Source organism: Garra rufa, chromosome 16 (assembly GCF_049309525.1).
Source record: "Garra rufa chromosome 16, GarRuf1.0, whole genome shotgun sequence".
Lineage (NCBI taxonomy): Eukaryota > Metazoa > Chordata > Actinopteri > Cypriniformes > Cyprinidae > Garra > Garra rufa.
Window position 1 is genome coordinate 27,949,820 of NC_133376.1, and position 72,089 is coordinate 28,021,908.

At 37.1% G+C, this 72,089-nt stretch overlaps 2 protein-coding genes across 2 annotated transcripts; both read right to left on the minus strand.

The window, feature by feature from the left end:
- Positions 1-24,737: 24,737 nt before the first annotated feature.
- On the minus strand, positions 24,738-44,788 carry fbxo38 (F-box protein 38). The gene is made up of 21 exons (XM_073820762.1): positions 44,650-44,788; positions 44,013-44,243; positions 43,649-43,782; positions 42,511-42,674; positions 42,249-42,414; positions 41,886-42,161; positions 41,597-41,690; positions 41,380-41,510; positions 38,756-38,926; positions 38,485-38,627; positions 38,093-38,291; positions 36,255-36,392; positions 35,993-36,160; positions 33,407-33,991; positions 31,704-31,804; positions 31,516-31,618; positions 31,272-31,438; positions 30,223-30,368; positions 29,878-29,981; positions 29,482-29,595; positions 24,738-27,762 (listed from the first exon to the last, which is right to left on the minus strand). The coding sequence occupies exons 2-21, from the start codon at positions 44,141-44,143 to the stop codon at positions 27,584-27,586; spliced, it is 3,414 nt and encodes a 1,137-aa protein (XP_073676863.1). The 5' UTR covers positions 44,144-44,243; positions 44,650-44,788; the 3' UTR covers positions 24,738-27,583.
- Positions 44,789-47,037: 2,249 nt separating this feature from the next.
- On the minus strand, positions 47,038-51,763 carry LOC141288622 (uncharacterized). Its single transcript, XM_073820788.1, has 3 exons — positions 47,563-51,763; positions 47,422-47,486; positions 47,038-47,334 (listed from the first exon to the last, which is right to left on the minus strand). Exon 1 carries the CDS (start codon positions 50,653-50,655, stop codon positions 49,648-49,650), a length of 1,008 nt encoding a protein of 335 aa, XP_073676889.1. The 5' UTR covers positions 50,656-51,763; the 3' UTR covers positions 47,038-47,334; positions 47,422-47,486; positions 47,563-49,647.
- Positions 51,764-72,089: the final 20,326 nt, after the last annotated feature.

Here is a 72,089-nt window from a genome sequence, read left to right on the forward strand (position 1 = left end):
GAGCTATAAAGTCAGAATTGTGAGATATAAAGTAACAAAAGATGTCATTTTGAGATAACATTTATGAGATGTAAAAGAAATCAAATCGGAGATATAGTCACAACTGCAAGATGTAAAATCCAAAGTCCAAAAATGTCAGATATTTTCACAATTATGAAATGTAAAATATTGAAATATAAAATTTTACATTCAGAGATTGTAAACTGTAAGATTTAAAGTGAAATTGTGAGATATAGTCGTAATTATGAATTAAAAAATCTCAAATGAGAGATTTAAAGTCAAATATTGAGATATGAAGTCACAAATATGATATATTGTCACAATTCCAAGATATACAATTTACACTTTGACATTTTAAGTCACACTGTCAGTCACAAGTGTAAGATTTAAAGTGAAATTGTGAGACAAAGTCTCAAATGTGAGATATAGTCAATTTATAAGATATAAAATTAACATTATGAGATTCTGAGAGTCACAATTGTGAGATATAGTCATACTTAGGAGACATAAAAGAAATTAAAGTCTGAGATGTAAAGTCACACACTGTCTTATAGTAACAACTGCAACATGTAAATTCAAATTATAAGATATAGTCATAATTATGAGATATAAAAATTACATTCTGCATCACAACTGAGAAATTTAAAGTCAGATGTGAAGTCACAAATATGATATACTGTCACAATTACAAGATATACAATTTACATTTTGGGATTTAAAGTTATGTTGTCAGTCACAATTCAAGAATTAAAGTGAAATTGTGAGACATGTCCCAAATGTGATATATAGTCAATTTATAAGATATAAAATTTACAGTTTGAGAAATTGTCACAATTGTACAATATCATAATTAACATTATAGTTATATTCACAACTGGAATATGTAAAAAAAGGGGAGATATAAGGTCCAAAAATGCCAGATATTGTCACAATTATGAGATTTAAAATACTTAAATATAAAATTTACATTCAGAGATAGTAAACTTTAAGATTCAAAGTCAAATCGTGAGACATAGTTGTAATTATGAGATATAAAATTTACATTCTGAGATATAGTCACAGTTGTGAGATATTGTCAAGTATGAGAGATAAAATGTGCATTCTAAGACATAATTGAGAGATTTAAAGTCAAATATTAAGATATGAAGTCACAAAAATGATATATTTTCACAATTACAAGATATACAATTTACATTTTGGAATATAAAGTCACGCTGTCAGTCACAAGTGTAATATTTAAAGTTAAATTGGACATAAAGTCCCAAATATGAGATATAGTCACAATTATGAGATATAAAATTGACATTCTAAGATATAAAGTCACAATTGCAATATTTAAAGTCAATTTGTGACACATAAAGTCCCAAATGTGAGATAAAGTCACAATTATGAGATATAAAATTGACATTGTGAGATATAAAGTCACAATTGAAATATTTAAAGTCAAATTGTGAGACATAAATTCCTGTATGTGAGATATACTCACAATTATGAGATATAAAATTGTCATTTTGAGATATAAAGTCACAATTGCAAGATTTAAAGTCGAATTGTGAGACATAACGTCCCAAATGTGAGATATAGTCACAATGATGAGATATGAAATTGACATTCTGAGATATTAAGTCACAATTGCAATATTTAAATTCAAATTGTGAGACATGAAGTCCCAAATATGAGATATAGTCCCAATTATGAGAAATAAAATTAACATTCTGAGATATAAAGTCATAATTGCAAGATTTTAAGTCAAATTGTAAGACATAAATCCTAAATGTGAGATATAGTCACAATTATGAGATATAAAATTAACATTCTGATATATAAAGTCACAAGTGCAAGATTTAAAGTCAAATTGTGAGACATAAAGTCCCAAATGTGAGATATAGTCACAATTATGACATATAAAATTAACATTCTGAGATATTAAGTCACAATTGCAATATTTAAAGTCAAATTGTGAGACATGAAGTCTCAAATGTGAGATATAGTCCCAATTATGAGATATAAAATTGACATTCTGAGTTATGAAGTCAAACTGTGAGACAAAAAGTCCAAAATGTAAGATATAGTCACAAATATCAGATATAAAATTGACATTCTGTGATTTAAAGTCACAACTGCAAGATTTAAAGTCAAGTTGTGAGATACTGTCACAATTACAAATAGTAAAATGTGCTTTTTTAGATATAAAGTCAGATTTAAAGTCACGGAGACACTGAGAGACAGAAAGTTGCAATTACCTTTGCTATTAATGTTTTTATACAGAAATGTAAAGTGGAAACAGGCTTCCACAACATTTAAAAAATCTCAAGAATATGTTCTCACCGACAGCATGTTGTGTGTCAACTCTCCATGTTGTATTCCTCTTCAGACTCTGTAATGAGAGATAAAGAAAGGATCTCATAAACAGCAATTCCAGCATAATGTCAGACTGCTAATTCTATCATTCCAGTGTCATGTGCAACAGCGCTATGGAACAACCCATCCAAGAGCTACAAATATCAGTGATTTTCTGCACATTTCTCAGTTGACTTCGTGTGAAAAGACTTTATCAACAATCATCCTCGTAGGGTTTCAGAACGCCTCAGGCGGCTTTGATAAGGAGGCTAAGAATCCCAACAAATCCTGCTTAATTGAATTTGCAAAGTATCAAATTGACTACAAAGCAGAAAGGCTCTTCTAAAAAAAAAAAAAATGGGGGAAAAGAGGAGAAACAACATGAAAATTCCAAAGCCTTTTTGAGTCTTTTCCAACAAGTGAGAGCTTTAGGTTGTCTCGTATCCCCCTTCTGGAATCTCCCTCAGCCCATATAAGGAATTCTGAAGGGATTTTATTTTGGGATAATGGAAAATGGAGCTGCGCTTTCGATAAACATTCACTCTTTCAGCCTCTTACAGCCAGTGATTGTGGAAGCAGATAGTTTGTCACTGCTCCGTGTGCCCTCCCCTCCCCCGTCGCTCTCCGCCGCACTGCCTGCATACATTCCCTTTTCTAGTCACAGTCGGCGGGAGCCTGACGTAAAAGGCAAAAGAGAGCCGAAGGTGCAGAAGAAGCCAGAAAACTTAGTGGCAGCCATGACTTGAGTGTGTGTTGCCGAGGCTTTTGACAGATCTGTGAAATATTATGGAGCGGATGTGTCAGTTATTATTCCATGTGAGGGAAAACTCAACAAACACATCCTGCTCCCAAGCTCAACGCTTGTGGAGAAACTCGTACTGAACTACTGCCTAATAAGCAAGCCCCAATAATAAACATCACATCCTGTTGGTTAAACCTCAGTTCCCAGGCTCTGCTTGCCTCCTGCTTGGAAGGCAAGAGTTAAATTAGTCTCACAATGGAAATAGACTGTATATGTGAATCAATAGTTATCCCATGTCCTCTTTTTTTTGTAAAAATCCCCCAAAGTATGTTAATGGTTATTTCAAGCATGACATGCAAAGAATGTCTCAGATTTCTTGGCATGTTGTGTTGTATGAGGCAGTTCTGGTGGTTTGGCTGTATGCTGAGGTGAACCTCACACACCTCCACTCACACCAGATGGCCTTCAGCTTCTACGAACACTGATACACACACACATAGTCTGGCCATTTAGGAGGAAGTCTACAGTCCTGATCTGAAGATTGTCTAAGTGTTACCAGCTTTACACACTTTCGCAGCACGCCAGCTGTTTTTTTGCAATAGTTCAAAAAACAAACCATTCCAGAGACAATCAAAAACAAACTGAGAATGTGGCAAGACTATGATTTTATGTTAGTTTTAAAGTCACTTAATAGTGTACATGTTTTATATTGTTTTGGTTAGCTAAGTATATTTTTTGTTGACCCTGGTCCACAAAAACAGTCTTAAGTAACACAGGGGATATTTGTCGCAATAGTCAAAAATACATTGAATGTTTCAAGATTATCAAATTTTTCTTTTATGCCAGAAATGTTAAGTAAAGATCATGTTCCATGAAGATATTTAGTAAATTTCCTACTGTAAATATATTAAAACTTAATTTTTGATTAGTAATATTCATTGCTACACTGTACAAAGTTTTCACCAGATTCAACTTAAAAACTTAAGTTTAGCAGCTGCCCTAAAAATTTAAGTTAAATCAGCTTAAAACTACAAGTCATTTTAACTCAAATAAAATAAAATGAGTTGATTTAACTTGTGAGTTGAAATGACTTAAGCTGATTTAACTTAAAATTTTAAGGCAGCTGCTAAACTTAAGTTTTTAAGTTGAAACTGGTAAAAACTTTTTACAGTTTAAGAACTTCATATGCACAACTATAAAGGTGATTTTTCTCAATATTTAGATTTTTTTGCACCTTCAGTTTCCAGATTTTCAAATAGTTGTATCTCGGACAAATATCGTCCTATCAACTCATACATTAATGGAAAGCTTATTTATTCAGCTTTCAGGTTATGTATAAATCTAAATTTCAAAAAAATTGACCCTTTTAACTGGTTTTGTGGTCCAGAGTTACAAATAATTGTAAGAACAAAACACTTTCTGATTTCAGTTTCTAATTCGGTGTATATTATACATTTCTGAACCTTTTAAAACCTGCACGGATTAAACATGAAACTTGAAATGCAGATTTTAAAATGCACTTTTTAATAATCATTTACAGTAAAACTACATTCATAGTCCCTATCTAATCCCCCCCTCTCTCTCTCTCACCACATATGATGGTAATTTACAGTTAACCAAATAACCGAGTTATCTTTTTTTTTTTTGTTAAAATAACAAATAAATCAGGGGCAGATTTCTCAAAACCAGTTCTAAGAAAAGATGTTAGCCATCTGGTGGCATTTAATCTGGCCAAAAGAAGAAAGAGACAAATATCTTGGCGGCTATAGAGGAATTTTTAAATAAATTAATACATAAAAATATTTTCTATAAACATAAGACTTCAAAAAACTGAAGAAATAGCCATAATTAAAAAATAAAACAAAAAATTCATGAAATACTACAATAAAACCATGCAGCAAGAGCAGAGCAAATCATGGTGCTAATGGAAATGGCATGTGATCTGTGTAAATGTGTGTATGCGATCAGGAGAGACCGAGAGAGAGCGAGAGGGATACGGTAAAAGAGCGCAAGAGAGAGTTAGTACAGTGACAGGCCAGACTCGTGCCAAAACGCTCACCTCCACAGATGAGGCAGATGCTGTGTTTACACAGACACAGACTCTGGCTTGATAATGGAGAGCGCGAGCATGCCTAAACATTGCCTTTTAAGGTTCCCTCTCATTTCTCCCCATCTCCTTAAATCATCACGACAGGAAACGTGAAGGAGGGGAGGGAGGGCACCCCGCCTGTTACCTCTCTCCGCTCTGTCTAGCTCTTGAAGCTAATCTCCCTTCTGAAGATCAGGCTTATGCATGAAGTACAAATGCAAACATTCATCCGTTCCAATAGAGTTTCAACTTTTACTACTTTTAGATTCTTTTGGGAAACATATATAATTTGAGAGGGCGCATTGTTAGAATGAGATTTAGTCTAATTCGAACAATGCAGTGGGGTTTGTTTGCTTGTGATCATCTGCTCGACACTTGCACTGTGATTCTGGCCATAAGGTTTTCAGTAAAAGTCCATACAAATCCTGTTTACACCATGACTGCTGTGATCAGAAATGATTTCACGTACACTGTGAAAAAAAAAAGGTAAATATGTGCAGCTGTTCAGAGAAATCTGTAAAAAATATGGAGACAACATAAGCACCATAATTATTAATTAAAAGACTGTTTCACTACTTCAAAGGTAGCTCAACTATTTTAAATAATGCAAAAAATATTCACTAAACAGCATAAAATGAAACAAACAACCTAATATACCTAAGATATGTAGTTTTATTAAAATTACGTGACTACTTAAAAAACATGCATTTTTATATGGATTTCCAATAAAACTACCAATTAAATCTAGGTTTCCCCCCATATTTGCAACCAATTCATCAATATTTATTATCACGGTTTTGCTTTTTTCTGTTAAAATAAATACATGAGAGAATATCAAGGCCAGATTTCACAAACTCGGTTCTAAGAAATGATGTTTGCAATGTATTGGCATTTAGTCTGGCAAAAATACGAAAAGCTAGAAAGGCCGATTTATGCATTGTTTTTTGTTGGCATGTTACTTCTTTGGTCAGTGTTATGCCAGATGCCTTCAAACTTTCTTTGCCATACTCATATGCCACATTTTTCTTCAGCAAATGTGACCCTGGACCACAAAACCAGTCATACGTGTCAACTTTTTTTGGCCAACTGGAATCTGAGGGTGCAAAAAATCAAAATACTAAGAAAATGGCCTTTAAAGTTGTCCAAACTAAGTGCTTAGCAATGCATATTACTAATCAAAAATTAAGTTTTGATATATTTACTGTAGGAAATGTACAAAATATCTTCATGGAACATGATCTTAACTTAATATCCTAAAGAAAAATTGATAATTTTGACCCATACAATGTATTGTTGGGTATTTCTACAAATATAGCTGTTCTACTTAAGGTTTTGTGGTCCAAGGTCACATATGTGAATTGTTCATTCGACAAGATTAAAAGGAAGAAAAACATTTGCATTTACGAAGAGATATGAGATCATTAACATTTCTCAGGTACATCTAAACATCATAAAACCCAACATCCCCTTTTACAAGCCAAAGGCCCAGCAGGAGCGCTTTACAGCCCAAAAAGGAACTGACAAACCTCTAAAGCATTCCTTGTAATTGGAATGTGGAGTGGTGTGTATGTGGAAAAAACACTTCTAGACAGACAGAACAGCGCTCTCTATCAGCACCTCAAAGCTTAACCTAGTACCTAAATGTCCCGTGTGAGTTTTTTAGGGAGCCTGAGGCTGTGTGGACCCTTGGACATGGGCTTTGGGTAGTCCCTGGTGAGCACCTAACCCCCCCTTCTTTCGTTTTTCCCACTGTTCATGTGAAAGTGACCCTGGGAACTGGGGTCCCCAGGGGCTCGGGGAGGGGAGCAAGTGATGCGGGGGACAGGCCAAAGCACCAAGGCCACCACAGGGTCATGTGAAAGCACTCTGCTTTGATGGCTGCCAGACTTTTGACTCCTCAGAAAATAAATAATGCACTTCCTTTCCCTCCCTCACTGTCTCTAGCTCAATAACCCCCTCCATCCCTCTTTCTAATCGGTCCATCTGTCCATCAACACACATTTGTTCATCCATCCAGAATAAGACTTACAGTATAACGATAGATTAGACTATAAGACTTTGAGAGTTAGAGGATTTTGGGTGCACAGGCAACAATAAGGCAAACAAATGTGCATGTGAAGGAAATGTTTCACAGCTAATGGAGGAACTGTTGACGCACATTTGAACTTTTTCCAATTTTGAGCTGGAATAAACATCATGTATATTATGAATTGCAATGTAATAGATGGTTAATAAAATTATTGGTTTGAAATCACACAACAAATCTATGTTATACCAAGATGGGCCATAACTAGTCTTTTTAAGTCATTGATGCAAACTTTCAGTTCTTCTGCAGTGTGTTCAAGTGCTAGATTAACATGTCTTTTACTTTATATGGGCATGCTAAGATTCAGCTCGAATGTGTTGGAATGTGTGTGTGCGTGTGAACGACTCAGAGTGTGTTTCAGTAGGTCACCGGAGTGGCATCCCTGGACTAGGAAAGTTAAATGCTGACCCGAGCCTACCAACAGCTGGCCACATCTGCTGGTTCTCCTCCTTCTCCTCCTCCTCTGCTCCCCCCGCATCTGATATTTGCAACAGGGTCTTTCCAGAAACAAAGGACGGGAGGAACGGAGGAGAGAGTGTGGGGGATGGAGGTTTGTCCCTCATTTCTCTCGCTCAAACAATTTCATTAGACACTGCTGCTGAGATATTTGGTAAACTTTCTAATGTGCTTATTGACAGGCGATACAACACATGGTGGAAAGTTGGTGTAGGCTGAGAACATTGCCTTCAGAATGCGGTAGATTGAAGTAGGTATTCTGAAAATGCAAATAATGGTTGTTCAATAACGCACATGGAATTTAGTTAAGATGCAGTGATAGAACAAACAGGAAAGGTTTTGTATCAATTTATCATCTGATTTCACAGAATTCAAGTTCAAAGTCAAGTTCAAAGGCCAGTTAAACAGCAGCCGGATCACATTCCCCAATGAAGCGTTCGAGGCTGTGCTCTGTGAGGTCATTTCGCATTTCTCCCCACTATCCCCAGGTGAACTCTCCTGTTACACTCCCTAGCACACACTCAACCTGCAGCATGCAAGCACAATGCAAGTCATCTGCGATTCATCAGCACTGTTTTTCATGAGTAATTCCACCCTGTCTTAATCAGAGGATTTTAATTGAGCTTTGATTCATAAATATACTCCTACACAAGCCACATTTGCTGATTGTGTCCTCATTACCTGAAGGGGAATCAGCGCTTACTGTATCAAAGGAGGTTTTTAGCCAGCTAGATCAGCTCAGTGTCACCCTGCTCTCAATGACAGCTTGACATGACTGGTATGTCTCAGTGTCTCATGAGCAACATGAGCGATGACCAACCAACAAATTAATTTGCTGTGCAAGAATAAGTTGAGATGGACTTACCGCAGTCTGCGACTTGAAGACGAAGGATCGTTCATATTGGTAGTTGGGTGGGAGGTTGCTGGGTGTTTGGTGTCAGGATGGGGTAAAGATGCAGAGAGGGGGTCCCCACTCTGTTCCCATGGACGCCGTGCGCTCCACCGTCTGAAGGGGGTTCCCGGCGTGAGGCTGCTTTTTGAAGCGTGGCCGGCTTGGGGAGCAAAGACTTTTCTTTTACCTTATATGAGGCAAGGGGCCGGCTTACTATCAGAGCGGCATGTCAGGGAAAGCCTCCCGAGCCGTCTGATTGGCTGGTGTAAGAGCCCCCGTGACCCCGAGCTGTGACCCACGGTGTGTGAGGATGAGAAGAGACTGGGAGGGAGGGCTTAGGCTAGGGGGCCGGGCCCGCCGTCTCAGCCTAAGGAAGGCACGTTTGACAATTTTCATATTTCTTCTAAATTTGGAGATTTCTGCCCGTGCTGGAGTCTTGGCCGGCCTCTCTGAGAGTCCATGTGGAAACCATTAACAACAGAGGGCTCCTTGCCATTCCTGCCTGGGAACACACGGGCTCTGCGCAGACACAGTTATTTAAAATAATTAACTTCCTCTCAAAAGCATTGCGCTTCCCCATATGGGAAAGCATTTGCTTACAGAATGCTGGGAATTGTATACAAGTCACAGGGAGAAAAGAGTTAGGGAGCGAGTAAGAAAAAAAGAGAGAAAGAGGTTTGTTTATGTTCCTGAAGGAGGCAGAATCGCAGTTGGGCTCAAAAACTGGGTTTCCACACAAAGACGTTCTCTGTTGGTGGCTCTTTTATCTGTAACCAGATAAACGTCACAATTAATTTGGATTAATCAGACTATCGAGCCAAAATGTAAGCATTATCTCACAGCGTACAAGAGGCCAGAGCAAGTTGTCACACTTTTTACTCTTGATTGGGACATGTAGCAGACATTGTTTACCAAAGAGACTTTTTATTGGCATCAATGGTTCCATCAAGAACCTTTTAAAATTAATGGAACCTTTCACAAAAGGTTCTTTCACTCTAAAAATACTGGGTTGTTTTGACCCATCAGTTGGGTTAAATTTTTAACCCAACCTTCTGCGTAGTTTTATTTAACTCATCTATTGTTTAAAAATTATTGTAACTCCTAAAAATAAAGGATCTATAAAGAACCTTGAACATCCTTGGAACCTTTCAAACGCAGAAATAGCTTTATAGCGAAAATGTTTATTTCGTTATTATTTTTTCAACTTCTTAATAATGTTCATTTATTGAATTAATTAATAAATGTTCATTTCCAACCTATTTGGGTTTATTTTAAGCAAGGAATATAGTCATTTTTAAGCAACAGTTGAGTTATATAAAACCCAGAAGGTTGGGTTCAACGTGTAACCCAACCGCTGGGTCAAAACAACCCATTTTCTGGGTTTATCCATATTTTACCCAATGCTGGGTTGTTTTTAACCCAGAATTGTTCAGAGTGTTAGTGGAAAAAGGTTCTTTAGATTAATGAAATGGTTATTTTAGGAACTGTTCACTGAAAAGGTTCTTTGGGGAACCCAAAAAATAACTTCTGTGGCGTCACTGCAAGAACCCACCTTTGGAAACATTATCTTGATACTGCAATTTTAATTTGAAGGACATAATTCTTATTTTTTATGTCCTAAATGTGAACCTGGACCACAAAACTAGTCTCAAATTATTGATTTTTTCTTTTATGCCAAACATCATTAGGATATTAGGTAAAGATCATGTTCCATGAAGATATTTTGTAATTTTCCTTCCGTAAATATAGCAAAACTTAATTTTTGATTAGTATTATGCATAACTAAGAACTTCATATGGACAATTTTCTCAATATTAATTTTTTTTTGCACCCTCAGATTCAAGATTTTCAAATAATTGTATCTCAGCCAAATATTGTCCTATCCTAACATACCACACATCAATGGAAAGCTTATTTGTTCAGCTTTTTCAGATGATGTATAAATCTCAATTCAAAAAAATGACCCTTATGACTGGTTTTGTGGCTAAGGGTCACAAATATGCTAGTTGTGAAGTAGAAACCAACATACAGAACCGCTTATAGAGCAACAAATACATAGACGTTTGACTGAAAACCAACTGAGATGCATCCTTTGTAACAACTTTTCCATGTGACATGGTCCCAGGCTCCTTTATATGCTCTCTGTATGTTTTTGCTTTCATGACACAAAGATTAATGGCAGTGAAATGGTGATGTTTAGGCTGATAGACATTGAATGTGTAACAGGCCTAGGCAAAACTGTTATCTAATAATACAATATGGCTCTGGAGATCATCACTACACTGACCACTGGCAACACAAACAGTCCACTAATGAAATCACACACCCATGTGGATAAACTAGAGTTTGTGTGTTAATGATTAATCTATTAGCCAATTAGTGTTGTGTCTTCAGATGGCCAGATTTGATATTCTTTAAATGTATTTAATCGTAATGCAATACTCAGTGTTATCTTACATATGCTGACCTCTTTCAAATTGTTAAAATGTACATATAAGCAACAGACCTTCACAAACCAGACATTCATTCACACCGCGTCTCGGCATCAATGGACCAAGACATCTGCTGAGAGGAGCGATAAGAGCGATTATAAAGGAAAGCAAGACAAAGCCTTGACCTTGGGCCGTGCTCGCCGCCAGATGAATTTTCCTCCTGGACACGGCGAGCCACGGAGGTCAAAGAGGCAGATTGGATATGGCTAAAGAGCGAGCGAGGGGGTGGTGAGGTCTGTCTGTGAAATGTCCATCAGGGTTAGATCCCCTTCTCGCCCTCGTCCATAAAGGAGCCTGCAAAAGACTAATGTTTAGAGGGGCTGTCTCCTCCAGACCCATGCTCTGGAAAGACTAAATTTAGACAGGAGTGAAGTGGAGAAGCGTTGTGTGAGCCATTGTTCGGCGAGGCCTTCATTAGCTGCAACGAGTGGCAGAAGAGGTCGCCCCCTAGCTCTCACCGAGAAGTCTTAAAAAGGCAATGTTTGGGGAAGATTCTCTGTTTACATTTGGAGAAACGGGGGCTTTTAAAAACAGCAGCCAACCCGTGCCTCGTGGCTTGGCAGCCCTGAGCGTTAATGGCCTGGCTGATGAGTTCTTTTCCTCCAAATAGAGAGCGTCATACAAGTGGAGCGTAGCAGTGTCATTTCCCTCTTTGCTAGATTTCTTTATTTTTACAATATTTGAAGAATGGCTCTGGATGCATATATTGGTTTTACACTCTTTATAGAGCCAAAACAATGATGTACACTGCCACTAAAAAGTTTGGGATCAGTAAGATTTTTATGCTTTTCAAAGGAGACATTTATGCTCATCAAGGCTGCTATTTTAATGTACTTTAAAAAAATGTATTCCTGTGATGAAATCACTAATATGCTGATTTATTATCAGTGTTGGTAACAGTTGTGCTGCTTAATTTTATTTGATCTTATTTGTGATACTGTGAAGCTGTGATAAATTTTTCAGGATTATTTGATAAATAAAACATTATAAAGAACAGCATTTATTTAAATAAAATGTTGTAACAATAAACACCTCATTTAAAGTTTGGGGTCAGGATTTTTTCTTTCTCTCTTGAAAGAAATTATTACTTTTATTCAACAAGGCTGTATTAAATGGATAAAAAAAGTGATAGTAAATACTTATATTGGGAGACAAGATTTTTATTTTTATTAAATGCTGTTCTTTTTAACTTTTTATTCATCAAAGAATCCTGAAAAAAGTATCACAGGTTTCAAAAAAGTATATTGGAAAGCAGCACAACTGTTTCCAACATTGATAATAAAAGTAATACGTATATTAGAATGATTTCTGAAGGATCTTGTGACACTGAAGACTGGATTAATGGAATGAAAATTCAGCTTTGCATCACAGAAATAAATTATATTTTAAACTATAAAAAATCCTGTTATTTTGAATTGCAACAATATTACTTTTTTCTGTATTTTTGATCAAATAAAGGGAGCTTTGATAAGCATAAGAGACACACACACACATTAAAAATCTTACTGATCCCAAACTTTTAAGCAGCAGTGTATGAGTAGCTAAATAAAAACAGTATTGCAGAAGCAAAGTCGTTTTTAATTGCAAAAGTAATGCATGTTTGTAAACAATGTGGAAAGAATTTGTAAAACTTTTTCTCGCCAATAGATTTTTGATTGCATTTACTTTGCAATACCTTTTTTATATCAACAAATTCAAAAGTATATTTTAAAATATCAAATCTGGCAACCTGAAAACATTTATAGAAAAGCATAAAACAATGAAAAGTGAAGAAAAACTAAACTAAATGCATAATTTTAACTCCATAACAAATGTTACCTTATGTAGCATGGCTATATTTGTAGCAGAAGCCAAAAATACATTGTATGGGTCAAGATTTTTAATGGTTTTTAATGCCAAAAATCATTAGGTATTAAGTAAACATTATGCTTTAAGAAGATATCTTGTAAATTTACTACTGTAAATGTATTAAAACTTAATTTTTTGGTTAGAAATATGCATAAGAACTTCTTTTGGACAACTTTAAGGGGGATTTTCCCAATATTTAATTTTTATTCTTCAAATAGTTGTATCTTGGCCAAATATTGTCCTAACAAACCATACATCAATGGAAAGCTTATTTATTCAGCTTTCAGATGATCTCATTTCAGATAATTACCATTATGACTGGTTTTGTGGTCCAGGGTCACAACTGTATAATAGACAGTTTGACATGGGTTTCTGTTTTAAAGCTGTTTTCGGCCTCAGACTTTGACCCCAAACAGCGCAGAACAGAATAACGTGTTTAGTTCTAGTGATAGATGACTCGTTGAGACTCGTACACAGCTCAAATATACAAAGATGAATACAATCTGCACGACTGTTTACATTAATGTGTATTTTTGGGGGGGCTTTTGTTTGGGTTAACAAACTGTGACGGACTGATTCTGAACTTTTAAGTTAACAATACAGGTAACATCTTGAAACCATTGCAAAAACTGGAAATTCTGAGACCAATTTTACAGTCCATTTCCATGAAAAATATCATACTGGTGTCTTTAATTAGTGGACCTTACAAGAGGTTTAGCATGTTGATTTATCCCGAAACATTTGTTATATGAAATAATGTTCGGACAAGAATATACACCAACTATACCATTCAGAAGTTTGGGGTCAGTAAGAATTTTTTTTCTTCTTTTTTGGGCAGTATATACCAACATATACACCAAATATACTAATTAGAAGTTTGGGGTCAGTGTGATTTTTAATGTTTTTTTTTAAAGAAATCTTTTTTTGCTCATCAAAGCTGCATTTATTTGATTAAAAATACAGAAAAAGTAGTAATATTGTGAAATATTATTGCAATTTGAAATAGTGGTTTTCTATTTTAATATACATTAAAATAGAATTTATTCCTGTGATCAAAGCTTAATTTTCAACATCATTTCTCCAGTCTTCAGTGTCACATGATCCTTCAAAAAATCATTTTAAAATGCTGATTTATTTTCAGTGTTGGAAACGGTTTCCAATTAATTTTTTATAGTCAGTTGTGTTTGTTTGGAACCTGTGATACATTTTTCGGGATTCTTTGATAAAAAGAACAGCATTTATTTAAAATAGAAATATTTTGTAATAATATACTGTTTTGTTATATATATATATATATATATATATATATATATATATACTGTTCAAAGTTTGGGGTCAGTACATTTTTTCTTTTTTTCTTTGAAAGAATGATAGTAAGGGTTTATATTGTTATAGAAAATATTTCTATTTTGAATAAATGCTGTTCTTTTAAAATTTTTATTAATCAAATCCTGAATAAAGTGTCACAGGTTCCAAAAAAATATTTAGCAGCACAGCTGTTGCCAATATTGATAATAAATCAGCATATTAAAATGATTTCTGAAGGATTGATTGACACTAGCTGCATTTCCAATACAGATTTGCGCAAAACTACAGCGTTTCCATTAACCGATGTTTTGCGAATTAAACCTATTTTTTTCCTCTCACGATAAGTCTTGGCAATGGATGCGTAAAAATGTTTTTGCGATATATGGGAGATTTTGCGCAGATTAGAACATAAAAATTTCAGCTGGGACAGATGAACCACCCTGCAGAGGATACAGCAGGTCATTGACTCAAAATAGATAAAGAGGACAAGTCTTGATATCATAATATGTACGTTTATTTTTGTATCCTCTGATGCTTGCAAGCGATTTATGAAAGCTAGTTCCATTAGCAGTGACCCAGAAATTACAAAAAGGGCATTGAAGCGCATCACAGGAAAATACGATTTCAAATCTACACTTCCATTTGCCAATAATTTACATGAAGTTACTTACTGTTCTGGGTTATGGACATTTCTATCAAGTCCATTAAGCCAAGCTAAATGTTATAAATGCATATTTATCACTTAAGAGTCATATCCCGGTGCTGTCCTCTGAATGACCTCTCTGTACGGCAGGAATACCTTGCAGTAGATCACCGTTCCTTGGCCATACACGTATGACAGACATTGGATTATCTCTGCACACTCGAGATTCATTTGCTTTACCTTCACATGCCCTGAAGGAAGAGAGCCAGCCAAGGTGTCTAATTTAACTGGCCTGTCACATCTGGTTGTACTTAAGTCCACCAGAGCAGGTTCAGCACATCCTTTAGCACGTAGCCAGGGAGGTAAATGACAAAAGCCATGCGCGCACACATGGCAGGATGTATCAGCAAAGAGAGAACAATAGATTCCCAGTGTCTGACAGCTGGAGCTGTGCTCTGTGTTTGATGGAGACCAGTGGGGTGTTCTCATTCTTTACATGTAGTCCCGCAGCACTGTTTACACTACATCTGACACCGCTGGATCTTACGGCTTTCTAAGTACAGTGGATTCAAAAGTCTAAGACCACTTGTGATAATACATTCATTTGCGCTGAAGCAGCATGTTGAGTAATGTGACCTACTGTAAAATGGGTTTACATAGTCCTTCTCTCAGATTAGATTAGAGATCTAAAGATTTCCTTTAACGGTTTAAAAAAATTAAATCCAACTTAATTAATTTTGAGAATATAATATAATAAATAAGAGTTTATAAGTTGCCGTTACATCTTGGGTGTGCATTATTTTTTAATAATTCAGCAGACCGAGGTCAATTATTCCTCTTATACCAATGTTACCACACCTCAAATATTGTTCAAATGTTGTATTTCAGGCTGGTCTAGCCTGTAAAATAAGCTTTTTTAAGACTATTTGAGCAAAAGAAACAACACTTAGGAGACAGCTGTTGTCAGATTTTGTCGGTGATTTCAAATCGGAAATTTAATTGTAAACTTGGTGAACAGTTTTGGAGAATTTGATGTTTGCCCATTTAAAGAGATAATAGTTGCACTTGCATGACCGAGAAGCATTTAAAAGATGACCGCCAAGTGAAATGACTTGCCTTAAAGGGACTTTGGTTATGAGAAAGAGACAGAGAGAGATTAAGCATGTGAACAGTGTTGCCAAGTCCACGGTCCAGGTTGTTTTTCACGTCCGTGGGTTGAAGTAACCCCAATAACTTGATATTTAACCCCTGGAATGTGAATTTTACCAGGGGAACCCCTGCCAAAAAAACTTGTATCTTACCCACCGGAATTCGTAGCAATTGGGTGGGTTTTGTTGTGATAACCTGGCAACCTTCCCTGTGAGTCTGTGTGTCTCTCAACAGTGTTCCGCAGCAGCATCTCTACTAATAGTGAAAATTTAAGGATATGTTCACACTTGTCATGTTTGGTTAATTTAAAACTAACTTTAATGCGATTGCTCTGTTAGTGCGGTTCATTTAAGTAAGTGTGAACGCTGCCATCCGAACCCTGGTGTGCACCAAACAAGCGGACTGAGACCACTAAAAAGATGGGTCTCGGTCTGCTTCCAAACAAACTCTGGTGCAGTACGGTTGAAATATGAATGCAACACGGACCAAATATTTCTAATTGAACCAAAAACAGGACACAGGTTCGTTTTATTTTTCAAAAACCGCGCTGTTGTTACCTCGCTTGTGAGTAATGTCATGTGGTTTTTAAGTTGCTAAACAATTTTATTGATAAAATCAGCAGACGAGTGCTAACTACATTAGCCGTGTGCACAAACTGTATGTGTGTGCATCTGTTGTCAGGGTTGCCAGGTTGTCACAACAAAACCTATCCAATTACTACTCAGTACTAGCCGAATCGTGTTTCAAGGGGGGTTCCCCAGTCAAAATTGCATTCCAAGGGGAAAAGAATGTGTTTTTTGGTGGGGTTCCCTAGGTACAGTTTGCATTCCAGGGGGCTAAATGTAATGTTATTGTGGTCGCTTCAATCTGCGGACATGAAAAACAATCCGTGGCAACAGTGTTAAAGTAGCCCAATTCCACAGGTAAAACGTGGACCTGGCAACACTGTCTGTAAGTGAGAGAGAGTGGGGAAAACGTATTTTTATCCTATACGTATTATAAAAAAATTGCTTTCCATACGTAATAAAACGTAATTTTATGGCAAAAAAAGATTGAAATAATATGTAGTTTTTATCCTACTCTTTACTGTATTTATTTGTTTGGCCAGTGTCTTTATGGGTTTTTGTTATTTTGCTGTTTTCAGTGTTTGGGGTAATGGATTACAAGTAACGTGAGTTACATAATCAGATTAATTTTTTTTAAGTAAGTAGTAAAACAGTAAATTAGTTTTTAATTTACTGTTTTAGTTACGCCAGTTATTTTGTTTTCCCATTTATTGACTGACAAGTCTCCTGTTTCCATATTGAGAGAAAGCAAGAGTAAGCGTCTGCAAACAAAATGTTACTGTAGTTCTGGACTAGATTAATTTGTCTCACTTGCACAAAAACAGATTCAGTATTCCTCAAAATGAATAAAAACTGTCAAATGCAGAATGTCGTCACTCAGAATGTGACACAAACCTGCAATAATTCAATGTTAAACAACACAAATATCCTTTGTTTTTAATCCTGTTTTATTGACTAATGTCTTTGCTGCTGACCTTAGTTGATCTAATTCAATCATACTAATAGATAAACCAACATCTGTGCTTCATTTTTTTTATTGCTGAAAAGTGTTGAACTTTCTTCTCCTGTGTTCTACTGTACAAACGTAAATGTACTTCTCCTTTAGCCTGAGGCTTATTCATTTAACTTTTGGTGTAAAAGGGGCTTTACATTTGCCAAAAATATAACTTTTTATTTAAAAAACAACAAGCAAGCCCTGCACAGATTTAAAAAGAAATGCAAACTAACATAATTAGTTACTTTTATAGTGAGTAACGCAATATTGTAATGAATTACCTTTAAAAGTAACTTTCCCCAACACTGGCTGTTTTACGCTGTAAAGACCGTTAAAATAACTGAAATCATTTGGCAAAGTGATACGGACATGTAATGGGGTAAAGAGCTGCCTGGAACTAAGTTCGCCGTGTATTTCCCGGAAAATAATTGCACACCTTAGAATGTTCATCAGCCAATAGTATAATGGATAACCATTTTTACAAATAATTTTACAATTTCAATTTTAAAATATATGTATCCATTATAAAAAATTCCCATGGAGATTTTATTCATTTTTTAATTTTTTCCAAAAATTACACATTTTAAATTAGTCAAACACAGTAGCTTAGTGGCTGAGTTTTTTGTTGTTCTTTTGTGTGTACACCAGTCAGATAATGTTAGTATGCAAATATTGTTATAAGGTTTTAGAGGTCTCTAAGACAATTAACATTTTATGGAAGCTATTTCAGGGTATATGCAGGAATCCTAAAGGTAATTTCAATACCTTTTTAAAGACCTTCTCAGAATATTTTAAGACCTCATCGCCACTTCAAGTTCTAATCAGTATCAAACCTTTAACTTAATAAACAGTTGTTAATAAACAGTTGTAGTTAAATAAATAAATGGAGCACAACCATGCAACAGAACTCAGATAAGCTTGGAAGAAACAAAGCTTGAAAGAATAAATTAAACCAAAGGCAAGATTTATTAAAATATACCTTAATTAACAGTATTTATGCCCATCGACCGTATACTAATTTTCTTTTTACAATACGTACAGTAGGCCTTGTGGTTGTTTTCAGCGACAGGCTTCAGCCACTGTTTAAAGGATAACTATTGCCAAAATGCAACCTGGGCTGTTTTTTTATACTGTAAACAGACAAACGTATATCTAAAAGCATAATTACGACAAACAAGCCGTTTTTGAGATTGACCGTGATTTCGTTTTGTAGTAAATGGCCGGTGAATGGGAGTACTAGGGGCATTACTTTGAGCGCATCAAAATCGATATTTTTACAACACTAAGAAGGCTCGACACACCATGAAACTTTTCTCGAAGTATCGCCTGGGTCTCTACACATGAACTCGAGCATTGAGAACATTGTTTGTGTACACAGAGTTTACTAAAAAGAAAGGTTTTGAACAACTCTCTTAAACTTTGGGTTTCCGCTCGCGGCCGTCTTGCCAGTCAAGAGGTGTCGATCTCCGAATGCGAATAAACGGACGCTATAGGACGAAATATTAGGCTTATATGAGGCTCTTTTTACAACTAGGTTAATATTGTTTTTCATTTGCGACAAAACAACGAATTAGCCGTGCATTTATATGGAAATATGCTTTAGGAGCTATCCATCCTCGCATTCGGAGATCGACACTTCTTGACTGGCAAGACGGCCGCGAGCGGAAACTCAAACAGTGAAAGTGAGTTGTTCAAAAACTTTCTTTTTAGTAAACTCTGTGCACACAAACAATGTTCTCAATGCTCGAGTTCATGTGTAGAGACCCAGGCGATACTTCGAGCAAAGTGTCATGGTGTGTTGAGTTTTCTAATTATAAACGGCTCGTTTGTCGTAATTATGCTTTTAGATCGAAGTTTGTCTCGTTTACAGTAAAAAAACAGCCCAGGTTGCATTTTGGCAATAGTTATCCTTTAAACTCGTCTTTCTCCAACCAGGAGTACGCAAACTTACATTTTCCCATTTTGCCGTCTGTTTCGCTCTATGGTTTCGCTACATGTGGAGAGCGTCACATAATTGATTTATCAACTTTTAATACTTTTTAAGACCCTGCGGACACCCTGTAAAGCATATTATCATTTAAATGTTATTTATAAGCAGTTGTCAGGAGATGAGGAAATGTCAAACAAATTCGGCTAACTTCAGTGTTTTCGCTGCAAAAAATGCTTTTCTTAGATTTTTTGTCGTTTCCAGCCAAAATATCTAAAAAATTTTAAATCAAGAAGGACGTGTACGTTTTTGTTTGAAACAAGCAAAATAATCTGCCAATGGGGTAAGAAAAATAATCCTGTTTTCTGTTTGAAATAATTTTTTATTTTTTTTTGCTTACCCCATTGGCAGATTATTTTGCTTGTTCTAAGCAAAAACTCACTTAATTTTGACTTGTTTTTTTGTGTGAAAATAACAAAATAATTTTTACTTGTCTAGAAAATCTATTTTGATTTACGAATTTTGGCAAGAAAATAATTTTTACTTCTCTAGGAAATCCTCCTTGATTTAGGAATTGTTAGATATTTTGTCTGAAAACAAGCTATTAAACAGCTATTAAAAAGGCCTTGTGATCTCTCAGGCCATAACAGAACATGAGGGTTAAATATCTCTTCATATTAAGTCATTATTTTAATTTTTAACTCACTTAATTCAAGTCTTAATTCAAATCAGAAAATGCACGAGTCATTTAAAAAAATAAAACTATTTTTTTTAAACGACTCATGCATTTTCTGAGTTGAATGTAAATTATTTATTTATTTTAAATTGTGGTCTGACTTTTGTCCCACTGTACTTTCACGACTGGCCTTTATTTACATGAAGACTAGCTTAGCTACACTTCACTTTTCTCTGAGAACTATCTGCAACCGCTCTGAAGAAGATAAAGCTTTCAGCTTGGAGGAGTTTTTTCTCTTTATAAGGCTTTGACTCTTAACATTTCAACATGGTGCATTAACCCCTAAGATGTTTGTCCTCCCTTTGAGAATGCATTACGTCACCAACCACTTGCATCTTTTGCCCTTAACCGAGGAAGGAAAAGGAATGTGAGGGGCTGGAAAACAAATAATGCTGGAAAAAAATCTCCTTGGAGTTTAATTAGCTGGAATGGGACAAAGGAGGAAAAACTCCATCAGGAAATTAGACTCAATTAGACCAGCTGCAACTGGATTGTATTGATTCATGCCGGCAATCCATGCACAAATGATCGATGTAAGTCAGTGTAGAATTGACTCTCTTGTCTGAAGCAGTCTGTTTTGTGAGGATTATTTTTTCTAACAGTATAATAGAGTAAGTGGCTCTGGAGGGCCTCAGAGGGAGGAAATGATTCTTACATGAACTGTGAATAACAACAAGAGACAATTCAGAGTGCAAGCAGACAAAAGTAAAAGTTTCAGACAGAAGATTGAATGGAGATACAAAATTACTCACCCTCATGTCACTGACCCTGCATAGACAGCAATGCAACTGACATGTTCAAGGCCCAGAAAGGTAGTAAAGACATCGTTAAAATAAAATAATAGTGCTTTAACCCTAATTTTATGAAGCTATAAGAATACTTTCTGTGCACAAAGAAAACAAACAAAAAAAAGTCTCAAAGGTTTATTAGAATTAAAAATCAGTTTCTTTATAAAGGACAAAACATCAGCACAAACCACACACTTGTGTTTACTTCTTTTGCGTGTTTGGTTCAAGACAGCCGAAACTGATTAACATGTTGTGTCCTACAAGCGAAAAGTCTGATTGATTTCTCTTGGTAAAACTGGCTGGATTTCATCTGGAAATGTTGCAGGTTTTGGCCAGCCCCTTCAGACAGGAACTGAGTACAGGAGGGGTTCTGCTGGAACCACAAATCTCTCTTCTTCCTGCTTATACAGTGTTAAGCGACAGATGACCTGAAACATTAAACACCTTTGTGGTGTCAGTGACACATTGTAAACAATGTGACAAGACTAAATCCAGAATGGGTCATTTACAACAGCAAACTGTGTAGACAAACTCCCCTCTCGCCTTGTGGGTTATTGAAAGCAGCCCCGTGTCTGAGTATGGAAATGGATTTTACATGCACGCGTCTGCTGTACTGTAGGCATGTGGGACTGTTACACTATAATTGCAGACTAATTGAGAAACTGACTGCTGCTTCATTTGCATAATTAGACACATGCAGCTCTGTGTAAAAATATGGTCACCTTTTTGAGAAAATTAACTTTGTTAAGAGGCTTAGGAATCGGAGCAATGTTAACTTTCAGACAAACAGCTAAATGGTGAATTATATGAATTACACAGTTAAACAAGCCATTTTAGAGACAATATTTTAAGCTATAACCAAAACATTTCCAAATGAAGCCAAGTGTTGAATGTCTCACAGTATCGAAAACACAGTATTGGTGTTTCCTTACTGACCGAATCAGTGTTTTTGAATGATTTAGATGTTTTGGTGATTGATTTGGTGACTTACTCTTCATGTGTTTGAACGAATAAATTGATTGAATGATTTACTAACTATATGAACACCAACACACCATTATGGGAGCCCGTTTCTGCCACTGAACAAAAAATTTAAAAAAGGTAATTGCAACTTTATCTCACAATTCTGAATTTTTTTTAATCACAACTGCGAGTTTATATCTCACAATTCAGACTTTTTTCTCAGAACTCTGAGATATAAACTCACAATTGTGAGTTATGAAGTCAGAATTGTGTGATATAAACTCACAATTGCAAGTTGGAAAGACAGAATTGCTAGACGTAAACTCGCAATAGCGAGAAAAAAGTCAGAATTGCAAGATATAAACTCGTAATAGCAAGAAAGAAGTCAGAATTGCGAAATACAGTTATTTTGAGTTTAAGAATTGATGCAATAGTGTGAAAAAAAGTAAGAATCGCAAGACAAACTTGCAACTCTGAGAAATAGTCGCAGTTGCGAGATACGAACTTGCGATTGCAAGAAAAACGTCAGAATTGCAAGTTATCTCTCAATTTTGACCTTTTCTCGCAATTTCTGCCACTGAACAAAAAAAATAAAAAAAGGTAATTGCAACTTTATCTCACAATTCTGACTTTTTTTCTCACAATTGCGAGTTTATATCTCACAATTCAGACTTTTTTTTCTCAGAACTCTGCGATATAAACCTACAATAACTGTGTTTCGCAATTCTGACTTTCTAACTTGCAATTGTGAGTTTATATCACACAATTCTGACTTCATAACTCACAATTGCAAGTTAAAAAGTCAGAATTGTAAGAAAAAAATTGTAATAGCAAAAAAGAAGTCAGAATTGCGAAATACAGTTATTTTGAGTTTAAGAATTGATGCAATAGTGTGAAAAAAATAAGAATTGCTAGACAAACTTGCAACTCTGAGAAATAAAGTCACAATTGCGAGAAAAGAGACAGAATTGCGAGATACAAACGTGCAATTGCAAGAAAAAAGTTATCTTGCAATTTTGACTTTCTCGCAATTTCTGCCACTGAACAAAAAATAAAAAAAGGTAATTGCAATTCAGCAATCTCACAATTCAGACTTTTTTTTTCTCACAATTGCGAGTTTATATCTCACAATTCAGACTTTTTTCTCAGAACTCGAAGATATAAACTTGCAACTGTGAGTTATGAAGTCAGAATTGTGTGATATAAACTCACAATTGCAAGTTGGAAAGTCAGAATTGCAAGACGTAAACTCGCAATAGCGGGAAAAAAGTCAGAATTTCAAGATATAAACTCGTAATAGCAAGAAAGAAGTCAGAATTACAAGATATAAACTCGTAATAGCAAGAAAGAAGTCAGAATTGCAAAATAGTTATTTTGAGTTTAAGAATTGTGAGATATAAACTTGCAAAATTGGACTTTGTTACTCGCAATTGGGAGTTCATATCTAACAATTCATGATAGTTAATATCATGCAATTCTGAAAAGTCAGAAAAGTCTTGCAACTGCAAGAAAAAAATGTCAGAATTGCAAGATACAAAATCGCAATTCTGAGAAATAAACTTGCAATTGCAAGGAAAAAAGAGTTGCGTTTTTATCTCGCAATTCTGAGTTAATATCATGCAATTCAGAAAAAAGTCAGAATTGTGAGTTTATATCTCGCAATTCTTACGTAATAGAGAAAAGTCAGAATTGTAAGACGGAAACACGCAATTCTGAGGAAATGTCGCAACTGCAAGAAAAAAAGTGAGAATTACAAGATACAAAATCGCAATTGCGAGAAAAAAAGTGAGAATTGCACGTTTGTATCTCACAATTCTGATGCAATAGTGTGGAAAAAAAAAAGTAAGAATCGCAAGACAAACTTGAAATTCTGAGAAATAAAGTCACACTTGCGAGAAAAAAGACCAAATTGCGAGATACAAACTTGCAATTGCAAGAAAAAAGTCAGAATTGCAGGTTATCTAAGTTAATTTGGACTATTTCTCGCAACCGAGTTAATATGCAATTCTGAGAAAAAAAAAGCCAGAAGTGTGAGACGTAAACTTTTGACAAATTGCAAATTTCTTTATTTCTCGCTATCATGCAACTCTAAGAGAAGTCTATTGTGAGTTTATATCTCACAATTCTGACTTAAAACTAGCAGCTGCGAGTTTGTATCTCACAATTCTTAGAAAAAAATTATGATTGGAGTTTCTATCACGCAATTTGAGAAAAAGTCAGAATTGTGAGAAAAAGTTGCAATAACCTTTTTTTTTAATTCAGTGGCAGAAACAGACAATTTTGGCAATTCTCAAGACTAATGTTTTCATTACGAATGAGTGTTTTGAACAAACTGTTAAAAAATGGTTCAATGATTTACTCCACACTAACGCACAATCATGTTTTATTCATCATAAGTGGCTGCTACAGTCATGTCGCCTGCCTCTTTAAATGCTCGAGCTCAGTGTTTTATAATTTCTCAGTTGAAAATTTTAACTACCCACCTTATTTTTCCCATAAGAGCAGGCATGGGTAGTTGTAATAATCATTTTAATAATCCACCCGCCTTTTAAAACATTTAAAGCTCCAACATCATTGCAATGCGTGCTCTTAATAAACACAATATTATTGTAGTATAAGTAATATATACATATGTGTGTCTAATAAACATATACATTTATATTTATTATATACATATATAAAATGCAAGAAAAAAAAACAATAACAGTCATGACAAGGTCTTAGTGAAATATTTATTCTTTTATATAAACATATAAAACAAATTTAAATACAGAATATCTGTACACAAACTTTGTACACAAGTTTCTGCAGTGCTCAGCATGGGTGCAGATTCAATCCGTACCGTTTCTTGGCTTTTGAACATGGCAGAGTGGGTCACCCAGAAAAGCATCAAGTAGAGCAGCAAGATGGAGGTTTTCATGCATTAACAGGTCCTGGACTTACAATCCTCTTCTAATTGGACTAGCTTTCTTACCATTCATAATAAACACAAGTTGGTGAACTATTCTGCACCAAGCAGGCAGTTAAGACACATTGTGTATTTAAAATTATTCACATGTCATTTGTAATGCAACTAAGCAACTATGTGAAAGATGAGGCAAGGAGGAGGAACAAAACCATCCAGAAACATGTAATGCTGACTCGGTTATATCTGGTGTAGGTTATGATGAACCATATGAAGAGAGCGAGTTTGTGAGGAAAACAGCATGTGTGTAAAGTCATCTGAAGATGAATAAGGGATACGCCTAGGAGCTTTATCCACTGTGCTTCAGATTTAAAACTATTCTATTTTGAGTTCCATAAAAAGTGGGTTCAACTAAAGGGAAAAGACTAAAAAAAACATTTGTGCATAAAATACTCTCAGCTTATCCTCGTCCCACAATTTTTAGCTCTTTGAAGACCACATGGAGGAAAACGTGCTACATTTATTCACCGATTCTGCCACATTCCTCTCATTTAATCTTTTCACCAGGTTATGTGTTTAAGGGTTAGTTCACCCAAAAATGAAAATCCTGACACTAATTACTCACTCTCATGTTGTTCCAAACCCGTAAGACCTTCGTTCATCTTCGGAACACAAATGAAGATATTTTTGATGAAATCCGAAAGGTCTCTGACTCTCCCATAGACAGCAAAGGTACTACTACGTTCAAGGCTCAGAAAAGTACCAAGATGATCGATAAAGTAGTCCGTGCGACATTAGTGGTTTTTGTCAGTTGTGCGTCCACAACTGACACAACAGAGACGAAAATGTAAATTGAAAATGTTTCTTTGCGCACAAAAAGTATTCTCGCAGCTTCGTACAATTACAGTTGAACCACTGATGTCGCATTAACTACTTTATTGAACATCTTTTCTGAGCCTTGAACGTGGTAGTACCCTTTCTATGGGAGAGTTAGAGACCTCTTGGATTTCATCAAAAATATCTTGAACAAAGGTCTTTATGGCAAGCCGTTTTAGCCTAAAATATACTATGTGTTACTCGTTGTAATTGCATTTTTACTAGTAACAATTCCAATTAGAGAGCTCTATAATTCAATTCTTACTAGTAACAATTCCAATTAGAGAGCTCTACAAATTAATTTTTCCTAGTCATATGTCTTCATTGACTTCCATTCATTTTAAATTACAGAGCTCTACAACAATTTTTACTAGTAACAATTACAATTAGAGAGCTCTCTAAATCAATTTTTATTAGTAATAATTCCAATTGAAGAGCTCTCTAATTCAGTTTTACTAGTAAGAATTCCGATTAGACAGCTCTCTAATTCAATTGTCACTAGTAAGAACTGAATTAGAGAGCTCTTTAATACAATTACGGAGCTCTGCAATAAAACATATCTTTAATGTGTTTTTTTACTAGTAAAAATTGAATTATAGAGCTCTGTAATTGCATTTTTACTAGTAATAATTAAATTAGAGAGTTCTCTAATCGGAATTGTTACTAGTAAAAACTGATTTAGAGAGCTCTCTAATTGGAATTATTACTAGTAAATATTGATTTAGAGCTCTCTAATTGGAATTCTTACTAGTAAAAATTATGTTGTAGAGCTCTGTGATTAAAAATGAATGGAAGTCAATAGAGACATATGACTAGTAAAAATTAATTTGTAGAGCTCTCTAATTGGAATTGTAACTAGTAAGAACTGAATTAGAGAGCTCTTTAGTTAATATTGTTACTAGTAGGAATTAAATTATAGAGCTCTCTAATTGAATTGTTACTAGTAAAAATGCAATTGCAACGAGTAACACTTAGTACATTTTAGGCTAAAACGGCTTGCCATAGGTCTTAGGGGTTTTGGAACAACATGAGGGTGAGTAACTAATGACAGAATTTTCATTTTTGAGTCAACTAACACTTTAACCTGACTTACAGCACCGTTAATAGTGAAAAACACTCAAGCCAACTTCTGGAAGAAAGGTGACAGAAAAAGACTAAAAATAAAATATGAAATGATTAAAACAAAAATCTCTCAAAAGGTACGAGGTGGAAAAAAAAGAACAATGCTATTGCCTGTAACGGTGCAGACACACACCGCAAAATCATGCCAATTGGCTAAAGACTTTGCCTCGGTTTGTTTAAAAAAGAAAGAAAAAAAAGAAAATCTACCAAGAACAATATTTCTGTCTCCACCAAAAACCAAACAAGTGATTTCACATGCCACCTGTCATGGCTCTGCATGTCTTTTCCCATGCGCACAACTGCAGCAACAAAAACAACCGCTGACACCCTCACCCCTCTTTACTGTAAATGTGCTGCCGCTCCCTGTAAGGGCTGCCATTCATCCTTCATGTAATGAACACAAGCAAAGCAGCCTGATGACACCATGAATCTACAGTTCATTAGTCTAGAATGAACTCACAAAAAGACAATGGATGATTGAAAGCGATCAGTTTCAAGTCAACTCAGAGATAAAGGCAACTGGAAATGCCTTGGTATTCCACACTGAGACTGCGTCTAAGATGCCTCTCTGTTCTCGCACAGAGGTGGTCAGAGCCTGGCAGAGAGCTGAAGAGCTCTCCACACCCCTCTCTACAGGCCCTCCGGCTGGGAAGTGATTGTTTTAGATGTAGTCGTCATCCACTGGTTCCCCCCGAACATCGCAGTAGTGGATGAAGACGACCACCACACGCTGGAACACACCCCTACGTGTCTGGCGTCGCTCTGAAATCTCTTCACCGATGGTCTCCATGCAGATGTCGGCCGAGAGCTGTCCCTTACGCCGTGGCGCGTAAATAGTGGCTGACAGTGTGATTTGTTATTGGTTTAAAAAAAGAAAAAATATATATTTAACAAATAAATGCAGCCTTGGTGAACAAGAGAGACTCTTTTTCAAAACATTAAACAATCTAACCAAGCTCAAACTCATATATACACTACCAGTCAAAGGTTTTTGAACAGTAAGATTTAAATTTTTTTTTAAGTTTCTTCTGCTCACTAAGCCTGCATTTATTTGATTCGAAGTACAGCAAAAACAGTAACATTTTGAAATATTTTCACTATTTAAAATAACTGTTTTCTATTTGAATATATTTTTAAATGTAATTTTTTCCTGTGAAATCAAAGCTGAATTTTAGCATCATTAGCCAAGTCTCATGAGCCTTCAGAAATCGTTCTAATATTCTGATTTGCTGCTCAAAAAACTTTATTATTATTATTATTATGTTGAAAACAGTTGAGTAGGTTTTTTGATAAACATAAGTAATAATTTCTATAATTAATAAAAAAAAAAATTACCATTTGAGCACATATGAAAAAAAGACATTTTGTAGAAGCTTTTTTTTGGCAAATAGAGGTAACATACCATAGCAGTATTATGTTTAGTAACGTTTATGACCGTTATAGCGCCAACTGTGGTCAGATCTCCTTAAAACTCATGCTTGTTTAGAATCATCTGTTGCATGTGCTCACACGGTTTCGTGAAGTTTTGAGTTTTTCTTTAGGCTTTATAGGATTTTGCGTAAATTCAGACAGGCCCCTTTTCTAAACGACCCCCTTATAGCTTCCCAAAGGGTAAATTTTAACATTTTTTGGATAGTTATCGACCTAGAAAGTCCAGAGAATTGTTCTTCAGTATTTTTTTCTAGAGTGAAAAACCTAGGACTAGTTGACTAGTTTTTTTTTTTTTACATCATCTCAATCATTTAACAAACGATTTGATTGACAGCAGTGGTTCTAGAGGCAAACAAGACCTTTTGTGGCCATGCTTTTTGGAGATATGCAAATGTCCTTATAGACATGCGTGGCACTTTGGACCAAGACCGTGCACAGTGATTTTCATATTGATTGGACAAATTGTTGCGTAGGTTATAGCTATTTATTTATTTTTTTCCCTCTTAGAGTGCCATCAAGTGGCCAAGCACCACGATTTTTGTTCTGCAAACTCAGATTGAGTTCTTACATAAAAGTGTTCTGAGTTTGGCAAAGATATCTCATTCAGTTCAGGAGTTAATGGCATTTTACTAAAAGTGGCCCTGCTCCTTTCAAACGTTTTGGCATCCCTTTGCGGCGCTGTGTCAAAAGTTAAACTTTATTTTGATAATTATTGATATTTGCTCTCCAGACAATCTTCCTGTACTGGTTTGGTTTCGATTGGGCAAAAAACCTAGGACTAATTTCGCAAAAGTAGGTTTTGCAAAAATTCCAAAATACCCAAAAATGTTGCCCTCATGGTTGAATCTCAGCGTAAGCTTTGATCACAGGAATAAATTACATTTTAAAAACTATTCAAATAGAAAACAGTTATTTTAAATAGAAAAAATATTTCAACATTTGACTTTTTGCTGTAGATCAAATAAATGCAGGCTTGGTTTCTTTAAAAAGACATTAAAAATCTTACAAACTTTTGACTGGTAGTATAATTGTGCTATAGTTATAGTGAATCTGTATTTGAATCAATGTATTGTGATGAAAATTAACACCTGAACTTTATTATTTCATGATGGGCAGTGTGTTACTTACTACTTTCATCATCCTCAAAGTCGTATCGGGCATAACTGTTGGGCTCTGCTGTGCGTAACGAGCGAAGCCACGGGAAATCTGTGATCATCGAATACGGCGCCCCATCTACTACTCCTAAAGCACAGGGAGTGTGGGAAAGATCGAATGCCATTACTTATTTATTCCTTTAAAACTGAAAGGGATCTTGTAAACATTTACTGGCAGGTTCAACGTTATGGGAGTCTGCAATGTTTTCTAATCCATTAAGATGATTAACTTTGTAAGGGATTTGGGAAATGTAAATGCTAAATTTCTCTCTCCTCTCTCTCACACATACTATAACTATAACTGTGTTTCCAGAGGAAGTGAGGGGAACTTGGAGCTAGTCTCGAAGGACCCTGATCTGTTTCCTCTCACCCTCTAAAGTGTAGATGTCTCGGCCCCAGGGATAGCTGGGATACTTCTTTACATCCTCTTCCGTCCGTGTGGCCTCCGGAAAGAATTCATACTTGATGAGTTCTCTTGTGAAAGGATAAAAACACAGCTTGTGAGTCTTTGTGTCAGACATGTTAAGAAAATAGTGCCATCTGGTGGGCAAAGCAAGAATTGGATGAGCCATTTGGAAAGCTGGCATAATTTAGAAAAATCTAAGTTTAAAGAGACACTACAGCATTGTAAAGATGATAAACACTAAAATGCTAAACAAAGCTTTTATTTTTGGTCTATATCAGTCTTTTAGTATGGGTAATGTAGACCACTTACTGGCTAATATTGGCAATGGTGTCCATCCAGCTACGTACGCGCACCTTGTTCCTGACATTGGGTGGGTTGCTGAACTCATGGATAATAGCAATATGGTATGGATATGGGCCGCTAAAGAGCTTTTTCTCCAGAGCCAGGGAATCAATCTGGATGTTGAAAAGAACATAATTGTAACACATCGTGCTTTAAATACCTCAAATGCCCTTTAAATGCCCTTAAAGTATATACATTTGAGGTCAAAAGTTTACATATACCCTGCAAAATGTTAATTATTTTACCAAAGAAGAGTGATCACGCAAAATGTGTATTATTTTTATTTAGATCTGACCTGAATAAGAATTCACATAGAAGAAATTTGCATATAATCCACAAAAGAAAATAGTTGAATTTATAAAAATGACCCTGTTCAAAAGTTTACATCTGTTGTAGTTCCTTGTTTGTCCTAAACACGGGAAAATACGGGTCTCAAAATCATACAGTAATTGTTGGAAAGGGTTCAAATACACAAAAATGCTGAAAAAACAAAGAATTTGTTGGACCTTTGTTGGACCTTACCACCTTTCTAGGCCTTGAATGCTGTCTATGCAGGGTCAGAAAGCTCACGGATTATCAAAAACATCTTACTTTGTGTTCCGAAGATAAACGGTTTTGGAACGACATGCAGGTGAGTAACTAATAAGAGAGTTTTCATTTTTGTCTGAACTATTACTTTAAAGTTTGCATAAAAATATATCCACATGAATAATCAACATAAAACGCTCTAAAAATGTAAAAACTGTCAGCTAACTTTCTCACACTGGCCCTGGGTCATTCTTGCTGTCGAGCCCTGTTTTAATTATACATCTAGGGGAAGAAAAGCTACATTTATAAACATTTCTACTGAAAATCATTTCTATACTTTCTTGAATGTTGCACTTATGCAATCAATAGTAATACTGTATACTCATGAAACTGAAAATAGTAAGTCTTACACCAACACAATGTTCAAAAACCCTGATTTTGATTGCTGCTGCCATGACAACCTCACTCTACTAAATAATAAAACTGACCTGCTGCATAGGTCTCATGTAGATGATGCGGTTTCTTTCTGGCGGCATCCGCAAGATCTGGTCGAGCACCTGCTCCATGTCCAACTTCTTACATTGTGCATAATCAAAGCGGTTTACTATGGGGGCACTTTCTACCATCAAGTGTTTTAGCACCCTACAGCGTGTCGCTAAAGAAAGAATCAAATTACTCATTAGGATCATTACAGTTTAACTCCAATGAAAACATGTTCTGCTTTGAACTCACCATGGACAAACATCATTTTGGGGCACTCCTTAAGGACCAAGTCTGTGATGCCACAGTTTGTAAGTGTGATTCCCACCAGGTTTTTAGATTTAAGGCTGAGCACCTGTGTGATGTGAAAAACAATTGTTTTCTGTAAGAAAGTGGATTATAGAAACATTTTGATGAGAAAAACAAGACCATGAACCCACCTGCACATGGTCATCTTCAGTCACAGGGTCACTGGTGCTGGTGGACTTGTCTGCCATGCGTTTCCTCTTGACCGCAACTCGAGGCTTTGCTTTGGGAAGTTCTGAAGTGATGACAAATGACATGGAAATCTTACAGATGGTCAAATGTATTTCTAGTTTGGGATCAGTAGGAATTCTCTTATGCTCATCAAGGCTGCATTTACTTGATCAAAAAAAAAACTAATATATTGTGAAATATTGTTACAGAGTAAAATAATGGTTTTCTATTTTAATGTTTTAAAATAGAATTTATTCCTGTGATGCAAAGCTGAATTTTCATCAGCCATATGCTGATTTATTACTTTTATTATCAGTGATGGAAACCGTTGTGATGCTTAATATTTTTTGGGGAACTGTGTTTCTTTGATGAATAAAAAGTTAAAAAGAACAGCATTTATTCAAAATCAAAATCAAAATATAAGTCTTTGATATCACTTTTTATTAATTTAACACATTCTTGCTGAATAAAAGTATTAATTTATTTAAAGAAATGGTAGTTTATGTTGTAACAAAAGAATTATATTTTAAATAAATGCTTTTTTTTTATTTATTAAAGAATCCTGAAATAAGTATCACAGATTCAAAACAAAATATTAGGCAGCACAAATGTTTTTAACATTGATAATAAATTAGAATATTAGAATGATTTCTGAAGGATCATGATCATTGTTTCACAATATTACAGCTTTTTTCTGGATTTCTGATCAAATAAATGCGGCCTTGATAAGCATAAGAAACTTCTTTTAAAAACATTAAAAATCGTACTAATCCCAAACTTTTGGATGGCAATATTCAATATGTTATATAGCCACCTTATACTTCAAGCTAAAAAAAAAAAATGTAAAGATCTCTGAAATAAATGCATTTACACTTATGAGACATTTTACACCATCAATGGCTTTATGCATGTTAAAATTCATCCAATAGAAAAAGTCTAATTTCCTATATGTGACCCTGGACACACAAAACCAGTCATAAGGTAAAATTTTACAAAACTGAGATGTATACATCATACGAAAGTTCAATAATTAAGCTTTCTATTGATGTATGGTTTGTTAGGATAGGACAATATTTGGCCGAGATACATCTATTTGAAAATCTGGAATCTGAGGGTGTAAAAAAAATCAAAATACTGAGAAAATCACCTTTAAAGTTGTCCAAATGAAGTTCTTAACAATGCATATTACTAATCAAAAATTACATTTTGATATATTTACAGTAGGTATTTTACAAAAAATCTTCATGGAACATGATTTTTACATAATTTCCTAATGATTTTTGGCATAAAAGAAAAATCAATAATTTTGACCCATACAAAGTATTTTTGGCTATTGCTACAAATATACCCCAGCGACTTAAGACTGGTTTTGTGGTCCAGGGTCACATATGTGCTATTCTTCTCAGCACTGCAGGTTCACTAGGAATCAAAATGAGGTTTGGACTTTTTCAAAATGTCATGACGCAAGTTAACATACTGCAATATAACTGCCAATATAGGCTAGCAGTGGAGTAAAATCCAGACCCCCAGCATTCCTCCATCTGCTTCTATGCTATGCACAAACGTCACAGCACTAGGGTCAGCCATTGCCCAACTGTGCCTTTTTTTCCATTGCTCAATTAATTCTCTGATGTCCCACGGAGAGTAACCTCTGCTCTCGTCTTACCTGACTCACACACCAGGGGCACAGAAGAAAGTCTGCTGCGGGCACGAGTGACTGGTCTCCTGGGAAACTCATCTGTAGGGCTTCTGTGTGATGATCCTTGCTGGTGGACTGCAGTCCTCTCACTACGCCCATCAGATGAGCCCTGAGTCCTGGGTGGAGTGTTGGAGTGCCTGTCTTCCATCTCATCTCCTCCTGCTCTCTGCTCTGGGCTGTGACATTCTGGTCTATGGCTGTCGTCCCCTGCTGGCAGGCCGTGGCCACCACGAGTCCTGTTTTCAGAGCCGGGACGAGATCTGCTGCACGTGCAGCGAGTCCTCACCATGTCATCCTCCCCTCTACCCGCCCCACCCTGGTCTTCCTGATTGGCCGAGTCCTCCCTCCAGCGGATGGAGCAAACACAGCTGCCGGCAGCATAGCCTGAAGCAGACCCAGGTCCACTGTTTTTGTCTTTGGCCCCGCGCTCAGCCGTCTCAGTGGCCGCCTTCATGTCAGCCTTGATCTGCTCGCTGGTCACCTGACAGCCTTTCTCACAGCTGAGTTCCTGAGGCTGCGGTCCACGTCTACGCAGCGGAGTTTTACCTTTACCTGTCAGAATACAGCAATCAACATAAGTCAGCCATCAAGTTTGCTCTCTTCTAATAGTGTCAGTGCAGTCAGATGGATTACATTTCTGAATTTATGGTCACTTAAGTCACATGTACGAATGAAACATCATGTAATGCAATGGTATTCGCACATTAAAGGATTAGTTCACTTCCAAAACAAAAATGTACAGACAATTTACTCACCCCCTTGTCATCCAAGATGTTAATGTCTTTCTTTCTTCAGTTGTAAAGAAATTATGTTTCTTGAGCAAAACATTTCAGGAATGTTTTCTATATAGTGGACTTTTATGGTAGGGCTGCAACTAACGACTATTTTAATAGTCGACTAGTCACCGACTATTGAAACGATTAGTCGACTAATCGGATAATTATTCAATTTTTCTCAAATTTAGCATGAGATTGCTTTAATTATGTGAAAAAATTTTAGTAAACACAAGAAAGAAGGGGGTACTTCAATGAAAAATGCATATTTTGCTGCTGATAGGCCAATTCATACTAAAAGTAAATAAAAATGCCCTGTCTAAAACCAATTAGGCACAGTGCTCGGTCAGTACAGACATAAATGCATAAATTAAGAAACTCTATAATTTTTTTAATGGACAGGCACATTTGTTTTATAAGAAAAAATAAATTAAAATCAAGTAAACATTTTCTTCCTGTAAACCATAAGCAGCAATAAAACAGTAAACAAAAATGTATATCCAAAACAAAACGTATTGGCTTCCATGTTATTTAAATCTTACCGAGGCCAGCCAAACTCCGTTTCATTCAACTGTCCGACGTGCTTTCTCTTTAAATGTTCGTGCATCACAGAGGTGCTGCCGTGATGCGCAAGGACTGCTTTACAAACCATGCAGGTAATATTTTTATTCGCCGTAGCAGGCTAAAATGCTCCCAAACTTTACGCCTGTTCCATACATACTCAGTCTGCAGTGCGTCTACAGTCCGTGTGCGTTACGTATGCGGTGCGGAAGAAGCACAGACTCGTTTTGCTTTCACACAGAACGCATTTGCAGTCCGTACATTGTGAACGTTCTAATCCGTTAACATGGGTGTGGGAAAAAAAAACGCACTGCAGACGGAGTATGTGTGAAACGGGCGTGTTTTGGTACGCGCAGCTGCTGCGTTGGACGCCGCCATTTCTGTATGTTATCGCTCAGCATAGAAGCTGCGTATGTGCGACTCTCGGCAGAAAGATGCCTCACTCGGTTGTCTGGCGACAACATCGACAATGAAATTCATTGTCGACTATTTCTATTATCGATTTTTGTCGACAACGTCGACGAATCGTTGCAGCCCTATTTTATGGTGGCCGCAAGTTTGAATTTCCAAAACGCGGTTTAAATGTGAAAAACTCCCATCTCATTTTCTTCTCAAAATCCTACATTGCACTTTGACTTTGTAAACACTGGGTCTGTACTTTTTCAGCAAAGAAGATCAAACGGTCTTTACAAAAAGGTAAAACACCGATGTAGGACGATTTTGACAAAATGAGATGGAAGTTTTTCTACCTACTCCAACTATATTGACCCGGATTGACCTAGACAAGATGAGCATTTGAGGTTAAAATATACAAATTAAAAATTATTTTTAGACAATAACAGATTGTTTCACTAGACAAGACTCTTCTTCCTCGGCTGGGATTGTTTAGAGCCCTTTGAAGCTGCATTTAAACTTCAATTTGAAAGTTCAAACTCGTGGCCTCTATAGAAGTCCAATATGTTGTTTAAAATTCCTGAAATGTTTTCCACAAAAAAACATAATTTCTTTACAACTGAAGAAAACAAGACATGAACATCTTGGATGACAAGGGGGTGAGTAAATAATCTGTATCTTTTTGTTCTGGAAGTGAACTAATCCTTTAAGTTTGGGGTCAGTTTGATTTTTTTAAAGAAATTAATACTAATCTAATAATGGAGCACATTTTGTACTATAAACTGATGCGGTGGTGATTTTATCATTTATTTTAAATGTGAACTACCATGTGGAGTCACAGCTGTACTGCTCTTCCCCTGGGCTTCTGTCTCAGGGTACTGGCCTTGAGAGCGGGCAGCAGCTGGCGTCCTGATTGGACAGTACTCATCTTCACTGTCCGAGTCCGACACCACCACTGACTGCTTCTTCACTGAGGTTTGAACTCCACTAGGACCTGAATAAAATCATAAAAAGAAAAGCAAAAATGTTACTGGCTAATCGTCAAATGTATCCCATCTGTTTGCATTATTTGCAAAGTTTCTTCAGACCTGCTTGTTCTTCATCCTGTTCAAGTGAAGGATTAGAATTCTGGCTGGAACCCTGGGTGTCATCTTCTGGATTGGAGGCCACAAGAACTGGCTCAGGCTCAATGTTGTCTGCCACCATGCCCTCAACGTCGGGAATCTCTGATTGAAATCAAGAAGAAAAGTTAACTCAAAGCTTTCAGCAATCAAACAATCATCAAACACTGGATGTACAGAATAATTCCAAAGTATGCGGTAAGTAAGATTTTTGGTAAATGTATTTGAAAGTAGTCTCTTGTGTGCACCAAGCCTGCATTGATTCGATCAAAATACAGTAAACACGGTAATATTGTGAAATAGTATTACAAAACTGTTTTCATTTTGAATATATTTTATAAAGCCATTTAATTCCTTTGATGGCAAAGCTTAATTTTCAGCATCATTACTCCAGTCACATAATACTTGAGAAATTTAATATACTGACTTGGTGCTCAAGAAACATTTCTAATTATTAAAATCGTAAAAACAGTGCTGCTTAATATTTTTGTGCAAACCATTATCCTTTTTTAATGATTAGAAAATTTGATGAGAAAGAAGAGTATGGAAGCCCATTTCCACCACTGAATAAAAAAGGTAATTGTGAGTTTTTAATCTCACAACTTTCTTTTATTCATATTATGAGATATGAACTTGCAATAGCGAGTTATGAAGTCAGAACAGCGGGATATAAAAATCCCAATTATGAAAAATAAATTCACAGTTGCGAGATATAAACTCACAATTCTTTTTTTTTTTTTTAATTCTTTATTTTTCCATTGCATTCAGAAACAGACATTCACAGTATACACATTACGTGCACATATTTCTTGCATCTGTTGTCTGCCCTAATTGCCGACGTAGTAAACATACAGCTATAGCAGCAGTTGAAACTAAACAGACAACAAACAAAAAAAACAAAAAAAAAAAAAACACGTACAACTATGTACAGATATGGAGTGATCTTACTCTTGCATACTCTCATACGTCATAAGTACTGGTTTGTGAAAATAAAATCTGGCCTATGAGGCGTGACATATTTGACCCATTTTTCCCAATATGATGTAAATTTATCCAATTTGTGATTAACATAAGCTGTTATCCTTTCCATTTTATAGATGTCCATTGTAATATCCATCCATACATTTATGGTTGGGCTCTCCGGTGATAACCATTTTCTGGTAATACTCTTTTTACAGGCCACCAGCAAAATATTTACTAAATATTTATCCCTTTTCGGCCATTCCTGAGGTACGTGTCCAAAAAACATAGTCTTATAAACTCACAATTCTGAGAAAAAAAAGTCACAATTGAGAGTTATGAACTCAGAATAGTGGGATGTAAACTCACAATTGTGAGAAATAGATTCACAATTACGAGATATAAACTCAATTGTAAGATATAAACTCAAAATTCTGAGAAAAGGAGTCACAATTTGGAGATATAAACTTGCAATTCTGAGAAATTCAGAATTTCGACTTTCTCAGAATTGCGAGTTTAAATCTCTGAATTCTATGTTTTTTCGCACAACTGCAAGTTTATATCATGCAATTCTGAGAAAAAGGTCAAAATTGTGAGTTTGTATCATACAATTATGAGAAAAAAAGTCAGAATGGTGAGATTTTTTTATATACAGTGGTGGAAACGGGCTTCCATAAAACACTTTTTTTTTTTTTAATAATTTTAAATAATTAGTTTTAAATGTGAATGTCTTTACTGTCACTTTTAAACAATTTAATGCATTCTTCCTGAATAAAATTATTAATTTCTTCTTCTTCAAAAAAAAGACTTTTTGACCCCAAACTTTCTGTAATGTATTCACGTACCCTCAGGACCACGGTGGTTTTGCTGAGCCACATCTTCAACCCGGTCGTCATTGTTATTTGGTGGAATGTTTGCATCATTATTGTTCTGGTGATTATTGTTGTTATTGTTGTCATTATCATTGTTGGAATTCTGATTGCTGACCAGGGCAGACGAAACTCCGATACCCGTGCCTGCACTGAGTCCCACACGAGCACAGCCCTGCGATAAACAAATAACATTAAGATGCCTCACAAGATTTTATCTCCTATAGTTTATATTATAACTTCTTTACTGTTCAGAAGTACACATATTGTGATAAGGTATATATTAGAGGAAAGACCCAGAACTGTCCGTTCACCAAAAATAGTAAAGTGATAGTGTCTAGGATGGGTTTAATTGGTTAACAGCTTACCTTGGGAGGTTCACGAAACATCTGGTCCAGAGAGATGAATTCCAGGCTGGGAAGCATCTCAATGAACTGACTGAATGACTCCAGCTTGATAGCATGACAGCGCACCAGAGTGAGGTCCACCAATCGACTCCAACGTGAGTGATCTTTAACAAAGAGCAGCTAATTAGTCAGATTTAAAAACTAATACAAAAAAAAGCATAAAATCAACTTTTAACATTTGAGGATGTTCCAGATAATGCTAATAGAAATGAAGTAAAGATGGATCCATTACCTGTGATCCAGTTGTGTGGATTGTGAAGATGTGGACAGTTATAAATAACCAGATACTTGATGGAGGTAAACACCTCATTAACAGCCTTCATTCCAATGTCTGTGATGATTCCTGGATTCTCGATCACATCAGCAAGACCGTATTTGACTAACTCAGCATGGCTCATGTTACCTGCGTGGAACATATTTTATTGCAGGTAAATTAAGGATTAGTTCATCCAAAAGTCATAATTCTGTCATCATTTATGTACCTTAATTTTGTTCCAAACCCATAAGAATGTCATTAATCTTCGAAACATATTACGATATACAAGACATTTGTTCCTCCAAAAAAAAAAAAAAAAAATTAATATGGATTAATTTTATCTTTAAGTCTTTTGAAGAGACAGTGATCAACATACATACATAGACCAGATTAAATATGGTAAACACATGCTCAAATGTGCTTGCTTGACATGTAATTTTATTATGTCTTTATGAACTTTTTGATACTTGAAAATTTTGGTGCAATGGACTGTCAATGGAGGAACAGAAATCAGTCAGGTTTCATTAAAATGTGTTCTTGGACCACAAAACCAGTCTTAAGTAGCATGGATATATTTGTAGCAATAGCCAACAATACACTCCCTGACAAAAGTCTTGTCCCCTATTCAAGTTGTAGGAACAACAAATAATAACTTGACTTCTAGTTGATCATTTGGAATCAGAAGTGGCTTATATGAAAGGCAAATGCCTCTAGATTACGTTTATTTTACCAAAATAAAATCTTATGCCTTGATTTTTAATTATTTAATTAGGACAGAAAGGTCAGACTTTGCTTAGACAAAAGTCTTGTCACATGACAAATAATGTACAGTACAGAACATAAAGTCATGGTGCAGTGGAAAAAGAATTAATATTGTGTATGTCTCCCATGAGCTTGAAGGACTGCATCCATGTGTCTCGGCAATGACTCAAATAACTTATTAATAAAGTCATCTGGAATGGTAAAGAAAGCATTCTTGCAGGACTCCCAGAGTTCATCAAGATTCTTTGGTTTCATCTTCAATGCCTCCTCCTTCATCTTACACCAGACATGCTCAATAATGTTCATGTCTGGTGACTGGGCTTGCCAATCCTGGAGCACCTTGACCTTCTTTGCTTTCAGGAACTTTGATGTGGAGGCTGAACTATGAGAAGAAGCGCCATCCTGCTGAAGAATGTGCCCTCTCCTGTGGTTTGGAATGTAATGGGCAGCAAGAATGTCTTGCTACCTCAAGCTGTTGATGTTGCCATCCACTCTGAAGATCTCTTTGCACGCCCCCATACTGAATGTAACCCCAAACCATGATTTTTCCTCCACCGAACTTGACTGTTTTCTGTGTGAATCTTGGGTTCATGCTTGTTCCAATAGGTCTTCTGCAGTATTTGCGACGATTGGGATGCAGTTCAATAAATGATTCATCTGAAAAAATCAACCTTCTGCCACTTTTCCACAGTCCATCCTTCCTTCAAGCTGTGGGCCTTGGCAAATGCAACACAATTTCTTAGTTCTCTTCTGTTTAATGCTGGTTTCTGAGCACTAATTCGGCCATTGAGACCACTGCGTGAGAGAATTCGACAAACTTCTTTTACATACATGGGTTTCTGGTGACCAGTTGTTATGTAGCTTTGCTGCAGTTGAAAAAGGGCTGGCCCTGGACTGTCAAACCAACAAACGGTCCTCTCGAACAGTTGTCTTACGGGGTCTGCCTGATCTGGGCCTGTCATGAACTTCACCAGTTTCTTCAAATCTTTTTCTTATCCTCTCCACTTGACATTTAGATACATTAAAGATGTCTGCCACCTTAGCAGGAGACTTGGTCTTCAGGCTCTTGATGATCAGCACTTTGGTCTGTGGTTGAATCTTTGCCATCCTGTCAGGTCAGGATGCATTTCAAATGAAGGTTGGGTGTGCTGGGGTTCTTCTTCTACACACCTGGGAATGTGTTAATTACAGTATTTGTCACAGGTGACGCTCTAATCTGTGATTAGTTGAATCCTTTAAAGATGTGACAAGACTATTGTCTAAGCAAAGTCTGACCTTTCTGTCCTAATTAAATAATTAAAAATCAAGGCATGATACGATTTTATTTTGCTAAAATAAGCGTAATCTAGAGGCCTTTGCTTTTCATATAAGCCACTTTTGATTCCAAATGATCAACTAGAAGTCAAGTTATTATTTGTTGTTCCTACAACTTGGATAGGGGACAAGACTTTTGTCAGGGAGTGTACATTGTATGGGTCAAAATGATTGATTTTTCTTTTATGCCAAAAATCATTAGGATAACAAGTAAAGATCATGATCCATGAAGAGATTTTGTAAATTTCCTACCGCAAATATACCAAAACTTCAATTTAGATTAGTAATATGGATTGCTAAGAACTTCATTTGGACAAATTTAAAGATTTCTCCAGATTTTCAAATAGGTGTATCTATCCCAACAAACCATACATTAATAGTAAGCTTATTTATTCAGCTTTCGGGTTATGTATAAATCTCAGTTTCAAAAAATTTAGTTTTGATATGTTTTGAAGACAAAAAGAAGGTTTGGAACGAGATGAGGACGAGTAATTAATGACAGACATTTAATAAAATTGACTTACATTGCAACAGAAATTCATCAACATATCCAAGGTGCAAAGTCTCAAACTGGGGGAACTCCAATTCAGCCATCTTCAGTGCGGAGAACACCCCATCTTTGGTTAAGGAAGGCTGGATTCGAACTTCATGCAACCTGGACAAGCAGAATTGATTCTGTGAACATCTCTAATTCTATATAGGAATCAGTCTAAGTAAATCACAATCTTTACATAGATTTACCTGCGAGCAGCAGTAATGATGAGGTAGCCCAGATCCACTTCAAGTGCATTTTTACAGGCACCAAATACAATTGTGTGCAAATTACGAAACCCTCCTACAAGAGATGTACTTTAGCCAATATGCCACAGACCTGGAACCTTCTTGCTCAAAATATGTAGACAAAACAATACTGGTATTGCATACACATAAGCAATGAGAAATAGGTTTTGCAAGAAAAACTTTTTAGCATTTTTCAGCAGTTTTAGTAATGCTTTCTATTCATAAGCAGCTGACAAGATGTTCATCTTACCTGACCTCCAGCTATCCTCCACAACATGCTGAATCAGTCCCCCTAAAAAGGGCACCCTCACCAGCTCCAGCTGCTCTAGGTTGCGAGCAGAGGCCAGACCGGTGACAAGAGGCACATACTTCAGAGAATTAGTGGGACCAGCGCAGTTCCTCATGACGAACGTACGCAAATTCACACAGAGAAAGTCTTTGAAGGGCTGAGGCTTAGTGAGGCGCACCCATTTCAGGTACAGATGCCTGAGCATAGACAGACAGGGGATCTCTGGCACATTGACACCTATAGGAGACAGCAGAAAGGTTTGTGACTAGATGACCAAGATGATATTGAAAAAGGTTTTCGCAGTGGAAGCAAACTTAAACTCACCAACAAGATGGAGGGTCTGGATTTTAGCTGCAGCTGGAATAGTGAGTTTGTTTTCTGAGGGAATAGGAAAGGCCCCGTTTCGGTTCCTGAACTTCCCTAAAATGTGAACCTGAGGCATGTAGTTCCATATCGCCTCCACCAGCTCTAAATGTGATGTCTCCACACCCTGTAAGTGAAGAAAACATAGGTAGTTGAAATCAAATTGACAAACATAACATTTCAAAAACATAAGCCGAAACTCTCTCATACATCATAGACTTACTATAAGGTTGGGACAGGCCTGTAGAGCCTCTAAAACACCAGGAATACTGAAGGCCTCATAACCTCTGACCCTTCTTCTCTCTAGGTAACGTGGGTGAAGGCCATACAGCTGCTCCAAATCAGGCATCTTCTTCATTAGCATGAGGAAACTGGAGTCTGTGAAACCTAAGATACACACATCAATTCAAACAACTGAATAATGGACCAAAAAAGATCACATTTCATAATAACAACATTAAAAATCTTACTGTTTAAAAACTTTTGACTGGTATTGTAGGAGTAGACCAATATTTAATAATTGGTTTAATAATTGGCTAACCAGAGGTCACTGGCACTAGCCAATATCTATCAACAGCTCTGGTAAAAGGTAATAAACATGTTCTGTTTTCAATAATTTTACGGTTTTCAAATATAATTTTTTTTTTTTAATTTTGATGTTTAAGTACATCTTATTTGTCATCATTAAATTATTATTATACAGGAAATATACACTTATTATCAACCTTGGCGTCAGTGTTTTTAATGAAATGAAAAGTTGTATTCCGCAATAATGCATTATATTTATCAAAAGTGACAGTAAAGACATTTATAATGTTACAAAAGATTTCTATTTCAAATATATGTTGTTCTTTTTGAACTTTCTATTTATTAAACATTCCAGGAAAAAAAAAATGTAATTTCCACAAAAACATTAAGTAGCACAACTGTTTTCAACATTGATAATAATAAGGAAAGTTTTTTTTTTTTTTTTTGACCAGCATATTAGAATGACTTCCAGTATTTTAACACCTAATACTATTGTAATGATGCTGAAAATTCAGTTTCAAAAGAATATTATCTGCCATCATAGAAATTATTCAGCCACTGGACACGGAGCATTTTATTTATCGGCATAAACCATTATCAACCAATAGTACTAGGTAGTAGTACAGGGAAAGCCTAATCAAAAACACATACATATGCAGGGTTGAGGCATGTGAAAACTTTATAATCAGTTGAGCGGCTGCAGACTCTGTGCAGAACTAAGTCAGTGTTTTACTATGTCAAGTTTATTGATACCAATTGACTACACATTTATTCCAGGTTTAGTTATAAACAGATCCCAGTCCTGAAATTTGAGCATAAAGAGTGTCGTCTACCTGAGGGCATGTACTCCCACCACCGGCTGGCACAAAGGTCCACAACCTTCACCACCCGCAAGTACAGAGTCACCGCCTCCCGCAGTTTCCGTGACAGGCACTCCATACACATTATGTCCTGCATGGGTAAGTACCTGTAGACAAAAGGACTTATAAAACATCAACTATAAAATGTTGCCATTTGAGTTAACCCCAGCTCTATCAAAAATCTCTGGAATTGAAAACAGAATCTCAGAGACCTTGAGAGACACTATTGTCCTATTTTAATACTGTAAAGTTGCTTTGACACAACTTGTATTGTAAAAAGCGCTGTATAAATAATCTTGACTTGACTAGTGTTAGGATGTTGGAGTGTTGTACTGACCGGAATATGTGGCAGAGCACCTCATGTGAGAGCTCATTGATGTAGTCTTTAGGTTCCTCATGTCCAAGAGAGTTAAATGTTCCTCCTCCCAAACTATGAGTCCTGGTGACCTTGCGCCGTGGGCCCATCATGTCCAGGGCAGTGAGATATCCACCAAGGGAAGGTAATAAACTCACTCCCTCTGTCCTGATCTTCTTGTTTGGGGCATCAACACACAATCATCACTCACTCCTTTGTAAAGAACAAAAACACCAATTAAACAGGGTGTCACTTTCACATTACACGTAAATCCATCTAAACTATCACAATTCAAAATGACATTTTCACAAACGTCAAAAAACTCAGGTCAATGGGCTCAAACTGAAAAAAGCCTCCTAAACACACCAGACAATGGAAATTCATCTAAACCATACTGGCTGTAGCATTCACAGAAGGCTAATAAAATCTATATTATGATTTTAACAGTGGTAGCTGAGAGACATCATGGCTCAAATAAGTTAAAGCTGAGCCGTTCAGTGATCAGCAGCATGTGAGGACATGACGATGATGATGCTGCTGTTTCAAGTTGTTATGATCACCAGCTCTAGCTAGCAGTCAGCTGTTAGCAACCTCACCACTGTTTTATAAAGATACAGACCTAACGGTGCTGTAAAAAGACCTTTAAGAAGAAGCGTTCAGCTGAAATTGGTCCATTTGTGTCCTCTCGTTTTAAGTCGAGCTCATAAGTGCGATGTATGGTTAGTTTTAAGGTGAGCAGCGGCAGCTGTCTGTCTGAATCCGCGTTCAGAAGCGACGTGAAGCCAGCGTTGGCCTTCCAAACACAAACAGGAAGTTCAGTTTTATTATTTTTACAAAATAAAAGACTGACCGGCATATGGATTATATATAATGCATTGTTCACGACAATATATTAAAAATTATCTTAAAATAACCACAGAAGGTCTTTTTAATATTTAGTAGATTTAAATTTCGTTTTAGCACTACGTTTCTAAACGAGGTATTTCCTTACAGATATCGGCTGTCTACAGACATGCTAACCTAACGTTACCCCAGTCCAATGACAATGTGCACATTTTGTTGTCAACTCAAAAAAAGTGCTAGTAGTAAATGCTTTTATTCATTTTACACAGACGGTAGCACAAATGTTTACTTTACTGAAATAATCAGTGTTCGGCAGCAACTAATTACTTGTAATTTAGTTACTGTAATAATATTACATTTTGCAGTAACTAGTAGTGTAACTAATTATTAATAAGATTTCAGTAATAATATTACAGTTACCAATCATTAAACAGCTTAATTACTTTTGATGCCTCAACCCTGCTGATTTAAAATCCAGCAAATAATTCCTAGATTTATTTTCATTATTGTCATGACTGGCACATGCATGTGCAGTAGGCATCTTGGAATATGGAAAAGCTTACATTCAGCAGATAGAAATATTGCATTATTTTGATTTTGTCAGGAAAAAAAATATGATCTGAACACTGTTGTGTAAATTGTAGCTTTACTTTACTCTGGCATTGATCCCACCCACATCCTTCTGATCAGAATGTGGTACATTATATTAATTACTATAATTAAAAATCTTTTTGAAAAATTACAAACTTATGTATTTGACAAAATACAAAATTGAAATATAATCCTAAATGGGTAACGAAGAAATTACAATCTAATACAACACTTCTACTTGAATGTCACTATCATCACTATTGATTGTTTGTAATAACTTCTGACTGCGATCCAGTGTGGATTTTGGTCAAATGATAAGGCAGAAATATGTTGTTAGTAACATTCTAGAAGAATTTTTCATGGAAGATAAACAGTTACAACTTCTGTGGGGCGTCCCTGTTGAAGAAACCAGCATATGCTGGTTAGGTAGATTTTGGGATGCTGGTTTAAACTGGTCTTTTCCTTGACCAGCACATGACCAGCTAAGGACCAGCATAAACCAGCATCAAAACATACCTAACCAGCATCCCAGCAACAAAACTACCTAACCAGCATACGCTGTTTTTTATACCAGGGGTGAAGAAAAGTAATGTAACAAATTAGTAAGTAGTAACTAATTACTGTGTCCAGAATGTAATAAGTAAAGTAACACTATTACTTTTTAAAGGAATAGCTAGTAATGAGCAATATATTACATTCTTTGAGTAACTAGCCCAACACTGGAAATAATGCACTGTTAAACTCAAAGAAACCTTCTATTTTATTCCATTTTATTCATAAAATGAACATTTGTGCTGTTCTACAAAAGGGTTAAATACAACAAACCAGTTTTATAACTGAATATGCTTCTGAGAATACAAAATTACTTTGAAATTGTTTTACAAATTATGTCAAAAATATGTTTTAAAAACAACAAACATTTTATTTAGCCTACTGCACGTTACTGTTCAGTGTATAAGCTACTGCATGTTAATAGCTAATTATCTGATTGTGAGTACGTGTTTTAATTGACATGATTAAATAACAGTTCATTAACAGTAACCAACGAATAACATTGTCAATAAAAATTAACTATTAATAAAGGAACAGTAAATTAATAGGAAGCTATCCACCTTTTTCTTCACATAAGAGTGGGCCATTTGTAAAATGTATGGGTTTGGCTTCCGGTCTCATCCGCGTCCAGTTATTTTTAGGTGTACAAAACAACTTGTTTTGCTGCTTGATATTGTAAATTAATGTGTCTTACCATATTATTTGAATTATGAACACACTGGTTTGTAGTGCAAATAATTTGTACTGTTTACTGCATTTTGTTATTTTTCTCATTATTTCCCTAGCAGCTAATGAACCGGAAGTCTCACCCATAAGCTTACTTGCATTAAAGAGAAGGTAGATCAGACTATGTTCGATTTGACATCTATACAATGATGCCTTCTTCATAATGTGTTGGCAAATTGCCTGCACACCCCACAACGATCCTTCGATTGGAGCTGTGTCCTCTGTATTTACATTTGGGGTGTCTCTCCCCACTGATTAATTTACATGTAACTACAGGAAATGGATTGTTACTCATATAAAAGTCTCTGTTTTCAGGTAATCGAGTTCCTCCTCCGGTGCAAACTGCCTTAACTTAGTTGTTATTTGCTAGTATGAAGGAGTTAACTTCTTTGCAGCTGTTGTCATTTTGGGATCGTGTGATGCGTCTTGTACGGATCCCGCTGTCACATCTCTGCACAGACATGGATCCAAACACATGCTGCTTGATGAATTTCTTATTACGCTCCATTTCTTCTTCTGTTTGGCCATGAGTGGACAATGAGGCACACAGGACCAGTAGCAGAATCACAATAGAGTGATGAATCCCCATGACCTGGTAAGCAATACATATAAAAAGTGTTGTTTTTTTGGGAGATTAATGAATAAAATAATGAAGGAAAATTGTGTTGTGACAACATACCTTGCTCTTCTTGACAAAGCACAACAAATATGTTGTTCCGCCAGCTGTCTTCTTTTGTTTATAAGCTGTAAGAGAATCAAAAATCATGAAAAAAGTAGCACATGAAACAGGCTCTAAAAACTCTTCTGTAATGTTACTAACCAGCTGCTGTTTGGACTGCAGTTTTTATTATAAACCCCACAAGACCTAAACATGTGACCTGATTAACAAGAAATGTTTAACAAGTCCTCAAACTAGAAAAATCAATAAAAAGTGACTTTGATTTTTGCACTATGCTTACACATTGAGCATATAATGGATTTTTATGTTGCTCATGCTTCTTGGTTAAACACAATGCAAGCTTTACAAAAGGATGTTGATTGCTAACAAAAACTGAACAATGTTCAATATAATAATCTAGTATTTACAGAATTTATTGATCTAAATTAATGTTCTAAATAACCTATTCACTCAATGTTTTGAACATTATTGATAAGACATCTCTTTATAAATTAGTAATTTAAAAGTAAAAAAAAAAAAACTGTGAACAAACAGAGATTTTTTATTACAAGTAGCTAATATGAAGTGAAAGTCACATGTTGTTGGACATCTGAAATCTGTTTTCCAAAACGTTTTTTGGGGTATGTGTTGATCGGGGTGCAGAGTCCAGACCTCATAGGTTTTAAAGGATAACTGTTGCCAAAATGCAACCTGGGCTGTTTTTTTTTACTGTAAACGAGACAAACTTATATCTAAAAGCATAATTACGACAAACGAGCCGTTTTTGAGATTGACCGTGATTTAGTTTTGTGGTCAGTGGCCGGTGAATGGGAATACTAGGGGCATACATTTGAGCGCATCAAAATCGATATTTTTACAACACTAAGAAGGCTCGACACACCATGACACTTTGCTCGAAGTATCGCCTGGGTCTCTACACATGAATTCGAGCATTGAGAACATTGTTCGTGTACACAGAGTTTACTAAAAAGAAAGTTTTTTTTTTAACAGCTCACTTTCACTGTTTGAGTTTCCGCTCGCGGCCGTCTTGCCAGTCAAGAGGTGTCGATCTCCGAATGCGAGGATGGATAGCTCCTAAAGCATATTTCCATATAAATGCACGGCTAATTCGTTGTTTTGTCGCAAGTGAAAAACAATATTAAACTTCTAGTTGTAAAAAGAGCCTCATATAAGCCTAATATTTCGTCCTATGGCGTCCGTTTATTCGCATTCGGAGATCGACACTTCTTGACTGGCAAGACGGCTGCGAGCGGAAACCCAAACAGTGTAAGTGAGTTGTTCAAAAACTTTCTTTTTAGTAAACTCTGTATACACAAACAATGTTATCAATGCTGGAGTTCATGTGTAGAGACCCAGGCGATACTTCGAGCAAAGTGTCATGGTGTGTCGAGCCTTCTTAGTGTTGTAAAAATATCGATTTTGATGCGCTCAAATGCATGCCCCTAGTATTCCCATTCACCGGCCACTGACCACAAAACTAAATCACGGTCAATCTCAAAAACGGCTCGTTTGTCGTAATTATGCTTTTAGATATAAGTTTGTCTCGTTTACAGTAAAAAAAAAAAAAAAAAAAAAAACAGCCCAGGTTGCATTTTGGCAACAGTTATCCTTTAATATTTGCAATGTCAGGTAGTCTGTCAATATGGCACAGCTTTGAAGTAAACAAGTGACTGTAAGGATTATCAAAATTTCATATGTATCTATATGCAAAGAAACAAAAATCTCAAAGAGAACAAATAAAAAGTTTACAAATCCAGTCTGCTTATTTTTTTAGTTACTCCTCTGGACCCTGTTACAAGTGTACGTGCTGGACGTGACATTACGCCCCCTCCGAATAGGCGCGTCCTCGCGCCGTAGAAAAGACAAAAAAAAGAAGAGAGGGGTGGCAAACGAGAAACATAAAGCCCATGAGGGAGGGGGCTTCGGCGGAGGACGCAACCGAAGGAGGGGGACCAAAACAAAAGTCCAAGGGGCAAAAAAGACAGTCCAAGGGGGCGACGATGGTGGGAGGAGCCAGGGAGGAGACAGGAGGGACCCGAAGCAGGAGAAACTCAACAGGACCCAGATTGCAGCCAGGATGACGGCCCACGGTGGAGCCGACGGAGGGAGGAGCCATGGTGGAGGAAGGACCGCCGACTCCAGGGGGCCGACCGACAGAGGCGGAGCAGCGGAGATGGAGAGCGAAGATCCAGGGCGACACCGCGGATCCGGAGGGCCAAGGCGGAACTAGAGGCTCTGGCGGCCGAGGCGGAGGCGGAGTTCCGGAGGTCCGGGGCGGAGCCGGAGCGATAGAGGATGGAGGCTGTGCCTGAGGGAGGGAGGAGTCCGTAGGAGCCGGTGGGACGGCGTGACGAGGCACAGCCGGAGGAGCAGAGTCCTGAGGTGACGGAGGGACGACGACTGACCAGGGCGGAGCCCAGTGTAGCTGGTGGACCGACGGGCGACGGTGGAGCTGAGGGCGTTGAGAGCCGTGGTGGGGCCGCAGCCCACTGCACAGATGGTGGGCTGAGGGTGAGCAAGGGGACTGACTGGTGACGTCAGGGACTCTGGACGGCTGGACGGAACCAGCGGGGATTCAGGACGGCTGGGCGGAACCAGCAGAGACCAGGCAGATCCAGACAGAAGAGGGCGGGTGGGAGGCAGGTTTAGGCAGGTCAGTGGCTCCGAGAAAAAGTCTATTAAGTCACAAGAGTTCTCTTCCACAACTTCGGAAAAGAAGTCAATAAGGTCCCCAGAGTTATCCATCTCACCCCCAACGGTGTTGCAGTGGGCAGGGCTCTCCATTTTCCTCACTTGCTCCACGTCGCAATCCACCATCGCAGATGTTGAAGCCGGCTCACGCACCTGATCAGCCGGAGAGGACTCTGGCTCTGTCGCTCGCGGCTCTAGTCCCTCATTCGCGGTGCGCTCGGGTTCATACTCTGCATGTTGGGGTGATGTTTGGCTGCTCTCTGGGTCATGAGTGGGGCTGACGTCCTCCTTGACGATGCCGATAGTCCAGGTCGATCCACAGGACGCCAGCACCCACTCGATGTAATCGGCGATGCTCTCTCGAGGACCCTCCCCGGACAGCTGCGATTTGGCAGCGATGTTAAGTCCAGCCCGGTAGAATGTACACAAGCAGCTGTCCGGGTAATGTGTGAACGGTGCGTAGAACACAAAGTCTCTTGTGTGGTCCTCGAGAGAGCGGTTCCCCTGCTTCAGGAGGATGATGAAAACATTGGGGTCATCCATAACAAAGTAAAAAAAAAAAAAAAAAAAACACTGAGACAAAAACGGAAAGGAAACGCAGGGGGAAAACGCCGTGACTGTTTCATTAGGTCTTTTCTGTTACAAGTGTACGTGCTGGACGGACGAGACGAGAGACAATATAACAATAAACACTATCTTTTAATATATACTTAGAGTAACAGGCAGGAACAGGCAGGAACTTCCACACACGTAACAAGTACAACGAATATCAAAGACCGACAGAGTGCTATAGACAGAGACAGACTTATAAAGGGTGATAACTGATTAAACACAGGTGACGGTGATTACACAAACGAGGACTAAACCAAATGATTACAAAATGACAGGGGAATACAAATGGGAAAAACCAATGACAAAACAGACAGAACTGTGACAGACCCGTATACCATCATTAAAGTTATTTGTTCTGGTTGTTAACTTTTCCTCTAAATGTCCTTTTTCTTGTAAAAAATTAATTCACAAGTTTTTAATTTAGCAGTGTGAACCAGGATAAAACACAATGCACAGCAATAAAAGTGGTTCATTTAAGAGAAATAGCTTATGCTTTGACATTATAGTGCAATGGTACTTTAAAAGCCCAGAGTTTGAGTCCCTCCAGTCTCCCCCTGACTGTCCTTTTAAATAAAGGCAAACCCCCCCCAAATATAAATATAAAAACAGAATTATTGATTAAAAGTAGCTAACTGAAAGTCACATGTTGTTAGACATCTCAAATCTGTTTTCCAAGGCTTATTTTGGAATATGTGTTGATCGGGGTGCAGAGTCCAGACATCATAGGTTTAAATATTTGCAATGCCAGGTAGTCTGTCAATATGGCACAGCTTCAAAGTAAACAATTGACTGTAAGGATTTAAATTTGATTCATATTCATCTATTTGCAAAGAAACAAAAATCTCAAAGAGAGCTGAGATAAAACTTTTCAGATCCAGTCTGCCTATTTTCAGTTACTCTTCTGCACCAGTATACCATCCCTGAAGTTATTTATTCTGGTTGTCAACTTTTTTCCTCTAAATTCTCAATTCAAAGGGATATTTGTCCGTTTTTCCTATGTGAAACAGGATAAAACACAATGTACAGCAATAAAAGTGTCTCATTCGGGAGAAATAGCCTATGCTTTGACATTATAGTGCCTAAGTTTGAGTCCCTCCAACCTCCCCCTGACTGTCCTTTTAAATAAAGGCAAAAAAAAAAACCAACTGTTCTTCTCTTCTGTACCTTTATATTCGATGCATTCAAAAATAGACCTAACATGCCCTTTTTTGATATTGATTTTTTTTATTTCAGTTATTTTGAGTAAAAGCGTATACAGTTGAGGTCAAAAGTTTATATACACCTTGCAGAAGCTGCAAAAGGTTAATTATTTTACTAAAATAAGAGGGATCATACAACACGCATGTTATTTTTTTTTATCTAGTATGGACCTGAATAATATATATTCACATAAAAGAGAAAATAATAGTTGAATTTATAGAAAATGACCTGTTCAAAGGTTTACATACGCTTGATTGTTAATACTGTGTTGTTACCTAAATGAGCCACAAATGGTTTAGTAATAGTTGTCCATGAGACCCTTATTTGTCCTAAACAGTTAAACTGCCCGCTGTTCTTCAGAAAAATCCTTCAGGTCACACAAATGTTTTGGTTTTTCAGCATTTTTGTGTATTTGAACCCTTTCCAACAATGACTGTATGATTTTGAGATCCATCTTTTCACACTGAGGACAACTGAGGGACTCATATGCAACTATTAGAGTAGGTTCAAACGCTCACTGATGCTTTAGAAAGACAAACAATGCATTAAGAGCCAGGGGTGTAAACTTTTGAACAGAATGAAGATGTATACATTTTTCTTATTTTGCCTAAATGTCATATTTTTTTATTTAGTACTGCCCTTTAGAAGTTACAGAATATGCTTACATGTTTCCCAGAAGACAGAATAAGTTAAATTTACCCTGATCCTCACATTCAAGTCTCTTAATGTATTGTGTGTTCTTCTTAAGCATCATTGAGAGTTTGAACCTTCTGTATTAAATGAAAAGATAGATCTCAAAATCATACAGTCATTGTTGGAAAGGGTTCAAATACACAAAAATGCTGAAAAACCAAAGAATTTGTGGGACCTGAAGGATTTTTCTGAAGAAAAGTGGGCATTTTAACTATTCAGGATGAACAAAGAACTCATGAACAACTATCACTAAGCAAAAAACAAACACACACAAAAAAAAGAACAAACCAAAAAACTGGTGTGGATCATTCAGGTACACAGTATTAATAATCAATATGTAAACTTTTGAACGGGGTCATTTTTACAAATTCAACTACTATTTTCTCTTGTGGACTACATGTAAACGTCTTTTATGTGAAATACCTTGTTCAGGTCAGTACTTAATGAAAAATAACATGAATTTTGCACGATTTTGGTAAAATAATTAACTTTTTGCAGATTCTGCAAATACACAGATACCAGGAAGATGAAGAGTCTATCAATATCTGATACATACAAATTTCTCTAACACATGGGATATCAATCAGGGAACTCTCACTAGACTATGATTTGATAAAATGGCATGATAGTAGCAGTCACATTCACACTGGGTGAAAAAATGATTGCATTGTGCACATAAATGATTGAGTTCAAGCGGCTGACTGACACCGTCCGCTAATCCTCCGATCAAATCATTTCAATCCTTTCGATAATTACGATCCCCTAAAATCTGGAGTATGATGAAAACTGAGCGAAATCTCATGTAAAACCATAGAGAGCTGTAACTGGGAATTTTTCATAAATTGGCTCAGTGCTTTGAGCAACTTATCTCAGACATAAAGCGCATAGCTGGGCCTCTGATGAAACTGCCTGCTACAAATGTGGAGAGACACAGAAAACTGAACACAGCCTGAGGAGAGGTCACCTCGTAACATCAATAATAACACTGGCAATTCCGACTTTATATAGGAAAATGTAGTAACACCTTTAAAGATTAATGCTATCAAAGAATGAACAGGATTTTGCCAGATTTGTATCTATTATCCTCAGGGATACTTTGTTCTTTGTTCTTTTCCCATATTTTTTTGTACTAGAATGATACATTTAGTAGGCATTCTCATAAATCCATGCATCTCATGTACCATTCTTAAATGCAGATTTGTCAGTGGAAACAGCGGAATTTGCTTCAGTAATGACAGTAGAGTTTCTGAATCCAAATAGTAATAATAAATACCCCAAAACTTAAAATTTTTACTTATTTCTTAACAGTAAAAGTACTGCATAGCATAACCCACTTGCCTCCACAGGTTAGACAGCCTTTTTTAAGGTTTTAGAGAATGAAATTAACTTAAATGAGATGCTCCTGTCTGGGACCAAATCAAGTCTCAGACCAAATTTATTTACAGATTGAGAAACGTGATTGGAACGCTGCTCAAATAATCATCTTGAGAAATAGGAACACATTTCTTGTGCCTGTGTGAAGACTTCAATCCACAGCTCCAGTCGGCGATAATTGATTACGCCATTACTGCATCTGCCAATGAACATCATGTAAACGTAGCATCAATCTGCATGCTCAGACAAGACCCTTTTCCCCATCTCACAAGACATCCAGTCGGCTTGTTGAAATGTAACCTCTCACTTCATTTGACCAACTGCTTAAAACCAATTATAAATGAAAGCCAGTGATGTCCGTGTTCGGATGCTGAGACGAGTTCCATTTGATGAGAACGAGAGGAGACGATGAGCTGTGGGATTTTGGCCTGGTGACACAGTAAGGCGGACGGGTTGAGACACATTATTCTGAATCCTCTGAGACAAACAAAATGAAGCACAAGATGAGATTCAATCCCTGTGCTTTCTGCTCTGTGACGGGGGCTTGTCCTTTTAATATGAATGCCATCAGACTTCAGGAAGAGCATCACAAAAACTTGAAACTGGTCTCTTAAAAATGACAGAGCTATTGTAATTGCATACTACTTAGGAATAGCATACATAAGAAACAGCATAGAATAAAGCAAAACAATCAATCTAAAAATACAATAATATTACAGTTGATTGGTCTAGGACAAAGCTTTTTAATACTTTAGATATCACTGTTTTAAAAAAACAGCATATGCTGGTTAGGTAGGTTTTGATGCTGGTATGCTGGTTTAGGCTGTTCCTGTGCTGGTTTAAATGCTGGTCCTTTGCTGGTTTATGCTGGTCCTTGACCAGTAACAAGACCAGCTAAGGACCAGCATTAACCAGCAAAGGACCAGCATAAACCAGCAAAGGACCGGCATAAACCAGCTAAAACCAGCATCCCAGCACCAAAACCAAGCATGCTGTTTTTTTCAACAGGGTGACCCCCATACCAAGAAATAAAAGGTGTATATTTTCATATATGTACTTTTACATGTAATATTTAATTATCATATGTTTTGTTTATTTTCATTCTTTTTTTCAACTATTTATTTGACTTATTTTTATTCTCTCTAGGGATCAGTGAAACGGAGGTCACATTGCCACGCCAGTAGGTGGCGATTGAATTCATTCAATCGATTTATTCAACACTATTGATTCAGAAACAATGGCTGGCTAAATTCGGAAAAGCATATTACCATACAACTCTTAATTCTTCTGACATGTCTTTACAAGGCAGAAATAATAATATGATAGCCTATGCTGTTTCACATTTAGCCACAACTATCGTGAGTGAATCACTGAATCATTATAACTGTGGCAACGAATCGATTCATTCAGGAACAAAACACCACTGCTTTGCTTTGGACGGAGATCCCTATGAATTCTGTCATGCCTTTCTTTGGTATGTATCCATTGGTGGGGCAAATTTCTCATATAAACTGCTTGTTTATTAAACATAGAGGGTTTGCACTGTACCTGAAGATTTGTGAAGTGCCCCGGATGCGCGGCCATATTGGCTATAGGGGTGAGCGGGGCACAAACTAACGCGGGGTTAATTGTAACACACGTGGTTCAAATATTTCCACACATGCTAGCATAACCAAATTTATGGTATTTACTAGTTGCCACAGCAACACTATGCAGAGAAAAAAGAGCGCCAAAATTCAAAAGCCTTTTTTAGATATCGCTGAATATTTATTTTACCATAGTAAAAGTACATTTCTGGCTGAAGTAAACTTTTCATTTTAGTTTTTTGTATTCATTTAAAATGAGACGAAACTGCTATTATTTTAATCTCCAATTTGTTATTTATCAGTTTAGATAGTTTATTAACGCTTTGCAAACCAGCAGAAGACACTAACCTGCTTTAAACTCCAGTCTCGAAGATGGGGAACGATGTAACACTGTGTTACAATATGCCCCGCTATTATTAAACTATGCTATTCTATGACATTAGCAATGCAATTTACACTATTTACTTCTAAGGATTTTGATAAGAAACCACAAGAAACAGGTGAATAAAGGCTGACAATCAAGGTTTAATGTTCAGAAGTTATTATTTCAAGACATGTAAAGCATTTTGGCTGGTTTATGTGTGTGGTGTTCTATGAGAGCTGTGTGTGGAGGGAGGGAAGTGTTTTTCTGAATGTCTAAATGTGTTTCATTTATTTGTCCACATTGTTTTGAACTACTGTACAGCTGTGTGTTGCGATCAGGGCCGTTCCAAGCATTATTGCGATGTGTTCATTGTCAAACTCCAAAATTAGATCATTTTAATTTTTTTTAAAAACGTCATTACTTCATTTGAAAAAGTTAACACATGTATTTTACTGACAAAATATTTTAGTTTTTTGTGTATATTTGTTTCATTCGATCAGATAACATTTTAAGCTGTCATATGGTCGTGTTACAACGTGCCCCTCAGATGTTACAATGTACCCCACCTACGGGGCATGTTGTCACTGTTATTTACCTTTCTTTTGAGGTAAATAACGTATAACGTATACACTGTAAATATGAAACAAAGCGATATATTTGTACTAGACAAGTGTGCAAATAATGTGGATAAAAATTGTACTCTGAACCCCAAGGGGATTTACATAAACGCGAAATTCAAAAAGTGTTAGGTTGTGCCCCGCTCTCCCCTACTCGGATATAAACAACAGCATGGGTTAATGGTCATGCTCGGTTAATGTACAACCGAATACGTTGTTCTGCTAATTTATGCTGTCTAAACCACCGAAAAAAAGTGTGGAAGCTGCTAAATCATATAGAGAAGGACTTAGTAAGCAGGAATAGTTTGACAAGCTAAAGTTAATAGGTGGTAAAGATATGTACAAGCATAATTAATTAAGATATTAGCCTAATATTTCACCTACTTGACCGGAAATTATAAGAAACAACATGAATGTTATCAAGAATCTTGCCCTGGAAATCCTGGTTCAGTTTGGTCAGCCACAAACAGCTTTTATTCCTCAGTTTTTTGCACTCTTCTCATTGATTTGTTATAACTTTTGGCAGTCTGGTGCAACCAATTAGTACAGCCCAAAACATGACAATAATTGTGTCACGTTTGAAAGATGATGAGGTCTGGGTCCAAATGCAGGGAAGTATATTTATTAAATAAACAAACAAACAAACAAACAAAACACAAACAAGGCAAGGTCAGAAACATAAACTTCAAAAACGAGAACGACGAGAAACCAACCACACAGAGACCAGGATACATGAAGACAATGCAGACTCACCAGGGTAGTGGAAGTGTGGAGATTATAAAGACAAATCATAAGTGTTATCAGCTGGGCAAGACAAGTGACAATCAAGGCAGGTGCAACAATCAGAGAAGTGAGTGCAGGGAAGGGAAAACAGCGACATCGTGTGGCGAAGGGAAAGCAGCAGCCCAGAGTCATGACAGTACCCCCTCCCTACGGAACGGCTTCCAGACGTTCCCAAAGTCTGGAGGGAGGAGGTACGGAGGAATGGTAAATCAGGGGGAGGGACGGCGGGCCAGGTCCGTGCAGCGCAGTCACCGCCGCGTCAGGAACAGAAAGCACGGTCGCCGCAGTGTCAGGAACAGAGATTGCGGTCTCCGGCGCGTCAGGCACGGAGATAGCGTTCACCGCCGCGTCCGGAGCAGAGAGAGCGGTCAACGCCGCGTCAGGAGCAGAGAGAGCGGTCACCGCCGCGTCCGGAACAGAGAGAGCGGTCAACGCCGGGTCCGGAGCAGAGAGAGCGGTCACCGCCGCGTCCGGAGCAGAGAGAGCGGTCAACGCCGCGTCAGGAGCAGAGAGAGCGGTCACCGCCGCGTCCGGAGCAGAGAGAGCGGTCACCGCCGCGTCCGGAGCAGAGAGAGTGGTCAACGCCGCGTCAGGAGCAGAGAGAGCGGTCACCGCCGCGTCCGGAACAGAGAGAGCGGTCAACGCCGCGTCAGGAGCAGAGAGAGCGGTCACCGCCGCGTCCGGAACAGAGAGAGCGGTCAACGCCGCGTCAGGAGCAGAGAGAGCGGTCACCGCCGCGTCCGGAACAGAGAGAGCGGTCAACGCCGCGTCAGGAGCAGAGAGAGCGGTCACCGCCGCGTCCGGAGCAGAGAGAGCGGTCACCGCCGCGTCCGGAGCAGAGAGAGCGGTCAACGCCGCGTCAGGAGCAGAGAGAGCGGTCAACGCCGCGTCAGGAGCAGAGAGAGCGGTCACCGCCGCGTCCGGAGCAGAGAGAGCGGTCAACGCCGCGTCCGGAGCAGAGAGAGCGGTCAACGCCGCGTCAGGAGCAGAGAGAGCGGTCACCGCCGCGTCCGGAACAGAGAGAGCGGTCAACGCCGCGTCAGGAGCAGAGAGAGCGGTCACCGCCGCGTCCGGAGCAGAGAGAGCGGTCAACGCCGCGCCCGGAGCAGAGAGAGCGGTCACCGCCGCGTCCGGAGCAGAGAGAGCGGTCAACGCCGCGTCAGGAGCAGAGAGAGCGGTCACCGCCGCATCAGGAGCAGAGAGAGCGGTCAACGCCGCGTCAGGAGCAGAGAGAGCGGTCACCGCCGCATCAGGAGCAGAGAGAGCGGTCAACGCCGCGTCAGGAGCAGAGAGAGCGGTCACCGCCGCGTCCGGAGCAGAGAGAGCGGTCACCGCCGCGTCAGGAGCAGAGAGAGCGGTCACCGCCGCGTCCGGAACAGATCCAGCGGACGCCCTCTCTCGAAAAAGCGCCTCCGCCATCGCCCTATAGTAGGGACGCTTCCGCGCCGCCTCAGCGTTGCGGGCATCCATCACCGCCAGACAGGCGTAGATGGTCTCAAAGCGGGCGACCGACGCCGCCTCCGCCTCCTCAGAAAAAAAAAAACTACTCCCCGCTGGACCCATCTTGGGAGTCTGCATTCTGTCACGTTTGAAAGATGATGAGGTCTGGGTCCAAATGCAGGGAAGTATATTTATTAAATAAACAAACAAACAAACAAAACACAAACAAGGCAAGGTCAGAAACATAAACTTCAAAAACGAGAACGACGAGAAACCAACCACACAGAGACCAGGATACATGAAGACAATGCAGACTCACCAAGGTAGTGGAAGTGTGGAGATTATAAAGACAAATCATAAGTGTTATCAGCTGGGCAAGACAAGTGACAATCAAGGCAGGTGCAACAATCAGAGAAGTGAGTGCAGGGAAGGGAAAACAGCGACATCGTGTGGCGAAGGGAAAGGCAGCAGCCCAGAGTCATGACAAATTGACCATTTTCAGCAGCAATAATTAGCTAAATATTCAAGTTTTGTTCAGTTCAGTGGCATTGTTTATATTGTGTGTGGAAGATATAAACATGGGCGTACTGTTCATAAACTATGCCACAAAACACTTATATTTTGTTTTGAGAGGGTAACTTTGAGAGGGATAAATATCTTTCTGACTTTCCCAGCTGAGTGGATCGTATGCTGCAACCTGGTTTTGAAGCAGGTGAAGGCTTAGGGGAGACAAACCGTGATGGAGGAACTGAGGATACATTCAGTACTTTGTAGGACTGGACAACATTGTTGCTGGCTGCTCAAGGTACCTCAGATGTAAGTAAAAAGATGCAAAGTCAAAAATAAATAAATCATGATGATCAATAAATCATTTCCAATGCTTTGGCATGTTAACATTTTGTCTTTTTGACCAACACTCATCAATGCACTGGCTTTGTCCTAGAGCTTTGCCTTTATTTGTTTTTATTTGCACTGCCATTAAACTCTAATTCTGTAGTCTTTGTAGTTTGTATTGTCCCACCAACAAAGGGGAATAAGCTTGGTCCCTGTGGAGGGACCAAGAAAAAACGAAGACAGAAAAAGAGAGAAGATATATGCAGCTATTGTATGAGTATTTGTTTGCACGGCCACACTATTCCCACAAGACTAAAGCCCTTGCAGTGTGTTCTGTAATGTACACATCAATAAATAATGCATTGCAATGTTTGCACAAGCTCCGTTTAGTTCTTACTTCAGCCTCACAGAGGAGTCATTGGCAAGTAATTCTGTAATCCTAAACACCTTGGCTCTTTGAGATAATTGTTACAATAGCAGACATTTTAATATGTTCAAACTTGTTCCTCTGTTCCAAAGTAGCATTTGTTTTCTGCCTTATTTGTGGACATTAAAATTTAAACGGAAATAAAATGTTATTTTATTGACAGAATACATTTAGTAATGCAAAAGGTTTCAGAGGAGCTAAAAAAGTTTCATTAAGTCAAGGCTGGAAATAAAAGATGCTTTTTTAGTTTGCTGGATTTAAATATCAGTTATATAAGGTTTTAATTTTGTATGTATATTAAAAGAATGGCAATTAAATCGGATCACAATCCTGTTGTTTGTATTATAAATAAATTCCCTTGCATAGGCTGCTTAGTTAAATATGCAATTATATTTAAAGGGCATCTTAGTCATAAAAAAGGAATAGCTCACCCAAAAATAAAAATATGCTAAAAATTTAAATAGGCCTCAGGCCCATCTCAGATGTAGATGAGTTTGTTTCTCCATGTGAAAAGATTACATAACCAATGGATCCTCTGCAGTGAATGGCTGCCGTCAGAATGAGAGTTCAAACCGCTGATAAAAACATGACAAAAATGTAAAATCCACATTACTCCAGTCTATAATTTTAATGTCTTGTGAAGTGAAAATCTGCATGTTTGTAAAAAAAAAAAAACAAATCCATTTAGCTCTTTTAATTTTTAACTGTAACTTCTGACCAAAATAAAGTCCATAATCAGGATTTCAAAAATCTGGATTTCAAAAATTAATTAAATTAAGTAACTTTTTTATTGATTACATGATTACATATTATTCAAACAATAGCAAAATACATTTATTTATGTTATTTTAAAATGGCTTATTTTAATTTGACATTTTTATAGTTTAATTAATTGCAATTGAACCCCAGTTTGGGAAACCCTGACATATTGTATGGTTTAATGCACTTCATGTTGTTAATAACAGTGAATGCAATATATTTTCTTTCTCTTTGTATTTTTGTCAATATAGTACAAGAACTATTTAAATAAATGTGACAAGTTAGGTCAAAAGTAATTTAAAAGTAGGCTATTTAGATTATATTACCTAAAATGTGTAAAGTAGTGGATAACATTACTAATAACAATTTTTGTCGTGTAATTTGGCATCAAACTACAATATGTAAGTAATCAACTATCTTTGTTCATAATCCATAATATTAGACTCATTCTGACGGCACCCATTCATTGCAGAGGATTCGTTGGTGAGCAAGTGATGTACTGCTAAATCTCTCCAAATATCTCCAAAAGACATGTTTATGATTTTCGGTTTTGTTTAAACATAGTTTTCAGTAACTGTCGAATGAATGACAGCTCAAGGAAAGTACAAGTACAGTGCCCTCCACTAATCTTGGCACCCTTGGTAAATATGAGCAAAGGTGGATGTGAAAATAAATCTGCATAATTTATCCTTTTGATCTTTTATTCAAAAAATTCACAAAATTCTAACCTGTCATTGAAGAAAAACAATAGAACCTAGGGGTGAAATCTCAGTATGAAATAAATGTTTTTCTCTAGTTCACGGTGGCCACTATTATTGGCACCCAATTATTGCAACATCTTTTTCCCAAGATAACAGTTCTAAATTTTCTCCAACAATGTCTGATGAGTTTGGAGAACACCTGGCAAGAGATCAGAGACCATTCCTTCAAACAGAATCTCTCTAGATTCTCCAGAATCTCTCTCTTCCCAGCTTCATGTTGGTGCTTCTTCTCTTCAGTTTCTATACAGGGTTCAGGTCAGGGAACTGGGACGGCCATGGTAAAAGGTTCATTCTGTGCTCAGTGACACAATTTTGTGTTGATTTTGATGTTTGTTTTGGATCATCGTCCGGCTGGAAGATGCAACCATGGCCCATTATAAGATTTCTAACAGAGGCTTGATTTTTTTTATCTGCTGGTATTTGATAGAATCCATGAAGCCATGTATCTGAATAAGATGTCCAGGACTTCCGGCAGAAAAACAGGTCCACAACATTAAAGAACCAGAACCGTGGGCATGGGGTACTATTTTTTTTAATCCCTGTAAACCATCTGGAGGGTTAGCTGCCAAAAAGCTAATTTTTAATTTCATTTGACCATAGAAGACAGTCCTGCTTGAAGTTCCAACCATGTCTGACAATTGAATATGCTGGAGTTTGTTTTTGGGTGAGCCAGAAGGATTTTTTCTTGAAACCCTCTGAAACAACATGTGGTGATGTAGGGGCTGTTTGATTATTTTAGGCTTTAGGCTTTCTGACCCCAAGACTCAACAATTCTCTGCAATTCTCCAACTGTGATCCTTGGTGAGTTTTTGGCCACTCATACTCTCCTCCTTATCGTGCATTAGGATGATTTGTAACATCTTTAGTTGATTGGAACTTCTTAACTATTGCCCTGATGGTGGGAATGGGGATTTTCAATGCTTTAGCTCTTTTCTTACAGCCACTATCTATTTTGTGAAGCTCAACAAACCTGTTCTGCACATCAGAACTACATTCTTTGGTTTTACTTCTTGTGATGGATGATTAAGGGAATTTGGCTTTTGTGTCCCTCATATTTATAATCCTGTGGAACAAAAAGTCATGACTGGACAATTTTATACTCCTAGCCACCCTGGTGTGCTAAAAAAAGTTTAATATTAATGGGAATATACTTTAGAGATGTTTTACTTAGACAGATTTTTAGGGGTGCCAATAATTGTGGCCATCATGAATCAGAGAAAAACATTTATTTCATAATGAGACCCCCCCCCATTTTCCATTGCTTTGCTTCAATGAATGTTTAGAATTTTTCTAATGAAAGATCTAAAGGATAAATGATGCAGATTTATTTTGACAGTCACCTTTGCTCATATTTACTAAAGGTGTCAATATATATTGTTCATCAATATACAGTAAAATGAAAAGTACTTTATATTTGCATACCGCACAAAAAGAAAAACTGCAAGGGCATTAGATACTCTCAGTGAATCAGGCTCTTTGCTCTAGAACTATACCTTTTGCAGTAACTAGAGGGCAGTAAATATTTCCACATTCAGGTGTTGTATTGACTACATTTTCCTACATCTGCATAGGTTAACATACACTGCACAGATCATTTTTATTTAGGCAAAATATGGCCTTTGAGTTGTGAATGTATAAAAATATATATTTGATTGATATGCTTTTGATACGTTTTTCTATTCGCCTCTGAGCCAAAAGGGCATTTTAGAGTGGGTGAGATGAAAGGCTTCCGCTTCTCGAAATAATGCGCAGCCAACAACATTAAGAGGACACAGCTGAAGCTAACATCCCTGAACTTAAGACACTGAGCTAAGGAAAAGAGATGGAGAGAGAAAGCTAGAGACACAAGAGAGCAGACACTAAGCGGCTGGCAGCCGGAGAAGAGGGGAGGCTCAAAGCCTAAGGAGACGTCTTTTGCATAATGACATGTTACTTCTCGTTTTGCGCTTCCCTGGCCCAGGCCTCATAAGTGCTGCATCTGTTTACAAGCACACCACTTTTCCAAGGAGCGCCCATCTATTCGGCATTCATGAGAGATCTCTTAAGAGTCCCCAGCTGGAAAAATTGAGACAAAGAAAAAAAATAAATAACCCAAAGCAAACAAAAACCCCCTAATCCATCTTTGGAGATCTCTTTCACATTATGTTTTCAGATATGAATGAGAGCCAAAAATGAAAAAAAAAACAAAAAAAAAAAAAACCGAACATCAACAACAGCTTCCAGCGCTGACAGAAATAGAGCTGTATTCTGAACGTGACATCTGCTTTTGGTTTTGGTATTGTTGCTTGAGTGGTCCGGTTTCTGTCACTTGAATGCTTAATTTTCTTTGCTTCTTGTTATATGCCCAGTGTCTGAAGGCTCAGCTGTTCTCCAGACCAATTCGTGACAAGTGGCACAGGAGAGACGAGACAACCCGACAGCTAAAAGAGAGGCAGTGTGGGCAGCTGTAGACTGTAGTCATCTGATCCATGATTCATATTGTCATTTCTACATGCAATGACTGGGGTAAGGTGTTCTTGCTTTGATGCACAGTAAATACACTATACAACTTTATTCTGGACTCAGTATAGTAATTAAACAACACTCATTTTAAAGTGGTTTACAAATCTACTTATAAAGATTAATTATTTCAGTCGTTTTGTATTGTACTTTAAAAGAGGGCACTTCATCATTTTTATGTTATACAAACCTGGCTTAAAATAGCATGCTATTAGTACAATATTAATGGATTTATGAAGCTTTATGATGCTTATGGTAAAAAGCCATTACAATAATGAATATTGACGTACAGAGATACACTATCATTCAAAAGTTTGGGTTGGTAAGGTTTTTACAAATATTTCTTAAAATGAGTCTTTTATGCTTACCAAGTCTGCATTTATTTGACCAGTAATATTGTGAATTTTTATTATATCAAAACAAAATAATTGTTTTCCTTTTAATATACATGTATTTTAAAGTGAACAAAAACACTTATATACTGATTTGATGCTCAGGAAACATTTCTAATTATTATCAGTTTTAAAACCAGGTGTGCTGCTTAATATTGTGGGAACTATGATATATATATATATATATATATATATATATATATATATATATATATAGAGAGAGAGAGAGAGAGAGAGAGAGAGAGAGAGAGAGAGAGAGAATTCTCTTCTGCTCACCAAGCCTGCATTTATTTGATCCAAAATACAGCAAAAGCAATAATGTTGTCAACTATTTTAAATAACTGATTTCTATTTGAACATATTTTAAAATGTAATTTATTTCTGTGGTCAAAGCAAAATTTTCAGCATCATTACTCCAGTCTTCAGTGTCACATTATCCTTCAGAAATCTTGCTAATATGCTGATTTTCTGTTCACGAAACATTTATTATTATTATTATTATTATTATTATTATTTATTATTATTATTATTATTATTATTATTATCATCATTATTAATATTTAAAACATTTTTTTCAGGATTCTTTGATGAATAGAAAGATCCAAAAATCAGCATTTATCTAAAATAAAAAGTTTTTGTAACATTATACACTGTACCATTCAAAATATATATATTTGGGAAATATATTATAAAATTAATACTTGTATTTTCCAGTAATGCTTTAAATTGATCAAAATGATAAAGACATTTACAATATTACCAAAAGTTATATTTCAGATAAATGCTGTTCTTCTGAACTTTTTATTCATCAAAGAAACCTGAAAAAAATATTTTGAACATAATATTAATAAATGTTTTTTAAACAGCAAATCAGAATATTAAAATTATTTCTGAAGGCTCATGTGACTGGAGTAATGATGCCAAAAATTCAACTTTGAAATCACAAGAATAAGTTACATCTTAAAATAGATTCAATTAGAAAGCAGTTATTTCAGTAATAAATAGTAAAAATGTTTCAAAATGTTACTGTTTTGCTGTACTTTAGATCAAATAAATGCAGGCTTGGTGAACAGAAGAGACTTCTTTAAAAAACAATAAAAATCTTACCATTCAAAAACTTAACTGGTAGTGTATATACACATCTTATAATATTATTATAACATAATAATTGTCCTGCCACTCTTAACTAATTAAATACACCCTTGCTGAACAAAATGATTAATTTCTTTTAAAAAATCAATACGTCTGACCCCAAAGTTTAGACAGGAGTGTACTTGTGCACTTAAATGTGAGGAACAAGTAAACACATAGCTGAACTCCAGCTTTTTAATTTAGCTTTAGTTAAACTAAACATTGCATTTTTGTTTAACACATTTTACATTTTTTTGGTTTGATAATAATTAATTTGAGAGAAATAATTGGCTGACCACCAGCAGTACCGCTTTGGACCTCGTGTAGAAGACCGTTGCTTTAGGCCATACATTTAATTTCATTACTAAAATAATGTTGACAGGTATTCAAACATACATTTCGGGGACTTTTCCCCCAGCAAATCTATATTTGCATGTCGAGGAGATAAAATAACACTCGAAGCGGCACCCTGTGACTCACATTCATCAGTTCTCCATATTCCTAGAGATCAGATTACCATTTTATGAGTTTCTCTGACTACTCTGACAGTTATGAGTTTAGCGTGATTCATTACGGTGAGGAACAACACACACACACACACACACACACACACACACACACACACACACACACACACACACACACACACACACAAATACAAATACAAACTGATGAGGTAGCCTGAATCCAACCCTGATGTAGCTGTTTTACCAAGGGAAAGATGGAGTGTTGCCCAGGAACGAGACGTTAGCTTTGAGGGCCAAGGCTTGAAAGACGAATGATTGTTTTTGCAGGATGATGGAAGAGACAGGAAAAAAACAAAGGAGGAGGGTTAGAGGGGATAGCTAAGTGACTAATCGTGTCAAATAGCTCATCGAAAACAAACCCACATCTTTAGATGCACACGTTATGGTTTTAATGAGGCAAAATGACACCGGCAGAGACCTAACAGACCACTTGATGGCAGCCAAGCACAAACTATGAGGAAGAAAAGTCTGGCACGTGATGGATTGTGCCACATTTGTCATCTAAACTGACAGACTCAGTGGAGGAACAGCTTTACAGGGCATCCATAATGTATGTGATTGCTCACGCCATTACAATCGCATTCCTTTGAGATTATACCAGCGATGTAGAGCTGACCATATAGACCAAGTTGAGAGGCACTGAGAGGCACTGTTGCACCGGAAGTCGAGAATTTACAATAAGACATGTGGAAAGACATTGAAAATTTAATTAGGAGCTCATCAACCTTCAAAATGGTCATCAAATGACATGCAGCAACATGATTTTTGATAATTCTGTCTTTGCAATATTCATATTTAGTCACTGGCAGTTGGCAACGAGACTCTATATCCTCTCCTGCCCCTCCCAAAAGCAATGCGAGTCTTCACAATACTCTTTTTTTATATATTTTGCATAATGTATGATTAGGCTTTTTGATTTTCATATTTTATATTGCCGACATGACTACATCTATCATGCTTTTTTCTCTTCCCCTCATTCTTTATGCAATTTCCCCCCTCTCTCTTCAGAAATACAGTACCTTTGCAGACGTTTTCAGAGAAAAGAACAGCTTATCTTACAATGGAGCTTAGAGGAAATGTGTCTGGAAAGATTTCTGCATATATTCCTTTTCTGTTTTCATCCCTGTACGAGCTGATTCTTACCTCTCCATCTACCTATCGGGTCAGGTTTGCGTTTTGCTCCAAGTGTTGCCTTTCTCATCCATTTTATTCTGACTAAAACTGTTTAAATGTCACTCAGATGTTAAATCCACATTTTATACAACACACTGTCACAATATCTAAGTGCTACATTTATATCAAATATAAAATAATTTTCTTAAAAAAAAAAAAATAGATATTTTACTGAATACAAGACAAAAATACTAATCTATTATTTGAAGTGTAACAAAAAGGCTGACTGGTCAATTCCTATCCTATTGTGGGAAGAAACATGACTTAAAATAAAATAAATCACCTCCCTGAGACATACCCCCTTGTCTCCTCATTAGCCTGCTATGGAAGAACTCCACTTCTCTTCCTTGGAAACAATGCTTGGGCCTGTGGTCAGCCCAGTGGTTGCCTTAATTTGCTGTGGCTGGGGATCGGATGGCCTCCGTGGTCCAGTTGAAAGACAGTGGATGAAAGGAGAGGACAGAGGTTTGGGTTTGGTTAGATTACACTCTTGTCCTTTTCTGCCTGCTTTTCACTTTTCTTAAGACTTGCTTTGTTGCTATATGATGATTGGTGAAAAAGTCAACACATTCAATGTGGAAGTTGAACCACAGATGACATGTTGCTCATAAAGGTAAAACTGGTCATTGTCGAAAAAATAAATGTGACCCTGGACCACAAAACCAGTCTTAAGGGCTAATTTTTTTAAATTGGGATTTATGCATCATCTAAAAGCTGAATAAATAAGATTTCATTAATGTATGGTTTGTTAGGATAGGACAATATTTGATTCTGAGAAACAAATATTTGAAAAAAAAAAGAAAAAAGAACAAGATATTAAGAAAATCACCTTTAAAGTTAACTAAATGAAGTTCTTAGCAATGCATATTACTAATCAAAAATTAGGTTATGATATATTTACAGTAGGCAATTATGACCTTCATGGTACATGATCTTTATTTAATATCCTAATGTTTTTTTGAAAATTTTGACCCATAAAATGTCAAGGTCCAGGATCACAAATAAAAAAAAATGAGTTTAGCAACTGTAAACAGTTTCAAACTGTACATACATTTATATTCTGCAATATTAGGGAGTTTGTTTTATCTGAGAAAGATTTGTTTCTTCATAATAGTCTAAATGACAGTTGTGTATTTAAAAAAAAGTGTTTTAGATCCATTATTATAGACTTAACAATTAAAACAATAAAACAGTTGTGAAACCACAAAGTTCATTTCAAACAACTGCCAAACATTAGAAAGTTTTATTCGGTTGAACCTTTAACTTTTTTTGATGTTTGCACCTGCTTTGTAATTTTCACAGGTGTGTGTGCTTTTTTTTGCCTGAAAAACCTGTTCAAGCACTCGTAAAGGCTACTCTTAATGACAGCTGGGTAGATCTGATTAAAACCTGTTATTGTCTGCACTCTTGAACCCCTGAATAGTACTGGCAAGATGTGCGAGTTTGTGATTTTTCATTCTTTTATTTTCTCTGTTACAGAAGGATCTAGCAAATAGAATTCAATGCGAGCACTTTTGAAAAACATCACATCCCATCATTCCCTATCAATTGAGGTGTAAGGATCTTTAAGTAACCTCTCTGACTGATTCCTCCTCAGGCAACAGAGTGCTATCTGGAGCAGCGTGTAGCTGTACCGTGCTAAATGTTCTTTGCTACCCTTTATCAAAGAGATGTGAGAACATCTCCACACCTTTGTGCACCGCAGCTCAGCAGCTATCTGTGGCAGGGATGAAAAAAGAGAGAGGTATTACAACCGAGGATTGACCCCGGTGAACCCTGGGCGGAAGTGAGACAAAGCGAAAGAGAATGGAGTGTGACTGAAGTTGTTTTACTCTACTCCTGTGAGTGCACTGAGCCCTCGATGTGAGTGACAAGGGCTGGCATCCTGCCGGAATGCCTGTGAATCGACATGCCACTCACACGCCGATAACACCCAATAACCCGCTCCATTGTTATCTACCCTTTAATTCCCAACTCTCTGTCCGAAGCCATTCAGTGGCTCCCCGTAATCCTTGCGTCTTATTTTCTCTTCTCCGACAAGCCCGTGTCCGATTCCATTTGCTCGCTCTTCTGGCTTGCGACCGGGAGGTCAAAAATCTTCCTGAGGCCGGAGGGATCAAAGCTTACTGAAATGTGTATGACCTCCAGATAAGCCTCTTTTGGCATCAAGTCTTCTTTTTCTTGAACTGCCTGTTGCAGTTGCTCATTAGCAGGGCTGCACTGATTCTGTGCACAGAAAGATCTAGATTTTCACAGATCTGGTAACCACAAGTCAATCGCAAGTTCTATACACATTAAACTGCTTTCTAGAAAACTTCTGGTCGCTCAGTCATGGCATTCTGAATATAGCAGTTGTAATCTTAAAACCTGTTCATTTTAAAGGGCATCTATTATGCAAAATCCACTTTTACATGGTGTTTGTGTAAACACAACCACCCTACAATGATAAAAATCCACCCACTCCTTATTTTTTAATCACCAATAAACCAAATAAGTGCAAATAAACTGCCGTTTTGATTCTCAAAGCAGTGTGATGTCACATTGTTTATGCCCCGCCCACGACCACTGACTGACAGTGCTGCATTGCCATAGTTTCCACCCTTGTGTTTGGTTGTATGCTGTCCTCCATTTTCTCTCCATGCTGGAGCAGCTGTAACGTCAGCAATGTCTTGTAAGCAATCCCAGTGTCCTGTTTTGGGGGCATATTGTTGATACTCTTTATCTTTCTGGCATCTGTATATATACTATTGAGGTCAAAAGTTTATAAACACCTGGCAGAGTCTGCAAAATGTTAATTATTGTACCAAAAGAAGAGGTACAATGCAAAATGCATGTAATTTTTCATTTAGTACTGAGCTGAATAAGATATTTCACATAAAAGACATTTACATACAGTCCACAAGAGAAAACAATAGTTGAATTCATAAAAATGACCCCGTTCAAAAGTCCCTTGTTTGTTCTTCAGAAAAATCCTCCAGGTCCCACAAATTCTTTTCAGCATTGTTGTGTTTTTGAACCCTTTCCAACAATGACTGTATAATTTTGAGATCCATCTTTTCACTCTGAGGACAACTGAGAAACTTAAATGCAACTATTACAGAAGGTTCAAATGTTCCCTGATGCTCCAGAAGGAAACACGATGCATTAAGAGCCAGGGGTTTTAATTGGAAGATCAGGAATTTAACTTATTTTGTCTTCTGGGGAACATGTAAGTATTTTCTACAGCTTCTGAAGGGCAGTACCAAATGGAAAATATATATATTTGGCAAAATAAGATAAATGAACACATCTTCATTCTGTTCAAATGTTTTCACCCCCTGGCTCTTAATGCATTGTTTTTCCTTCTGGATTATTAGTGAGTGTTTGAACCTTCTGTAATAGTTGCATATGAGTCCCTCAGTTGTCCTCACTGTGAAAAGATGGATGTCAAAATAATATAGTCATTGCTGGTAAGGGTTCAAATACACAAAAATGCTCAAAAACTGTGGGACCTGAAGGATTTTTCTGAAGAATAGCGAGCAGTTTACCTGTTCAGGACAAACGTGGCACTCACAAACAACTATCACTAAACAAAAAACACGGCTGTGGATTATCTATCTATCTATCTATCTATCTATCTATCTATCTATCTATCTATCTATCTATCTATCTATCTATCTATCTATCTATCTATCTATCTATCTATCTATCTATCTATCTATCTATCTATCTATCTATCTATCTATCTATCTATCTATCTATCTATCTATCTATCTATTAGGGTTGCACGGTATACCGGTACTACGGTAGTATCGCGGTACTAAAGCTTAAAAATACCCGTGGTGCCTTTGCTTTTTTTGACGGTAGTATCGTCTATACTGTAGCACTGTATGATATGTTGCGTTGGTTTGGGCGAATCACTGATTCACTAAGCCATTCATAAAAACTAGTAATTTGATTCACTCCTGAATGATTTAGCCGTTTTGAAAGAATCGTTTGAACAACCCTGCTGAAAAAAAACAGCTAATACCAGCCTAGGCTGGTTGGCTGGTCTTAGCTGGTTTAAGCTGGAAGTGGCTGGTTTTAGCTGGTCTCCCAGCCTGGCCAGGCTGGTTAGGCTGGTTTTAGCTGGTGGTTTCCAAAAAGTGGACAAAACCCCTCTAAAACCAACCTGCCTTCCAGCTATGACCAGCTAAAATCAGGCTGGTTGACCAGCTAAAACCAGCCAACCAGCCTAGGCTGGTTTTAGCTGTTTTTTTTCACCAGGGAACTCAGTGATTCAATCATCAACACTGCTGCCACCTGCTGGCGGTTTTAAGTTTCCCGTCATGTTCCATTCTTTTCTAACATATTTCTATATTCAGAGTTTTGTATTTAAAACATTAATCTTATAACATTATTTATGCAATTATAAGTACAGTCTAAATTTATAAATACCACATTTAAATGTCACTCCATGAAGCTTCTGTGCAGTGCTAAGATGAGTTTTGTTTACATGATTTCATGGATAACAATAGCCAGTCATTCATTCACATTAATGAAGTATTCAGAGAAAAATCTTGCCTGTTTTCATTTACATCTTTTTATTTATTAATTTTTTATTCATTTTGTAGAATTTAATTTTAAATGAACAGAATACTGCACAGTATCGTGATACTACTTGGTATCGTGATACTTCAACTGGCATAGTTTCGTAAGTCATTTTTATGGTATCGTGACAACCCTACTATCTATCTATCTATCTATCTATCTATCTATCTATCTATCTATCTATCTATCTATCTATCTATCTATCTATCTATCTATCTATCTATCTATCTATCTAT

What these genes read in the sequence shown, in the direction of transcription:
- fbxo38 (XM_073820762.1), bottom strand. Translation starts at nt 44,143, where the DNA reads ATGATGGGCCCACGGCGCAAGGTCACCAGGACTCATAGTTTGGGAGGA. An exon ending in TGATGAATTTCTGTTGCAAT is followed by an intron (nt 38,927 to 41,379) that starts GTAAGTCAATTT and finishes TGTTCCACGCAG; the next exon opens with GTAACATGAGCCATGCTGAG. An exon ending in CTGAAGATGACCATGTGCAG is followed by an intron (nt 31,619 to 31,703) that starts GTGGGTTCATGG and finishes CACATCACACAG; the next exon opens with GTGCTCAGCCTTAAATCTAA.
- LOC141288622 (XM_073820788.1), bottom strand. Translation starts at nt 50,655, where the DNA reads ATGGATGACCCCAATGTTTTCATCATCCTCCTGAAGCAGGGGAACCGC.